At 41.1% G+C, this 67665-nt stretch overlaps 3 protein-coding genes and 1 long non-coding RNA gene across 4 annotated transcripts in view; 2 read left to right on the top strand and 2 right to left on the bottom strand.

Moving 5' to 3' along the window:
- Positions 1 to 8975: 8975 nt before the first annotated feature.
- On the top strand, positions 8976 to 17143 carry LOC148911739 (alpha-1,6-mannosyl-glycoprotein 4-beta-N-acetylglucosaminyltransferase-like). Its single transcript, XM_089029089.1, has 5 exons — positions 8976 to 9076; positions 14571 to 14612; positions 14839 to 14880; positions 15185 to 15226; positions 15293 to 17143. Exons 1-5 carry the CDS (start codon positions 8977 to 8979, stop codon positions 16456 to 16458), a joined length of 1392 nt encoding a protein of 463 aa, XP_088885215.1. The 5' UTR covers position 8976; the 3' UTR covers positions 16459 to 17143.
- A 4429-nt stretch (positions 17144 to 21572) lies between these two features.
- On the bottom strand, positions 21573 to 44026 carry LOC116287372 (uncharacterized). The gene is made up of 16 exons (XM_089028740.1): positions 43594 to 44026; positions 43134 to 43446; positions 41301 to 41535; positions 39199 to 39463; positions 37723 to 37901; positions 36733 to 36801; positions 35936 to 36277; positions 35390 to 35656; positions 32654 to 33070; positions 31950 to 32159; positions 29671 to 30087; positions 27857 to 28276; positions 27267 to 27608; positions 25503 to 25844; positions 24807 to 25223; positions 21573 to 24336 (listed from the first exon to the last, which is right to left on the bottom strand). The coding sequence occupies exons 1-16, from the start codon at positions 43787 to 43789 to the stop codon at positions 24067 to 24069; spliced, it is 4701 nt and encodes a 1566-aa protein (XP_088884866.1). The 5' UTR covers positions 43790 to 44026; the 3' UTR covers positions 21573 to 24066.
- Positions 44027 to 61799: 17773 nt separating this feature from the next.
- LOC116291538 (uncharacterized) overlaps positions 61800 to 67665 on the top strand; it is a 5959-nt gene continuing 93 nt past the window's right edge. Inside the window, exons 1-4 of the long non-coding RNA XR_016119593.1 lie at positions 61800 to 61900; positions 63556 to 63758; positions 65251 to 65515; positions 66818 to 67665. The exon at positions 66818 to 67665 is cut by the window's right edge and continues 93 nt beyond it. This is a non-coding gene — a long non-coding RNA (uncharacterized LOC116291538). The remainder of the gene's footprint in view (positions 61901 to 63555; positions 63759 to 65250; positions 65516 to 66817) is intronic.
- Positions 65227 to 67023, bottom strand: LOC116291537 (uncharacterized). Its single transcript, XM_031698720.2, has 2 exons — positions 66793 to 67023; positions 65227 to 65487 (listed from the first exon to the last, which is right to left on the bottom strand). The coding sequence occupies exons 1-2, from the start codon at positions 67021 to 67023 to the stop codon at positions 65332 to 65334; spliced, it is 387 nt and encodes a 128-aa protein (XP_031554580.1). The 3' UTR covers positions 65227 to 65331.

Here is a 67665-nt window from a genome sequence, read left to right as displayed (position 1 = left end):
CTTATAAGGGATACTTAATAAAGTCCTTAATGCTTTCTTTTGCCCAACCGGCCATCGTCAACAAGGCACCAAACCTTTCCGCGCGCTTCAGACCGCACATTTCATCGTACAATTCCTGCACGCGCTCCCGCAGCCGATCGATCTCTTCCCTTTGCATTTCTATGGTGTCTCTTTTATCTTTTGCGTCGGCGACAATTCTTCTTACTGCGTCCACTGGGTCCATCGTATATATAATGGATCCGAACCATATTCCCTGTAATGCTCTGATCGTAGGACCCACCGGCTGCGGCAAAACGCAGTTCGTCGTGGAGCAGCTATTAGGACCCTTTAGATACCGTTTCGACTACATAGTGCTATTATGCCCCACCTACGTGAATAACCGTACCTGGGAAGGCATAGGAGTGAAAGATGACGACTTCTTTGTGGACATACTGGATCCTAACGAGTTATCCAGCCATTTGAAGTTCTGGCATAAGCAATTCCCCAAGGACACGCAGACTTTACTCATATTGGATGACATCGCCTGCGGGGACGACGTAAAAAAGCGCACTTCCGAATTAGTGAAGCTCGCCTTTAGCGGCAGACATGACAATATCAGCGTTTGGTTGCTCTCGCAGCAGCTTACCAGCGTCTCTAAACCCTTTAGGGAAAACATAGGCTCCCTGGTCGTCTTCTACACTCCGAGCCGTAGTGATCTGGAAACCATCTTAAGCGACTACGGCGGTGAGATAAGCAAGGAACAGTTACACGAATACATGCGGCATTTAAAGACGCACCAACATTCCAAGATGATCTTCTCTTTGAGGTTTCCCTACACGGTTGGAATCTATGATTCCTAATGTATATGGATATTGAGCAGTTGATAGATGAAGTCCCCACACAGTTAGACGAAAGTAACCTTAAGGAACAACTTAACATCCTTGTGTCATCTGGGAAGTGCAAAGAAATGATAGGCAAGGAACTTACCCATGAGCAAGTTAATAAGTTGTCAGAAGAGGAAGTCAAAAAGTTCCATAAGAGATACGAGGCTGCCCTTGCAAGTAAGACCACGGACGCCGTAGCAGACTCCGCTATCCGACTTGCCACCAAGCTTCTCGGACTTGCACTGCCCATAGACGACGTGGAGCAACTGCGGAAGGACATAAGCGAGGACTATGTTATCGCCCAAGAACTTAAGATAACCTGCGGCTGGTTGTCCTTGAAGTGCGGTAAGTTAATGGCAGTCGCCTCTGTGGCTTTGCACGTAGCTCAGCACGTCGACTTGAAGGAGGTACTAGGTTCCTTCGGAACATCTTGGAAGGACTTCAAGAATGACAGAGAAGTCGAAAAGGTCTTCCAGGCAGCACTTACTGAGGTACCTGATCAAGTCGCCTCAAGTACTTAGTCAAGTCATTGTCAAGTACTTACTTAAGTCGTTGTCAAGTACTTAGTCAAGTCGTTGTCAAGTCGTCATCAAGTACTTACTTAAGTCATTCTCAAGTACTTAGTCAAGTCGTCCTTAAGTCATTGTCAAGTCGTCATCAAGTTACTTGTCAAGTCCTTCAAGTCCTTAGATATAAGATGAGTGGCACCGAAGAACAACCACCCGTAGAAGATACCAAGATTACCAAGGCTAAATCTCCAGGCAGAGTTGCCGCGGGAAAGAAGCTCGCAGAGATGAATAAAAAGAACAAAGCCAAAAAGGAAGAAAAGGTAGAAGAAGAGGAATCCTTTTGGAATCCCGGCTACGTCATTGGCGCGATAGGAATTGCTATAGCAGCAGGCAGCCTCTACTTACAATGGCGGGCTACGAAGCCAAAGGTAAAGTGGGAGGCCCCAACATATCGCGCACCCGTGGAGGTTAGAAAAAGTAAGATCCCTGAAATGGAATAACCTTCTCGCTTTGTAATATAATGTCGACCGCGTTGTTGAAAACTGTTGAAGAAGCAGCTATTATTACTTCCATCGTTGCGGGTATTGGTTGGGTAGGCAAGAAAGTGCTAAAAGAAGACTTTACTGAAGACCCAAGCAAGAGCTTCGCTAATTTTGCTAAAATGACCGCTGCCGTAGGCGGGGCTATCATGGTAAAGGATTACCTACGGAAGGAAAAGTACCTCCCTACGGTGTAATATATAATGGCTAGCGTGGTCGCAGGTGGAGTTATTGCAGCTTTAGCATTCACTGGAGCTAATTATGGTGGTCAGTATTTGGATAGATTAGTTAGAGGCGACAAAAGCGGAGATTTGGCCGCTGAGAGGAAGAGACACGATTTGGCGCTGGAGAAATATCAAAGGGACGTGGCAGCTTGGAATGAAAAAAGACAAGCTTACAGGGATTGGTTGGACAAGAACTACCAAGATAAAATGCAGGCGGATAAGAACTTTGAAAATACAGACTACGCCTTTAAGCTTTATGCGCAAGCACACCCCGCGGCATTAACGGGGTTAAGAAAGCCTCAGTTTAGGGATTACTACCAACCGTCTAAAAAACAAAAAGACAATGAGTTGGTCTTTGTAGGAATCGCAGGGCTGGCGGGAGGCGTGGCCTTGGCGTATCTAATATAATGATCGTCTTTTTGGAAAGCGACAAGAATAACTTTACCACTTATCTGAATCCTCCCATCCGCGCGGAAAGGGTCCGGTTGGTTAGTTGCTCTTTGTACAATTCTTGGTATAATTTGATTGGCGGCTTTGTCGTCGTGACTTCCCAAAAGCCAAAGTTACCAGATTCCCATTACACCCCCATAACACTGGCTAAGGAGCTAGCAAAGCATGGATATACTCTTACAACAGGATTACCCCATGAAATGAAATTCAAGAAAAATAGTGGAAGCGCTAATTTAAAGGGCAGTCCATTGGTAGAACTCCTGGGCCTTACTAGTACCACGATCAATGGTCAACTTGACGTAAAATGGAAAGTCGCATCCTCTTACGAAGTCTATTGCGACTTGGTCCATAGTTACAACAATGGAGAAAAGTCTTCTCTTATGTCCAAGTTTCTGCCCAAAGGTAATCCATTTGACCTGGTAGAATACACTCCCATTTCTTTAAGCTATGATTTGTCTAATTTGGTAGAAAGCATAAACATCACCATTAAAGTGGACGGAAAGACGGTGGATTTTAACGGGCGAAAGATTAATCTTGTTTTGGAATTCATATAATGGGCCGCCTGGAGGATAAACTAAAGAGGATTTACTATGGGCCTGAAGGCTATTGGAAAGGAGCGTCGGCTATTAAGAAACTCGCGACCGCGGCCAGGGTATCAGATGAAACGGCTAAGAACTGGCTAAGAAAACAAACCCTCTGGCAGGTCTATCTTCCCGTGCCTAAGTACATTCCCAGGCCCAGCTTTACCGTAAATACCCCCAACGAGGTTCATCAGGCGGATTTGCTTTTCTTACCGCACGACAAGATAAGAAAAAAGACCTATAGGTACGCTTTGACCGTAGTTGATATCGCAAGCAGATACAAAGACGCCGAACCCATAACCAGCAAGGATTCTGGGGAAGTCGCAGAAGCCCTAGGTAGGATTTATAAGCGCGTCTTGAAATGGCCTAAGCTGCTGCAAGTGGATGCGGGGACAGAGTTCATGGGCGTGGTTACTAAGACCCTGAAAGACCACAGCATTAAGATTAGGAGAGCCGAAGCAGAGTACCACAGGGGTCAGAGCATTGTCGAAAGATTCAATAAGACCTTGGCCGAGCGTCTCTTTGGGTACCAGTATTGGAAAGAGCTGGAAGATCCCTCCAAACGCAACAGGGAATGGACTCAGCGGCTCCCCCAGGTCATCGCGGCTTTGAACAACGAGGCGGCCAGGGCTACGGGAATAAAACCCAAGGATGCCATAAAAAAGAAACACGTGGAACACAAGTCCTACGTCAGAAGTTCAAGGGCGGTCGGACTGAAGGAAAAAAAGCTACCCCGCAACATAGTGGTCAGATACCTCTATCAGCCGGGGGAACTCGAAGGTGGCAGTAAGAGAGCCACGGATCCTAACTGGTCTTTGGAAACGTATGAGATTTCGAAGTCCGTCACCAAGGAAGGGCAGCCTGTGTTGTATTACCTAAATGGCCCAAGTCGTGGATTTGTCATGGAAGAGCTGCTCATAGTTCCTAAAGACTCAGAGTAGCGCAGCTCCACGCGCCCGATTACACTCTAGGCATGTCAGTCTTACATTGCCTCTGCAATGCCCGCGTTTATTATTTATACGATCCACGGAGAACTGCTGATCGTCATTCGGATCGAAGCTCCATAGTAGAGGTATGTTACATTTGGCACACCTTGCCCCTTTCTTATAGACGTCGTCTACGCATAGGTCGAACGTCATATTTTTTTCTTCGTCGTGCCGCTTGTAGCGAAGGAGTTTCTTAGCAATGTTCTCCTTAGCTACGTCTTCTGGCGTTTTATCGTAACGCAGTTGCGGACCCCAGGCTCTTTTTAACTGTTTGGCATACTCCACACGGCTTACGGCGGTGTAGATAAGGTTGCTCCAACACAGCCGCTGGTCTATGATCCATAAGGTTTCTTTTATGGTAAGCCCTTGCGCGCTGTGGACTGTCATGCAATAACCCAAGCGCCAGTCTGGATGGGAGGTAATTCTTTCCACCTTTTCTATGGGTACCCAGGCTTTATCATGCGTTACTGCGTTCTGCAGTTGAACATTCGTGCCTGGTACCCAGACATCTTTTCTTTGCATGCGGGTGTCGTGGGGTTTATAGCAAACGGGCACCAAATGACTAGGGAAGCGCTCTCGGTGTATATTTAACAAATCCTTTTGTATGCGAGACTGTGCTGCGCGTTTGCTGCTCAGCACCAGATCCTTTGGATGCCATGCGTAAAGGAAGTCCTCGTAGGACTTCGCTCGTACACGTTTGCGCAGTGTTTTGCATTGGTCGGCGTCACTGAGGCCCCTTAATTCCGCTTTCAGATTTCTTACTTGATCCTTACTGCGGTAGTCGGTGTTAATTTCCTCCGCATGGTCTACCATTTCTTTTAGCCATTCGTGGGGCATCTCTCCGGCTATAGGAGAAGGCTGGCAGGGATCTCCGGCAAATATTACTTGACATTTCCCGCGGAGGAATTCTACGAATTCTTTGAGGATTTCTAAAGGAACGGTGCAAATCTCATCCCAAAGTATTACCGGAGGTATGTCATGGATGGCTTCCGGCACCCACTTTTGGCCATTCCAGCGAAAGAAGCTGTGGTACGTTTGTGCGTCGTGGCCCTGACTGCAGAGTTCCCTTTCCAAACGGTGCGTTGGCGTTAGCACTTTTAAGGCCGGAAAGAGTTCCAAGACGCGCGTAGTCTTACCACTGCCTCCCGTACCGTACAGATAGGAAAAGCGTTGGTAAGAAATGGGGTCCTTTACGGTTGGCATGGGCCTCATTGTGGGCATTACGACGCCCCAAGTATTTTCTCCGTGATATTCCACGCGTGCTCTCCATGCTTTTATCTCCTCATCTTTAACGCGCCATTGACCACTTTCCGCCAACTCATCTTCGGTGTAGAATTCCTTCATCTTTTCTAACACTTCGGGCTTTACGTACAAGGAATCCGTGGCTACGCGCGGGATGTCCTCTTTATCAAACCGCAGGAGCATCGCGAGAAGGTTAATGTGCGCATAGGCTAACATGCTGGCACGCAGGTGGTAATACTGCGGTCGATGGTCCTGGTAGTAACACAGCGCATTCCATTTGTGTAGTTTATCATCTACAAGGTAATCCCATTTCTCCACGGATACCATCGTTCCTTCATCATGTGCACGCTTGATGAGGAAGCTTAGCTCACCTTCGTCCGTTATCAGGCGCCGCTGCATGTGTTTTTCGCCCTCCTTAGCGCCCTGCGTGAATTTACCTATGACCACACGCGCCGTGGGGTTATGCTCCGGTAACCATTGCGTGAAGGCGCTGTGACAAAGTATGGCTTCATGCGCTGTGTATTTTAAAAGTTTACGCTCTTCAAAGAACTTCAATAAGGGTATGGGTATCCATTCTTTCTCCTGCAGGTGCTTCCCGTACCACGCATAGATTATTGGATGTAAGCCCTTTGCTAACTTCCATGAGGTTAATCTTACAAACCCCGTAGCTTGAGCGTCATAGCTGCCGTCTAAGGACACACGAAAGAACTGTGAGTCTGGATGTCCGTAGCGGTCATAATACTCCTTACAATCCCCCAATCCTTTAAAACTTGCATGGTAACAGTGTTTCATGTCTAAGGAGACGTATTCGTTTTCGTCATACTCCATGTTCCACAGACCTCCATGACCGTGTTCTACGCAGGCTTTGGCTATGTCGGCGAATTCCTTAGGCGTGGACTTCCATCCGTTCCTCTTCTTTGCGGCTAAGAAGTCCAAACTACGAGAGCTAAGGACCTCGTCTGAGAAGTCTTCCCCTAAGGTTTCACAGGCACTTTGAATGCGTTGGTGTTCAATTTCGGGGCGGTAAAGAGTACCATCCTGCGTCATAAACTGACTTCCCTCCGCGTCCATCAACCAAACGGAGTTTTCATGAACTAATTCTGTCAATGGTGAAGATTTATAGACCTTAGTTTCCTTCTTTTTGGGGAACCTAAGTTCTCGCCAAGCGTGTCCATTGTGTTGGTAAATGATTATGGGGGCACCTCTACCTCCGTATTTGTGCGTACCTGGGTAAATGAACCCGTCAGTGATATCTTTTACGCGTATGCGGCGTTCTAAGGCAGTCTCTAACTTCTTGATGTTGTCTATGGTGGCTCCGGCCTTATGTGTGTCTTTTTCCCATTTCCTGATGGCTTCTCTTCTCTTTAAAGTTAACTTACCACCGCGGGTGGAGTCCTCAAAGAACTCTCTTACTAACTTCGCAACACAGTTACCTGGATGTCGCATTGGTTTGAGCTTCTTAACGTCGGGCTTCTTAATCTCGTAAGCACCGTAAATGACCACAGTAACTGGATAAGCGACCTCGTAAAACATCATGTCAATGCCTACCAATGCTCCCGGGCGCGTATTTTCACTTAAGACAAACAGGTCCTTCTTACCAGACGCCCGTATCGGATTGCGCCCCTTTTCTATCATCCACTCACCGTCTAAATACTTTATAAATGTTAACTCCAAACGGTATTCACCTTCGGGCATTAAGTTAATTATTCTTTCTGCTCTTTCTTCTGTCATCGTCTCATCTGTATCTCCCTCCATAAATGTTGTGAAGGCAAAGTCGGCGTCCAGGCGATCCAACACCTGAGTTCTTAGCTTGCGCACAGTTTTGTTACGAATGCTTTTGATGGCGTCCATCTATATCTAAGGAATATCTTAACCTCCGTTTGCGGTACCCAACAGAGCAGCAGTAAGGGACTTTTCGCGCTGCCACCCGATCGCGCAAGACCCCCCGTAGGGCCTCGTCACTGCTCCAAAAACCCCACCCCCCCCTGGTGTTTTTCAATTTGTGATTTTTGGCAATGCCGGCGCTTCGCGAGTCCCCCTTACTGCTGCTCGGAAAGATCAAATGTCATGCGAAGATTAAAAAATGCAGGTCTGAAAAAATTTTAGTAAAGCGTCTATTTCGTAGGATATCTATACATGGCCGCGCGGATATACGGATTTCATCTTCGAGTGCTGAGGTGATCAGTGTGACTAGTGACTGCTTTTCAAAGTAAAACATTTAACCCGTGAAACAAAAAATGATATCATTTCACGTGTTGAGGCACCTCCCTCTGGGTTCATTGATAAATAAATTCAATCATCAATAGATTATAATGCTTTACATTAGCTTAACATTAACATTCCAATTTTGCTATTTCATTTATCCTTTTTACTCTATATTAACATCTATTCAGTATATATTTTTTCGTTTCTAATAATTAATCAAAAGAACTATATATAGATGTTTTGCACTATCACGTGCACACGCCAATAATACAGCTTAGGCTTCCTGTGGTTAGATGGCAGAACAATAAAATCCCTTTGCTCTCGGGAATTGAATTCTTTCTACTGTAAAACGATATTATTCCTACCATCTAACATGGCTGCTGACACTTGGTGGTGCAAAGCCTCTATTGTATTTTATCTATTTGTATTCATATGACAATTGTGTTGTATTTGTAAATATTTTACCATTCAACTTGCCTGGATTAGTCTAATATCACTAACATATTGGAAGTATAAACACTATAACAAGAGAAAATGAACTAAGAGAAGGAAGGAATCCCCTGGCCGCATCATGAGCACTCTTTAATGATATTTTTAGAATCATTCTCTACTTTCACATCCCCATAATGCCTTGCGTCTTGGGGGTAACCAATCAAAAAACTGTCCCAAATTGAAAGGTTTCTTAATTGAATTTATACTATACCTGCTTTCATCTGTACAATACTGATAACCAGTTTATTCCAAGTTATTTTTGAGTGTACAGATCATCAAGAGTTTTGGTCTTACAGAAAATGTATTGAATTTACCTTAAACGTCTTCAAGCTTCTATCCTTTTCTGTTTTTTACTTCTTCATTTTATCTTTGGATACCAAACGAGGTATTGTCAACATTGTCTGATCAGCCTTCAGCAAAATAAGTGGGTTTTTACCCTCTAGTTACCCCCCAAAGACGCAAAGGATTATGGGGATGTGAAAGTGGAGAATTAATGCTATTTTAAGATACAATCATTTAATAGTTTGTTTTTCTGCACGCTGCAAGTTTGTTTTTCAAGCTCCCATACATTCCGAGCTTGGGCTACCTGTGGTCAGTCGTAAGGAAAAACTACTTCCGGGTCACAAATGACTCCGATTAAATTCAATTATCCTCTTTTAACACTTAATCTTTATCCACACTCCCCCAAGATTCATTAGCCGTTAAAACCCAACTTTGCGTTTTTGTCTGCCTTTTCAGTGGACAACCCTGTTTTGTCTATCTTTAGACTGCCTCATTTTCATTGTTGCTCTCCGGCTGTCCGCATTCTCGTGGTCACAAACCATTGCATTCACAATATCCACTATTCATCAGTATACGCTGACTTTAAGGTTTTCACTAAAAGAAATGCGTAGATCAAAGAAGACTTTGGCTAAATTCTTGCTATTCGGCATCGTCTTTATATTACTTGCAAACGTACTACTGGTTGGTTGGATTAAGACTTCAGGTAAGGATAGAAAAAAAAGCTAAAGTGAATGAATCTATTCTTTTCCGCCTGATCGAGCTGCAGAGTTAAAGACAGTGAAAGATGATTCCTATTTAAGAGCGACTGTCCAGAAATATCGAGCACGGGGCGGCCACAGTCAAAAAAAAAAAGTCCTTCATTTTTGGTCTGTAGACACTATTAGATGAGTTTATGAACGTACTGGGGTCGGTTTTTCGATCTACGTAAAAAATCCGGATTTTTTTGAAAAAAACGATTTCACCCCGTGTCGGTCTAAAAATTGCTAAAGAAACGGATGCGAATTACGCTTTCAAAAACATTCTCGCTCCAAGTGAAAACCTAAGTTACAATCAAATTTGCAACTGAATTCAAGAAAAGGGGTGTTGAACAATTGTTCCAGGTGATTTTAGACGTTTTAAACTAAACTTTAGATAGAAAAAATTGCATTCTTCCAGCACAGTTATTCACAGTCTCGATTTTACCTCACATTTATAAAAGCGATTTTTCGCATGTGGCCATTCTCCAATTTTTACAAAACTCAAGCTGTACAATGTTCAAATGATAGAATAACACGAACTACAAAAATTAGTTTGGGTTTTTCAACAGGCCTTATGAAAACTTTATGCGAATTTGGAAAAATTTGCCATGTAAATATGCAAATTAGCAGTTTGTTTACATCTCTACACCACAGATCACGGCCGCGAAAAAAGTCATCTAAAATAGTTTTAACAGCTTATTAATCCACACATTAGCCTATCTAAGGACTATCTAAGCATGATTGGCCTTTGTTATTATTTTAAACGATTATTTGTTAAGCCTACACTTCCGATGTTGAAGACACTCAGCTTGCTTGCCTCGGTGGCATTCCATCGGTGCGTAGTAAACTTAGTAATCATAAATGACTGTTAACATGCTCTATAAACGTTACTATTCCTCACTAGTGGTATCCAGCTTATCACATAGTATTTTCACATACTGAGTATGCTTGAAAGCTTTCATTACTTTGTAAATAAGCAGGGATCAAACCTGTCAAAGCGGATTATGTGAGCTGATGGCGTGACAAACAACAGTTTGCGCGGAGCCGGACGTGAAGTCGTTTTGTAAAGTACGTTTTTTATTGCCCGAACATCTTGTGATTTGGCATAAACTAAAGAGAATCACTCGTTATCAAGACTCTCTATGAGCTTTCAATGATATTGTTCTTTACGACAAAAAGACCCCGATTTGAATAAGGCTACGTTCATATTGTATGGCAGAAGGGGCGGGGGCAAATGACAAAACAATTCTTAAGACCACCCAAAAGTCCCCCAAAAAATAATATACCCCCCCTGGCAAACTCTTGTAGCTTCTTCTAAAAATTTTGCATCCCCCCCATTTCTCTGAAAAAAGGTTTTCAACCCACCCACACCCCCACCCCCTTTTATTGGTAAAACTTTTTCCGATCCCCCTAAATTTCATCTGCCCCCCCCCCCCCCCCCCCCCCTCACCACCACTCTCTGCCATACATTATGAACGCATCCTAATGTCTCATGGAATTCAGACATCAAAGAACTAGTTTATATAATAAGTTCATATAATAGAATCATCGAACCACATCCCACATCGATTTGCAATCAAGTAGCTTGCGTCCCTCGTGTTTTTCGACTTAACAAAGTCAATTCTTCCATTCGTAAGATAACTTCACTCTCTTCGTTGGCCTCCCCAAGACTATTTTTATATGTGCAAGGGACTGGTCATAAAGTATGGGGGGGGGGGGGGGGGGTTGGGGGGCAAAATCAGGGGATGGGACACATAATTTTGAACTCCTTAAAAGGGGTGGGCTGTTGATAAAATTTGACAACTAAAATGGGTGGGCCTGCAATTTTGCTTCTAAACTGGTTTTGGGTCATCAGGATTTTCAGCATCATTTTATGTGGGCCACGATAAAAAACACTGATTCTATTCTGATTTTGCCCACCCCCACCCCCCCTATATTTTATAACCAGTCCCTAATCAATGATGTAGTAGCGTCAAGCTTGCACAATTTCACGACTGAGCACTGCGCAAGTAGTCATGGCGTCGTATAGACCGTATATATTAGTCAATTTAATGCTAACAATCCACCAACCTTCCTGAACCAACAGTAAGAACAACACCAGTCTCTTTTAACACAGTTTTCGATCCACTTTTGCTCAAACCCCACTCTGCTTTTGGATTCCTTTTGACATCGGCTTTGTGCTGAGAAAGAGTTACGGGTACAGAACATTTCGCTGATGTCCGTTTCCAGCTGACGCCCAAACGCACGGTGATTCCGACAGATTGTAGGGCTGTCTATGTTTCTAGAGGGCTCAAAAATACATACTCTTGCGAGAATTAATTCGACCTCGGTTTCAACTTCAACTATACTAAAACATCGTTTGTCCTCGGCGATATCCCGTTTACATCTTGTCAAAGGAACGTTAGTGACAGATCTACTTCTTTCTTTTGGGTCAAACCCACAATGACCGCAAATGATAGCTTGAAAAGAACATGATTCACGAGCCTCCATAACTGATGCTCACCATAATTAACAAATTTCTATACTGACTATAAACACTTTGTTAAATGCTGCTTTTATTTTTGTCTACCTGGTAATGTACAACAAATTTTTGGAATTTGATTGAAACTATCAAATTCCTGGACATTTCGGCCACACACACGTCATGTTCAGATCACAGTTCTATCAAATCGCACTATCGACATAAAATGTTATATACATACTTTAAAATGTATTTTCTTTTTTCTCATAGTCTTATATCAGATTTACGCTTCCACGAAACCAGGCGAGTCTATCATACATTCGATCTATTGTACAGCCATGAAGCTAGTGGGGTAGGGGAAGGGGAATTGTATATCAGGCTACAACTGCACTCATTATACATGTAACCAATTTTAAACATGACTTCGATCAAGCAAGAAAACATATGACAACTAAAAAAACAAATCTTGATAATGAGTGATTCTCTTTAGTTTATGCCAAATCACAAGATGTTCAGGCAATAAAAAACGTACTGTACCAAACGACGTCACGTCCGGCTCCGCGCAAACTGTCGTTTGTCACGCCATCAGCTCACATAATCCGCTTTGACAGGTTTGATCCCTGCTTATTTACAAAGTAATGCAAACTTTCAAGCATACTCAGTATGTGAAAATACTATGTGATAAGCTGGATACCACTAGTGAGGAATAGTAACGTTTATAGAGCATGTTAACAGTCATTTATGATTACTAAGTTTACTACGCACCGATGGAATGCCACCGAGGCAAGCAAGCTGAGTGTCTTCAACATCGGAAGTGTAGGCTTAACTTCAACAAATAATCGTTTAAAATGATAACGAAGGCCAATCATGCTTATAGTCCTTAGATAGGCTAATGTGTGGATTAATAAGCTGTTAAAACTATTTTAGATGACTTTTTTCGCGGCCGTGATCTGTGGTGTAGAGATGTAAACAAACTGCTAATTTGCATATTTACATGGCAAATTTTTCCAAATTCGCATAAAGTTTTCATAAGGCCTGTTGAAAAACCCAAACTAATTTTTGTAGTTCGTGTTATTCTATCATTTGAACATTGTACAGCTTGAGTTTTGTAAAAATTGGAGAATGGCCACATGCGAAAAATCGCTTTTATAAATGTGAGGTAAAATCGAGACTGTGAATAACTGTGCTGGAAGAATGCAATTTTTTCTATCTAAAGTTTAGTTTAAAACGTCTAAAATCACCTGGAACAATTGTTCAACACCCCTTTTCTTGAATTCAGTTGCAAATTTGATTGTAACTTGGGTTTTCACTTGGAGCGAGAATGTTTTTGAAAGCGTAATTCGCATCCGTTTCTTGAGCAATTTTTAGACCGACACGGGGTGAAATCGTTTTTTTCAAAAAAATCCGGATTTTTTACGTAGATCGAAAAACCGACCCCAGTACGTTCATAAACTCATCTAATAGTGTCTACAGACCAAAAATGAAGGACTTTTATTTTTTTGATTGTGGCCACAAATTTTCGATTTTGCTCGATATTTCTGGACAGTCGCTCTTAACCGCTAAAACAGCGAAATTAATCGTTCATTCTACACAGACTTTATCTACAATCTTGCCAAGTACTAGACAGACTAAAAACGAGCCCAAAGTAGTAAAAAATATACATATTTTTTACCTAGATTGAATATTAGAACGACATTTACAAATGTCAATATTTATAGTTGGTTCTGAAAACATAGTCCACTGCATCCTAATATACTGCCCAATAGTAGAATACCATAATATAAAACTGAAAGTCAATTGCGAAAAATTAAAGATACAGCCCGGCACATTTCGTGTTTTTGCGACAGGCCCATCGAGTGCATAAATACGCGGGAATATTTATCGGTTTTGATCAACGGAACCCAAGAAGCAAGACTTCTGGAGCCGGTTAGGTTGATCGTTGAAACATAACACGCGCTGTAAATATGAGTTGGAGTGTTATATAGTTATGAGTGAATATATATTGATGTTTTTATATACGGTTTTACTTACTACGGTAATCAAACTACCGCACGTACAAACTCGTGGATAATTCTGAATCCTAAGTTCTTGCACCCTTGAAAAATTGGGTTTCCTCTGGTCCTCATACTTCCTGGTTACATGAGCCTTGCATTATGCGTATCAAATTACTACATTTCGACCTTCTAGCAAGTGTCTCCTCTAACATTTTCATATGATGCAATATATTCAATCAAAAACTATTTACTTACACTGTGAAATAAGCGGATATTCTACAAAAATTCTTTTAGAAATGCTATTCAACTTGTCTTCATTCAAGTGTGTATGATAAGAACGTGTTTTTTTCTTGTTCCATGATTTTCCCTAAGTAAATCGGAAGAATTCCGTAAAATTAAAGAATTATTTTTACTGTGTTCATTCTCATTGAAGAAATTTAAACATAGCTTTTAATGCTTCTTATGTTCATTTATAGTATTCTTCTCTAGTTTAGGATCCTTTTTTTTAATTTGATTTGATTTGATGCAGCATGAATCGATCTTTTTCTTGATTCTTTTGATAAGCCGAAGAAAGCTATGTGCGAGTGTGAGCATGCTCAGTGCTAGCCTGTCCTGGTGCTAGATATCCTCCCACATCGATAAATGGAATTATTGGATACGAAGTTCTTACGTGTTGGTATTAAGTCCAAAAATAACTTTCCCTTAACATTCGTAAGGTGTTGATGTAAGCCGAAGATTGATACAAAAGGTTTACCGGAGGGCGAGTGCAAGCGTGCGCCATTTTGAAAGGTAGCCGTGCCTTTGCATCGAAACGAGACCTTTTTTAAAACCTTGGACAATTATTCACATGCCTCTATCATTGCAAGCTCGCCGTTCATCTGGCTTCGATACAAAGGCACGACTACCTTCAAAGATGGCGTAGGGAACTGTGAAAGAATCCATTCGTTTCTACGAGAAGAGTCTTTTATGCCCACCTTATAAAATCTCATATTTTGACTATTTTAGGGTTTTGTGAAAGTGTCACGACAGAAGCTGCTAAAAAGTCAGGTACGTGATTTATAAATATTTCATAATATCAAAAATGGTAATTATATACAAGAAGAGAAGAGAAAATGGAGTGGAGTGGAGTGGAGCGCAGCGCAGTGGAGATCAGTGTGCAGCGCAGTGGGGGTCAGTGTGAGTGCAGTGGCGTGCAGTGCAGTGCAGCAGAGTCGAGTGGAGTCCAAAATGCGCTATCTAAATATCTCATATTTTGACTCAAAAATTATTTCAGGGTTTGGTGAAAGTGTGACGACAAAAGCTGTCAAAACGTCAGGTACGTGATTTATAAATATTTTAAAATATCTAAAATGGTAATTATATACAAGAAGAGAAGAGAAGAATGGAGTGGAGTGGAGTGGAGTAGAGTGGAGTGGAGTGGAGTGGAGTGGAGTGGAGTGGAGTGGAGTGGAGTGGAGTGGAGTGGAGTGGAGTGTGCAGTGTGCAGTGTGCAGTGTGCAGTGTGCAGTGTGCAGTGTGCAGTGTGCAGTGTGCAGTGTGAAGTGCAGTGCAGTAGAGTCGAGTGGAATCCAAAATGCGTTGTCTTAATATCTCGTACTTTGACTCAAAAATTATTCCAGGTTTTGGTGAAAGTAACATAACAAAAGCTGCTAAAACCCGAGGTAAGTTAAAATAGTAAATAAGGTTAAAGTCAAAAACAGTTACAGTTCTTTCAATTCATCTTTCAGCTTTCCTTGTGATCGGTGTTCCGACAGTTAGGCGACCAAAAGCGGCCAGCTACCTCAGCCAAACGTTAAAAGAGTTAGTGGAAGGATTGGAAGAACATGAGAAAAGCGAAGTCCTTATCTTAGTCTTCATAACAGACTTCAATACAACTGTTATCCAAAGCATACGGAAAGAAATATCCGATTCATTTGCGAAGGAAATGAATTCTGGACTACTACGGGTGGTCACGGCGCCTCGGTCGTTTTACCCAAGCCTCGAGAACCTTCCGCGACTGTGGGGAGACTCGCCTGAGAGAGTAAAATGGCGATCCAAGCAGTGCTTAGATTACGCATTCCTATTTGAATATTCCAAAGATTTGGGTGAATACTATCTTCAGATCGAAGACGATATCTCAACAAGTAAAGGATACCTCAAGACAATTAAGAATTTCATAACAACCAATGAGAAGAGAGCGTGGTCAGTATTAGAGTTTGGTGCGCGAGGATTCATTGGTATAATGTATCGAACCACTGATATTGGTCGATTGTCAATGTTTGTCAAATCTTTCTTCTGGGTACTACCTATTGATATATTGAATCGACAATTCAACGATTTCCATCTGCATGGGAATCCTGCTTGGGCGAGGTGTCGTCCCCCAATCTTTCGTCATGTGGGCACATTTTCATCTCTCGTTGGCCAAGTGCGCCCGCTTGAAGACATTAAAACTACCTATCGGATATACAAAGACAGTCACAATCCTCATGCTGAAGTCAATACATCAATAATAAGCTATAACAGACACAATATCACATCTGCGTATGACACTACTTTCCATGGGATGTTCTGGGGTAAAAATATCAAGATAGGAGACTACATTTTAGTGCGTTTTTATACTCCAGCACGTGTTTCTAGGCTGATTGTCGAATCTGGTGGAGTTAGCGCACCTGAGGATTACTTTGGAGGAGCTAAGTTATCTTACAGCAACAGCGATGGTAGGGGACAGTGTGGTCTCTTTACCCTGTGGCAGGAATACAAAGATACTGGGCAATTAAAGGCACAGAGCAACAGTGCTAAAGGAATTCTTTGTCAATGTTTGAAAATTGAAATCACTGAAGTACGGAAAGATCAAATAGGTAGAACGAGATGGCTTGCTATACGAGAAATAGCTGTATGGACTACATCTAGCTAGGTATATACTTCAAGATATATATGGAAAGATCAAATAGGTAGGACGAGATGGCTTGCTATACGAGAAATAGCTGTATGGACTACATCTAGCTAGGTATATGCTTAAAGATATATACGGAAAGATCGAATAGGTAGGAAGAGATGGCTTGCTATACATCCAGCTATTTTTCGTATAGCAAGCCATCTCGCTAGGCATTAACTTAGAAACCGATAGATTATAACACTTCGCATCAGCTTTACATTAACATTAACATTTCATTTTTTCATTTCATTTCATTTCATTTACGCTTTTTACTCTACATCTTCCCAAGATATTATCGGCATATTCAGTTTACGTTTTCATCTATGCAGTATAGACGCTAGAGAAAAACGTTTGCGCATGCGTGCATTTAAGCACGTTTTCTAAGAATTTTGCAATCTCGTACCCAGAGCCATCATAGCCATCATTTCTTACTGCGCATGCTCGACGAAATAATTGGGCTCTGGAAAACTCCAATATTTCCTGTGCTGTGATTGGTTCTCGAGAACAAAGAAAGATACCGGAAGTTAAAATTTCAGTACTAGGGAAAATAAACAAGATGGCGTCTCGAATTAAGTACACCAAAAAAGCCTGTAGGGTATGGCTGCCTGTTTGTAGCAATATTTAATCCTCTTGATGTGCCTTTGATTTAAACTTTATAACTGTGAATTTGAACATTATTTTCTGTGAATTTAAACTTGTTGATTTGAATCCAAACCGATTTTATTTGTGAATTTAAACTTTTGGATTTGAATTTAAACTTTTGGATTTGAATTTAAACTTTTGGATTTGAATTTAAACTTTTGGATTTGAATTTAAACTTTTGTATATTTAATCTTACTGGGGCGAGCTGCTCGGCCAGAGCACTGCCTCGTTGTCAAGTAGAGTTCCCGCCATCTTGGATTTTTATACCACGTTCATTTCGTATTGCTTTGCTTTCATAATACGGCTGCTTTTCATGATTAAAAAGGAGGAGGATGAAGTAAAGAAGAAAGTTTCCAAACTACTGAACGAAGCTTCAGTCCTACTTTCAAATAACTCTGAAACGTCCACGCAACGTACCGACCCATCTACTCCTAGACCCACTTCGTCAACAATTCAAGAAACTTTGAGACGAGCTAGTAGCATGCTTCGTGAAAGTTCTTCTTCTGGTTTGTGCAGGAGATTAAATCGTCCAGAAAGATTGCGAGCAGCCTCTGGAAGCAACTATGATCGTACTAAGCAAGCTAGAGAAAAGCCTAAGAAAGAGAAAAAGGCGCTAGAGTTCGCTTTGTTACGATGTTTTGATGATGAAGATGACGAGTCTCAACATTTGAAATGGGACTCCATTATAGCTTCGGGTATGTTGATGCTGGTGGAGGATGATGATGAAAGAGAAATTAGAAGAAAGATCGCGGAGTCTTTAAAAGAAAAATATCCTCTACTTTGGGAAAATAATTTCGATTTTGTAAATTTTGTAAATAATTTCGATTTTGTAAATTTTTTATATTCATAAATTCCTTTTCAATGTCAGAATAAACTTGCTCCAACTCTCTCCATCTCTCCATCTCTCCAAATCTTCAAAATCTATATGCGACACATGACGTATTTCATGCAGAAATTCCACTGCCTTTCCGACTAATTCCACATGAGCCAACAAGTCACTCAGAAAAGAATCATTTTTACTTCCACTTTGATTGATCAATGCCTCAGATCGGTCTAATATAGACCTCAAAAAGTGCTCAACATCATGAGCCATAATGAACGTGGTATAAAAATCCAAGATGGCGGGAACTCTACTTGACAACGAGGCAGTGCTCTGGCCGAGCAGCTCGCCCCAGTAAGATTAAATATACAAAAGTTTAAATTCAAATCCAAAAGTTTAAATTCAAATCCAAAAGTTTAAATTCAAATCCAAAAGTTTAAATTCAAATCCAAAAGTTTAAATTCACAAATAAAATCGGTTTGGATTCAAATCAACAAGTTTAAATTCACAGAAAATAATGTTCAAATTCACAGTTATAAAGTTTAAATCAAAGGCACATCAAGAGGATTAAATATTGCTACAAACAGGCAGCCATAGTAGGGCCGGATTTTTCAAAGGTCTGCCGGTTTTGTAATGGAAATTGTATTGATGTCCATCCAATAGATATTTTCGGAGTTAATTTAACTGAAAACCATCTTCAAAACCTAATTTTCCAAGCGCAAATTCGCATGCTCGTTGAACATCGTCCGCCATTTTGAATTTACCTAGTCTGTCATAAAGCGCATGTGCAAGAAACCCAGAATCTGGGTCTTCCGGTTTGGAGTTTTCCAGAGCCCAATTATTTCGTCGAGCATGCGCAGTAAGAAATAAGGGCTCTGGGTACGAGATTGAGAATTTTGAAGAGTTTGAATGAGAAAATAAATGTTTGTTTTCTTCAAGTATACAAAAAAGTTCAAGAGTATACTTTTGTCAGACCAAGATACTGTATTAACAAACACAATATGAAAGAATTAGCCCTAAGTTTCAAGCATGGACACTAAGTTTTGGCATCTTGTGAAGTCCAATTTACAAACAGTCATGTTTGAAAGTCAAATTTACATATGTTTTGACTAATTTGCATAAGGATTAAAAGCATGCGCAGACGTTTTTCACTCGTGTCTGCAGTATATATATATTTTTGTTTCTAATAATTAATCAAAAGAGTTATATTGTATTTTTGTTATATTTGTATTTATATGACAGTTATGTTGCATGTATTTGTAAATATTTTACCATTCAAATTGCCTGGATTAGTCTCACTATTTGCAGGTTAATGTTGGTAACACGTGTAAACATAAAACAATTTGTAGCAAAATTTACACTTGAACTTTATCGCGTATTTACTTAGATTGCTTACCATAAATCCATGAAAAAGTTAACTAGCAAAATTGTACAAATTAGTGAATAGTTTTGTAGGCTGTCTACGGTCTTGGACTTCTAAGGTAAAAGCACTATATAGAATACTCCAGTTTCGAGTTCTCTTTGCTCAGCCTTAGACCCTGGCTAAACGAGGAAACATGTATTGCGGGCAGGTTTCCTCACTGTTTCCCAGTTTAGCCACATGCGAAACATTGCTGATTGTGAAACAAATTTCGCTTCCAAGACGCAAAAAATGTTTTTGCTTTTTGCTATGTGTTGGTTCTTTCTTTGTTGCTCTTCCTTACTAATCATACTACATGGTAGCATTTTGTTGTATATATATTGTATCTCATGTGCCGAAATTCTTACAAAAATCTATGGAGGCGTTCCCGAGGAATATGAATTAACTAAAATCTTATAGATGCGGAGAATGTTGTTATGGAAATGCTCTACATTTGCCGAACTGTAGTTTCAAATAGATATAAGCAAATGCCTCGAAACTCAACACCATAAAAAAGAACATATTTAAAATTTCTCATGGGAAATTCCAGGACGAAATATTGAACAGATCTTGTTTTAGAGCTCTCTCGGAAATGAATTTTAAAAATCAACAACCAACTTTGGGGCTTCATAATTCTAAAACGATATAACTAGCTAAAAACTAGTGTGAGCTGCGTCGGTGTTTCTAATGAAACAGTAATGATAAAAAGGTAAATTATACACCGTGAAAAGATGAAAAAACTTACTGACGTTTCGGACGCTGGTCCTTCGTCGGAGTAAAAGAGAAAGAAGTGATAGAAAGGAGCGTATATATGATAGAATAAGACAAAAGAAACCAATGAGAGCAAGGTAGGCAAGGAAACAAAAACAAACAATCAAAAGACAAAAGAAAAGGTTAGTTGAAAATAAAGCGTTCATTAATCCCGTTGGGACTAAGCGTGCCCAATAGGTGAATAAGCCGCATTTCTTTGGTCTTGCGACAATCATTGTTGCCGTTAAGCAAAGAAAGACCGAAAACAATGAAGTCAGAAAGAGAATGGTTAGCTAGATTAAAATGGCGAGAAACTGGTTTGGTGGGATCGTTATTGCGAATATCATAAAGATGATTGCAAATGCGATCACCAAGACGGCGGCCAGTCTCGCCCACATACAAAAGATTACAGCGGGTACATTTAATACAATGTACAACATTAGAAGTGGTACAAACAAAATGGTCAGTGATTTTAACAGTTGATTTAGGACCGACAACAGAAATGTGAGAGGCTATGTGAGGACAAGTATAACAACGTTTACGAGAACAGCGAAAAGTACCAGGTTCTTTGTTAGAGGGAAGAACTCCCTTGACCAAGAAAGAACGGAGATTACGATCACGTTTATCACGTTCCTATAAACGTGATCGTAATCTCCGTTCTTTCTTGGTCAAGGGAGTTCTTCCCTCTAACAAAGAACCTGGTACTTTTCGCTGTTCTCGTAAACGTTGTTATACTTGTCCTCACATAGCCTCTCACATTTCTGTTGTCGGTCCTAAATCAACTGTTAAAATCACTGACCATTTTGTTTGTACCACTTCTAATGTTGTACATTGTATTAAATGTACCCGCTGTAATCTTTTGTATGTGGGCGAGACTGGCCGCCGTCTTGGTGATCGCATTTGCAATCATCTTTATGATATTCGCAATAACGATCCCACCAAACCAGTTTCTCGCCATTTTAATCTAGCTAACCATTCTCTTTCTGACTTCATTGTTTTCGGTCTTTCTTTGCTTAACGGCAACAATGATTGTCGCAAGACCAAAGAAATGCGGCTTATTCACCTATTGGGCACGCTTAGTCCCAACGGGATTAATGAACGCTTTATTTTCAACTAACCTTTTCTTTTGTCTTTTGATTGTTTGTTTTTGTTTCCTTGCCTACCTTGCTCTCATTGGTTTCTTTTGTCTTATTCTATCATATATACGCTCCTTTCTATCACTTCTTTCTCTTTTACTCCGACGAAGGGCCAGCGTCCGAAACGTCAGTAAGTTTTTTCATCTTTTCACGGTGTATAATTCTAAAACGGCTGGATATGATTCCTTGAAACTCACTCATCAGCAAGGGCATGACTCAAAATACAACATCCTTAAGTTTGGACAAAATCCATGGGGGATTTTTTGAGACCGACCCGAAAAACTGTTTTTCGGGAATTCCCCATAACTTTTGCATAATAAGGACGATCGACATGCCACACCCAATATTTTAAACTTCAATCAATTGACCAATTTATATTTAACAATCAAATGGCTACAAAGAGAAGAAGTCTGTTTTAGCGCGCTTTGAATGCTATTGGTCGGAGCTTTCCGTTACTAATTTTAGCCACCTTAATCAACTCGTATTGTTCCATAGTACGTACATTCCTTACTATACAATAGACCTTAATAAAAGAAAAGTACACATTTGTACACAATCGAGGCTAGGACTGAGCAAAGGCGAACTCGAAATGGGAGTATTGAATTATTATCATTCTCGCATTCCCACTCATACGATAACCATTCTTATGGGAGGCCATTTCGATATCACGGCATGTCGTACCGTGTACGTGCTGTAAGTCAGTACCATATGTTGTCGACTCATACGATAACCATTATGGGAAGCCATTTCAATGTTACGGCATGTCGTACCAGGTACGTGCTGTAAGTCAGTTCCATATGTTGTCCACTCATACGATAACCATTATGGGAAGTCATTTCAATGTTACGTCATGTTGTACCGTGTACGTGCTGTAGGTCAGTACCATACGTTTCCCACTCATACGATAACCATTCTTATGGGAAGCCATTTCGATGTCACGGCATGTCGTACCGTGTAGGTACTGTAAGTCAGTAGTGTATGTTTCCCACTCATACGATAACCATTCTTATGGGAAGCCATTTCAATGTTACGTCATGTCGTACCGAGTACGTGCTGTAAGTAAGTACCGTGTTTCCCACTCATACTATAAACATTCTTATGGGAAGCCATTTCAATGTTACGTCATGTCGTACCGCGTACGTGCTGTAAGTCAGTACCGTGTTTCCCACTCATACGATAACCATTCTTATGGGAAGCCATTTCAATGTTACGGCATGTCTTACCATAAACATTCTAAATAGAATAAAATTCAAACTAAAGCTTTTTTTAAATGTTGAAAATGCGCTTAAAATTTTATTTGACCTCCGAGTAACAGCATTCGACCATACAGATTACGTGACCAAAATAACGCATTCACTGTGTTGCAAAAACAAAACTTGAAACTTATAATTTTACCATCATTTGAAGAGAAGTAGTGCCCTGAACACCTCTCTTTTTGCCGGCGACCATCGACCAAGCTCTCTCCACCACGCAATAAGAGAACTACCTTTCTTTGACGACTTAAATTTCGAGTACGAAAATGTCGGAACTTTTGGTTTTTGTTGTGAAATACCTTCTTGGTCGCTGTCTGTTATATTTCTTATTTTCGTTGCAGATGAATATCGATATTTTTCCTTAGCTTTTTCTCCAGGCATTGCTAGCTCAACTTTTGATTCCATAGTTCCTTCTGGTTCTTCCTCAACATTTGTCTGTTCAAGTCGTTGTCCTTTTTCAAACGTTTTATAATCTTCTTTCTTTAACGTAGAATTTATCAATGGTTTTTTCTCCTCAGATGAATGAAGAAAAGGCATGATTTCCACTTATATTTCGACAAAAACTGATACTTTAGCTTCACGAACTCATACTGAATCGAACTAAAAATCTGCATCTACACGCTTGAATTTGACACTTTTAAGAGTGTGTAGCAATATTGGATTAATGGTTTACCAACGATAGACGACATTTATCAAGTAGTAATCTGTTTCCAAACAAACGTGACACGTCATATCTCCGACTCTAAGGTCTCTTCATATGCAAACTACCACAATCCTTTTCAAAATGCATTTTCATATAAAATAGTTAGACTTTTCATATAAAAAAGTTAGAACTCCTTTGAGAATGTTATAAATCGCCATCATGCTTGAAGCCTATATACAGTCAATGTCATTAACGTTGTCCACCAAAGAAAGACATTTAGACCTCTAGACCTCTAGACATTTAGACATTTAGCCATTTTAGACATTTAGCCATTTAGACATTTAGACATTTAGAAATATCAAGTGTTTACTCGAAGGTTCTGGCATAAAACAAACGCTGAAATACCATTCTCCATCTTAAATCCTCACTAAATGGTCAGGGCATTCTGGATTTTCGATTCACGAGTTGAATTTTACATTTAAAGTTCAGGTTGACGCACACAAGGCAAAGAATACATAATGAAACACGTGATGTATCTTTTAGTCTAAATGTGTAAATGTGTCATGTCTTTTTTCGGTGGACAACGTTAATGACATTGACTGTATAATATATTGGTATTCATTTTCTGTGCAAATGTATTTGGTTTTGAACGCAGCATAGCCTGCGTCACATCCGGAATTTTCTTCGTAAATACGAAGAAAATTCCGGATGTGACGCAGGCTAAACGCAGCATTGCGTTTGACAAATTCTACAAAGTTGTTGAGCGCAACAGCTTGGGCTCAGTTCTAGACTGCGTAGCGGCGCACTGGGGAGGGGAACTAGGTAGAACTCGTTACGCAGCCTAGCGCAGTCCAGGTTACATACAATGCGAGTAGCCAGTGAACTTATAAAGAATCGCAAGAGAACCTTGCTTGGTCTATCTCTATCATCGTTCTTGTTCATCTTCAGTTCTGTCTTTCTTGAGCAAAGGTATCTTTAGCATGATGGGCCTTGAGGACACCTACTGCTTCTTCAACCTTGGCTTGCAGGGCTTCATGAGACTCTAACATGTGCAAGAGCTCATTGTTGTCAATCTCTAGCAACATGCCAGTGATTTTACCAGCCAGGTCTGGGTGGGTGTTTTGGATCAGGGGGAACAGACGTTCACCTAACATCTGTTTCTGTTCTTGGGGAGTTGCTTGTGCCAGGACACTTGGGAGAAGAGGCTCTTGGCCCTACACAATAACACAGGAATATTAGTAATGATAAAATAATAAATCGATTAATAATTAAACCAATAAACAAATGAGAGTCAAAGATTTTATCAGGTGATAAAAAAAAATAGTATTGCTGAGTCTCAATCAGCTGATAAAAGTCTTTGAATCTTATTATCTGCTCCAACTGGTGGTTAAAGACTGACCACCATGTGCTGTCAACCAAACCGGATTCAGCTGATGAACATTCCGCATGAGAAGGTAATGACGTCAATTGAAACCCAGCAATAGATCTTGTTCCTTGTGGTGCAATGCTTTCCCATTTCAGACTACACGTCATTCTCTGGAGTATCATTATTTTTTTGTTTAACGGTTGTACATGAGAAGATACATGAATATGGATACCACTCAAACAAAGTATCTTATTCTCAAGAGAAGGACTCATGATCTTCGAGTTAGGACTATTGTTATGCAATATTCAGTGTACATACCAGAACTTGAATGCTCTGCTGTGCATCTGCAGAAGGCTGGTTGCGCAGAGTCTGAGAAAACTTGTAGCTAGGTCTGACTTGGCATGATCCATCTGGTACTCTCTGAGGCTGCTGGGACATTTGCACATTTGGCATGCGTTGTCCACCCCCCTGCATGCCTTGAAGGACATCTGTATCTTTAGCATGATGTGCCTTGAGGACACCTACTGCTTCTTCAACCTTGGCTTGCAGGGCTTCATGAGATTCTAACATGTGCAAGAGCTCAGTGTTGTCAATCTCTAGCAACATGCCAGTGATTTCACCAGCCAGGTCTGGGTGGGTGTTTTGGATCAGGGGGAACAGACGTTCACCTAACATCTGTTTCTGTTCTTGGGGAGTTGCTTGTGCCAGGACACTTGGGAGAAGAGGCTCTTGGCCCTACACAATAACACAGGGATATTACTAATAATTAATAAATCAATCAATTAAAAAAATAATAAATTGATAGATAAATAAATAAACAAACTAGACAAAGATTTTATCAGGTGATTAAAATAACCTATTGACCCCAGTTAATGGACATTCTTGATGTCAAGTGTAACCCAGCAAGTGTAACAGAATCTTATTCTCAAGAGAAGGACACATGATCTTCTAATGGAAAAAATATTACATCGAGACGAATTACATCTATTGCTATGCAATATTCAGTGTACATACTGAAACTTGAAGGCCTTGCTGTGCATGTGCAGAAGGTTGGTTGCACACAGTCTGAGAGAACTTATAGCTAGGTCTGACTTGACTTTGTCCACCTGGTACTCTCTGGGGCGGCTGGGACATCTGCACATTGGGCATGCGTTGTCCGCCACCCTGCATGCCTTGAGGGACACCTGACTGTGGACCCACTCCCCTTGGTACAACTTGACGCACACCACGAGCTCTGGGTACCTGCCCTGCACTGGGCATGTTTGGTACACCAGGTCGCATCTGTTGTTGTGGTTGTTGCATGTTCCAGCGAGGGCGGACTTGTGGCATCTGTGGTCCAAAGAATGGACCCTGACCCTTTAAAGTAAAATAATTGTTTATTTCTACGCACATTGCATTATAATATTATTGCTCTGATGACTTAATAATAAAATAAATTACTACAATTATTAGTCTTGAAGTGTGACCCTCAAATTTTGATGTGTCCTTCACCAAATAGTATTTCAATGACTGTCATTCAAAGAACCAAAATAAAAAAACAATATTTTTAGGGAGATTCTAGACTGAATAAATAGATTTTAATCCTCTAATCCTCTAAAATCTTTAATTCAGTTCAACATTTCCCTCAAAATTTCCTCATGCATATGCTGCATTTTTTTCAACCTTTTTGAATTATAAAGTGACCTAAAATCTTTTTAAAGTTGGTCATGGGTAAACCTTAAAAGTATGAATTCTCTGAAAAATATTTTTGCAATACTTTTTTATGTAGTGTTTAATAAATGAGCAGGAGTGTTTTATCGGGTAAAACATGAGGTGTAGCCGAGTGGTTTTAGACCCGTTAAAACACGATCTGCGAGTTTATTAAACATCTTCGAAAACTCATGATGTATGTTCTCATATTGTACAGAATTCTTTACGAAATGAACCAAGTTTGATAGAGAAAATCCAAGTTAAAGTTTATGCAAATGAAGACGAATCTATATCAGATATAAAACTTCCTTCATGGTCATGATTTCTATTGTCTTTCCTTCATGAATTATTAATGAGTTTTCTAACACCACTTTAATCTACTATTAGTGTTCTCAAAACAAGCAGCCAATTTATGGTATTTTTGCCAACATTAGCTTTTATATTACTATACATTTGCTTTAATTCAGCATTCTCCAAGCTATATCCTCCCATCAACAATGTGAAAAACCCTCGAAACACAGGAGAAAAACTAACAAGCAACTAATGAACCGCCACCTGGCTAGCTCAGTTGGTAAGAGTGTCGGTCTGTTGTGCGGAAGGGCGTTGTTTAAGCCTCGGTCAGACCAACACTCAGGGTCTTAAAATAACTGAGGAGAAGGTGCTGCCTTTGTAATTACATCTGCAAATGGTTAGACCTTCATGTGGCTTGGATGATCATATTAATGGCGATCCCGTTCCTAATTAACTAGAGACATTAACAGAGGACCACAAGTTTATCAGTTGAATTACTGTCAAGTGTTATCCTCTATAAACAAAGTTAATTTATTTATTTATGAACCTACCTACTAGACAAAACAAACACTATTGGATTATTACAGTAACAGCTCCAATCCACTGAAACACTATTATCACCTAAATGTCATTCCCTTGAGTATTATTTCTTTGTTTCTCAGTACTAACCCTTTCTTTCAAAGGAATGACATGTGGTCTGAAACAGGGGAACAGAAAGAACTTTTTACAGCTAGTGAGTCAGGTTTATGGAATCAAATAATTTGGTCTTGTAATAAATGCAATATTCAGTGTACATACCAGAACTTGAATGCCTTGCTGTGCATGTGCAGAAGGTTGGTTGCGCACAGTCTGAGAGAACTTATAGCTAGGTCTGACTTGACTTTGTCCACCTGGTACTCTCTGGGGCTGCTGGGACATCTGCACATTGGGCATGCGTTGTCCGCCACCTTGCATGCCTTGAGGGACACCTGACTGTGGACCCACTCCCCTTGGTACAACTTGACGCACACCACGAGCTCTGGGTACCTGCCCTGCACTGGGCATGTTTGGTACACCAGGTCGCATCTGTTGTTGAGGTTGTTGCATGTTCCAGCGTGGGCGGACTTGTGGCATCTGTGGTCCAAAGAATGGACTCTGACCCTTTAAAGTAAAATATATATTTATTTCTAAGCACATTTCCATACTGGGAAACATGGGAACTTTAAACCCCCCTTGGTAAGGCCTTGTCATTTCTGTGTTTAACTATTGTGCATGAGAAGACTAAACAAATATGGATAAAATTCAAACAAAGAATCTATTCTCAAGAGAAGGACACGTGATCTTCCAATGGGAAAATACTACACTGAGAAGAATTAGGTCTATTGCTATGCAATATTCAGTGTACATACCAGAACTGGGATGCCCTGCTGTGCATCTTCAGAAGGCTGGTTGCACACAGTTTGAGAAAACTTATAGCAAGGTCTGACTTGGCTTGGTCTGCCTTTGTCTACTCTCTGAGGCTGCTGGGACATCTGCACATTTGGCATGTGTTGTCCACCCCCTTGCATACCTTGAAGGACATCTGTATCTTTAGCATGATGGGCCTTGAGGACACCTACTGCTTCTTCAACCTTGGCTTGCAGGGCTTCATGAGACTCTAACATGTGTAAGAGCTCAGTGTTGTCGATCTCTAGCAACATGCCAGTGATTTTACCAGCCAGGTCTGGGTGGGTGTTTTGGATCAGGGGGAACAGACGTTCACCTAACATCTGTTTCTGTTCTTGGGGAGTTGCTTGTGCCAGAACACTTGGGAGAAGAGGCTGTTCGCCCTACACAATAACACAGAAATATTAGTAATAATAAAATAATAAATTGATTAATAATTAAACCAATAAACAAATGAGAGTCAAAATAATAGAATAAAATAAATAAAGTCCTTTTTTTTACGAGGGTAGCACTTAATAGCCAGTGTCTAACAAACCTGTGGCCCTCATTCCATGATCGAATTGGAATTTAGGAGTTGATTTTTGGGGAGGGAGGAAAACCGGAAAACCTGGAAAACCCTCGAAGCACAGGAGAGAACCAACAAACAACTCTACTCACATACTACACAGGAAAGAACCAACAAACAACTCTACTCATATACTACACAGGAGAGAACCAACAAACAACTCTACTCACATACTACACTGGAGAGAATCAACAAACAACTCTACTCACATACTACACAGGAGAGAACCAACAAACAACTCTACTCATATACTACACAGCAGAGAACCAACAAGCAACTCTACTCACATACTACACAGGAGAGAACCAACAAGCAACTCTACTCACATACTACACAGGAGAGAACCAACAAACAACCCTACTCACATACTACACAGGAGAGAACCAACAAACAACTCTACTCACATACGACACAGGAGAGAACCAACAAACAACTCTACTTACATACGACACAGGAGAGAACTAACAAACAACTCTACTCACATACTACACAGGAGAGAACCAACAAACAACTCTACTCACATACTACACAGGAGAGAACCAACAAACAACTCTACTCACATACTACACAGGAGAGAACCAACAAACAACTCTACTCACATACTACACAGGAGAGAACCAACAAACAACTCTACTCACATACCACACCGGAGAGAACCAACAAACAACTCTACTCACAAACGACACAGGAGAGAACCAACAAACAACTCTACTCATATACTACACAGGAGAGAACCAACAAACAACTCTATTCATATACAACACTGAGCCCGGCGGGACTCGAACTCAGGTCGCATTGGTGAGAGGCGAGTGCTCACATCGCTACGCCACCCGTGCTTCCCAAAAAGAAAGATTTTATCAGGTGAAGAAAAAAACCCAGAAATTGCTGAGTTTCAATCAGCTGATAAAAGTCTTTGAATCTTATTATCTGCTCCAACTGGTGGTTAAAGACTGATCACCATGTGCTGTCAACCAAACTGGATTCAGCTGATGACATCAAGTGAAACCCAGCAATAGATCTTGTTCCTTGTGGTGCAATGCTTTTCCATTTCACACCACATGTCATTCTCTTTAGTATCATTTTTTGTTGAACAGTTGTACTTGAGAAGACACATGAATATGGGTACAACTCAAACAAAGTATCTTATTCTCAAGAGAAGGACCCATGATCTTCGAGTTACGACTATTGCTATGCAATATTAAGTGTACATACTGGAACTTGGATGCCTTGCTGTGCATTTGCTGAAGGCTGGTTGTGCACAGCCTGAGAGAACTTGTAGCTAGGTCTGACTTGGCTTGGTCCGCCTGATACTCTCCGAGGCTGCTGGGACATTTGCTTATCTGGCATGCATTGTCCACCCCCTTGCATGCCTTGAAGGACATCTGTATCTTTAGCATGATGTGCCTTGAGGACACCTACTATTTCTTCAACCTTGGCTTGCAGGGCTTCATGAGACTCTAACATGTGTAAGAGCTCAGTGTTGTCAATCTCTAGCAACATGCCAGTGATTTCACCAGCCAGGTCTGGGTGGGTGTTTTGGATCAGGGGGAACAGACGTTCACCTAACATCTGTTTCTGTTCTAGGGGAGTTGCTTCTGCCAGGACACTTGGGAGAAGAGGCTCTTGGCCCTACACAATAACACAGGAATATTAGTAATGATAAAATAATAAATTGATTAATAATTAAACCAATAAACAAATGAGAGTCAAAATAATAGAATAAAATAAATAAAGTCCTTTTTTTACGAGGGTAGCACTTAATAGCCAGTGGCTAACAAACCTGTGGCCCTTATTCCGTGATCGAATTGGAATTTAGGAGTTGATTTTTGGGGAGGGAGGAAAACCGGAAAACCTGGAAAACCCTCGAAGCACAGGAGAGAACCAACAAACAACTCTACTCATATACTACACAGGAGAGAACCAACAAACAACTCTACTCATATACTACACAGGAGAGAACCAACAAACAACTCTACTCACATACTACACCGGAGAGAACCAACAAACAACTCTACTCATATACTACACAGGAGAGAACCAACAAACAACTCTACTCACATACTACACAGGAGAGAACCAACAAACAACTCTACTCATATACTACACAGGAGAGAACCAACAAACAACTCTACTCACATACTACACCAGAGAGAACCAACAAACAACTCTACTCATATACTACACAGGGGAGAACCAACAAACAACTCTACTCACATACTTCACAGGAGAGAACCAACAAACAACTCTACTCACATACTACACAGGAGAGAACCAACAAACAACTCTACTCACATACTACACCGGAGAGAACCAACAAACAACTCTACTCATATACTACACAGGAGAGAACCAACAAACAACTTTACTCACATACTACACAGGAGAGAACCAACAAACAACTCTACTCATATACTACACAGGAGAGAACCAACAAACAACTCTACTCACATACTACACCGGAGAGAACCAACAAACAACTTTACTCATATACTACACAGGAGAGAACCAACAAACAACTCTACTCACATACTACACAGGAGAGAACCAACAAGCAACTCTACTCACATACTACACAGGAGAGAACCAACAAACAACTCTACTCACACACTACACAGGAGAGAACCAACAAACAACTCTACTCACATACTACACAGGAGAGAACCAACAAACAACTCTACTCACATACTACACAGGAGAGAACCAACAAACAACTCTACTCACATACTACACAGGAGAAAACCAACAAACAACTCTACTTACATACTACACAGGAGAGAACCAACAAACAACTCTACTCACATACTACACAGGAGAGAACCAACAAACAACTCTACTCACATACTACACAGGAGAGAACCAACAAACAACTCTACTCATATACTACACAGGAGAGAACCAACAAACAACTCTACTCACATACTACACAGGAGAGAACCAACAAACAACTCTACTCATATACTACACAGGAGAGAACCAACAAACAACTCTATTCATATACGACACTGAGCCCGGCTGGACTTGAACTCAGGTCGCATTGGTGAGAGGAGAGCGCTCACATCGCTACGCCACCCGTGTTTCCCCAAAAAGAAAGATTTTATTAGGTGAAGAAAAAAACCCAGAAATTGCTGAGTTTCAATCAGCTGATAAAAGTCTTTGAATCTTATTATCTGCTCCAACTGGTGGTTAAACACTGACCACCATGTGCTGTCAACCAAACCGGATTCAGCTGATGAACATTCCGCATGGGACAGGAAATGACCTCGTGTAACCCAGCAATAGACCTTGTGGTGCTGCTTTCCCATTTCAGACCATATAATTCCCTTGAGTATCATTTTTTGTTGAACGGTTGCACATGAGAAGAAGACACATGAATATGGATACAATTCAAACAAAGAATCTATTCTCAAGAGAAGGGCATGTGATCTTCCAACGGTAAAATATTATGCTGAGATGAATTAGGTCTATTGCTGAGCAATCTTCAGTGTACATACCGGAACTTGAATGCCCTGCTGTGCATCTGCAGAAGGCTCATTGTGCACAGTCTGAGAGAACTTGTAGCTAGGTCTGACTTGGCTCAATCCTCCTGGTACTCTTTGAGGCTGGTGGGACATCTGCTCATTGAGCATGCGTTGTCCTAACACCTGTTTCTGTTCTTGGGGAGTTGCTTGTGCCAGGACACTTGGGAGAAGAGGCTCTTGGCCCTACACAATAACACAGGAATATTAGTAATAATAAAATAATAAATTGATTAATAAATAAACCAATAAACAAATGAAAGTCAAAGATTTTATCAGGTGATAAAAAAATAGTATTGCTGAGTTTCAATCAGCTGATAAAAGTCTTTGAATCTTATTATCTGTTCCAAATGCTGTTCAAACACTGACCACCATGTGCTGTCAACCAGACTGGATTCAGCTGATGAACATTCCGCATGGGACAGGAAATGACCTTGTGTAACCCAGCAATAGACCTTGTTCCTTGTGGTGCAATGCTTTCCAATTTCAGACCACATGTCATTCTCTTTAGTATCATTATTTTTTTGTTTAACGGTTGTATATGAGAAGATACATGAATATTTATATACAACTCAAACAAAGAATCTTATTCTCAAGAGAAGGACACGTGATCTTCCAATGGGAAAATATTACACTGAGACGAATTACGTCTATTGCTATGCAATATTCAGTGTACATACCAGAGCTTGGATGCCTTGCTGTGCATCTGCAGAAGGCTGGCTGCGTACAGCCTGAGAGAACTTGTAGCTAGGTCTGACTTGGCATGATCCATCTGGTACTCTCTGAGGCTGCTGGGACATTTGCACATTTGGCATGCGTTGTCCACCCCCCTGCATGCCTTGAAGGACATCTGTATCTTTAGCATGATGTGCCTTGAGGGTATCTACTGCTTCTTCAACCTTGGCTTGCAGCACTTCATGAGACTCTAACATGTGCAAGAGCCCAGTGTTGTCAATCTTTAGCAACATGCCAGTGATTTTACCAGCCAGGTCTGGGTGGGTGTTTTGGATCAGGGGGAACAGACGTTCACCTAACATCTGTTTCTGTTCTTGGGGAGTTGCTTGTGCCAGGACACTTGGGAGAAGAGGCTGTTGGCCCTACGCAATAACACAGGAATATTAGTAGTAATAATTGATAAATAAATTGATTAAAAATACCAATAAATAAATAAACAAACAAACAAATAAACAAACAAATAAGTAAAAAATGAATAAATAAGCAAACAAATAAATAAATAAATGTTGTATTTTTTTTTCCATTTCAGACCTGGTGTCAAACCCTAGACTACCATGTCTTTGTTTAACAGTTGCACTTGAGAAGACACATGAATATGGATACAATTCAAACAAAGAATCTTATTCTCAAGAGAAGGACACGTGATCTTCCAATGGGAAAATATCACACTGAGATGAATTACATCTATTGCTATGCAATATTCAGTGTACATACCGTAACTTGAATGCCCTGCTGTGCATCTGCAGAAGGCTGGAAGCACACAGTCTGAGAGAACTTATAGCTAGGTCTGAGTTGGCTTGATCCGCCTGGTACTCTCTGAGGCTGCTGGGACATCTGCACTGTCACTGGGCATGCGTTGTGATAAATCCTCTTCACTAACTCTTACTTCCATGCTTTTAATTTAGAAATGTTAAAGAAAGTAACATTTGATGGCCATTAATTTGTTTTCTACATTTCTCTGATTTTTTTGACTTTTTTTCGAAACATTTCTTTGATCACTATTCCTTTTTACAGTTCCATTCAGTGACCACAAATAATAGTTCCTAGCCGAGGCTGGAGTTTCTGTGCATGATAAACTGTAGTTTTGCTATGTGCAGTACTCTGTAGCGCTCCTTTTCCCCTCGATGAATACTATATTTCTTCAGCGTTTAGCAAAGAAACGAATTTGGTGACCCCCATTTTTTATTTCATTTTTTGAACAAGAATATGTTGGGGTATGTCCATGCCAAGTTGAAAAAAATTCTGATTGCGACTTAATTTCTCTGCATCCTTAGAAGTCGTCGATAGAATTCTTTCTGGTTAACAAACATGGTTGTCAGTGTTTCAGACCAGTACCATTTGAAGTAAAACAAAAATGAGAGTCAAAGATTTTATAAGTTGATAGAAATCGCTGAAAACCATACCCTGTTTGGCGGCACGTACCTGTATAGCAAATATAGGGGAGTACCCCCCCAGGCAATAGAGCTAAATCATTGTAGTGCAAAGTTTTCACACCACATGTCATTCCCTAGAGTATCATTTTTTGTTGAACAGTTGAGAAGACTGAATGAGTATAGATACGATTCGAACAATAATCTTATTTTGAAATGGCATTATTTGATTATTAAGTATCGATTATAAAGTCTTTAAACCCTAACCCTAATCTCTACCCAAACTCAATAAAAACCCAACCTTAAACTTTATTACGGAATAGTGCCATTTCACGTAGTCTTATATCAAGAAGTAAAGTATTTTCAAGTCAGGTCTTCAAAGAGGAAAACCGTTATACCGAGACGAATTACGTCTATTTCTATGCAATATTCAGTGTACATACCGGAACTATGCTTTTAAAGCTGTTGGAAGTGGCATTTCTCTTTTGTAGTTGTTGAACATTTTGAGAGAATAGTGAGAAATAAACCGAAATTCTTACTAAAGAATAAAATTGACCCTTTGCATGCCATGTTAAATCACACAGGAAGACCGAAATAAAAATTGAAATTTGTAAAATCACAGGTAGCCCAAGCTTGGTTTCTGTGGTGTCATGTTATAAGGAAATGTATGGGGATTCTTCAAAAAAATTCAATAAAATCATTGAAACGTGAAATGAAGCCTCGAAATTTTACCTGATCACTGAGAAATAACACTTCTTTTACTCTGTGTGGTTATATTTTGAATTGTCCTATTTCACTATGACGTCACTGCTTGTTTATGTGGGGGATAGAATCGCCAAATCCATTAGAAAATTCAACGAAATTTGATCCTAACGAAACAGTTTAATCTAAAATGGCCTGGTTTTCAGATATAATATGTAATATTATGTACTAATATATTCTGAGGGTTCATGCAAATTCCATCGTTTCCTATTGTTTAATTAGCACTATTTTGTACTATTTAGTAATTAGTGTTTCACAGATTAATTCTTTGCACTCTATTGCATCGTTTTCAAAGCACTTGATTTATACTAAAATGAAGTGCTTGGCCGGGTATTCTGAAGTTGCTCCATGCAGTCTAGCCCAGTTTAGGTCTCGTGCAATGCGGTAGAGTGATCTTATATAGAATCACAAGAGGTCCCAGTTTTAAAGAGAACTTTATTTGAACTTGAACAAATTGTCACATCCGGTAAAAGTAAATACTAACATAATAAGTCACATCCATGTCCCACTTGTTTGGTCTATCTCTATCATCGTTCTTGTTCATCTTCAGTTCTGTCCTTCTTGAGCCAAGGTATCTTTAGCATGATGTGCCTTGAGGACACCTACTGCTTCTTCAACCTTGGCTTGCAGGGCTTCATGAGATTCTAACATGTGCAAGAGCTCAGTGTTGTCAATCTCTAGCAACATGCCAGTGATCTTACCAGCCAGGTCTGGGTGGGTGTTTTGGATCAGGGGGAACAGACGTTCACCTAACATCTGTTTCTGTTCTTGGGGAGTTGCTTGTGCCAGGACACTTGGGAGAAGAGGCTCTTGGCCCTACACAATAACACAGGGATATTACTAATAATTAATAAATCAATCAATTAAAAAAATAATAAATTGATAGATAAATAAATAAACAAACTAGACAAAGATTTTATCAGGTGATTAAAAAAACCTATTGACCCCAGTTAATGGACATTCTTGATGTCAAGTGTAACCCAGCAAGTGTAACAGAATCTTATTCTCAAGAGAAGGACACATGATCTTCCAATGGAAAAAATATTACATCGAGACGAATTACATCTATTGCTATGCAATATTCAGTGTACATACTGAAACTTGAAGGCCTTGCTGTGCATCTGCAGAAGGTTGGTTGCGCACAGTCTGAGAGAACTTATAGCTAGGTCTGACTTGACTTTGTCCACCTGGTACTCTCTGGGGCTGCTGGGACATCTGCACATTGGGCATGCGTTGTCCGCCACCTTGCATGCCTTGAGGGACACCTGACTGTGGACCCGCTCCCCTTGGTACAACTTGACGCACACCACGAGCTCTGGGTACCTGCCCTGCACTGGGCATGTTTGGTACACCAGGTCGCATCTGTTGTTGTGGTTGTTGCATGTTCCAGCGAGGGCGGACTTGTGGCATCTGTGGTCCAAAGAAAGGACCCTGACCCTTTAAAGTAAAATAATTGTTTATTTCTAAGTACATTGTATCATAATATTATTGCTCTTATGGCTTAATATTAAAATAAATTACTACGATCATTCTTGAAGTGCGACCCTCAAAGTTTGATGCTTTGTTTGCCAATGAGCGAAACTCAGACATTCCAACAGCTTGTTGTTGAACTAGTTTTTCAGCTGCCGCCAGTCAACAACATAAAAAGGTATCCAATGAATTCAAAAAAATTCCAGCTTGCAGCTTGTAACTACTGAGTTCCTTGAATATCGAAAACTGCAGTAAGCCCTGCAAGCATTGCACTTCAACAACAATGGTAATAAGACTAAAGTACTAGATATATTGACCTATAAGTCTCTCTTCAACTAGGTAGATGTTCTAGAGGTATAAATTAGCTTTAAAAACCCTATAAATTGTACTGTAGTTTTAACACCAGTACTAGCCCAACATACCGGTTGCATTTGAGGCATGTAAAAGCCTCCAGCTTGAGGGAACACCTGTCCAACTTGTTGTCCGGCAGCCTAGAATAAGATTGAAAAATAATAAACATTGTAACTCTTAAACTCCATGATAATATACTGAACATATAAGAACATCATTATGTACTATACACCAGTATAATATATATTAATTAATATTAATATATTATGTACTATACACCAGTAAATAATATAATGAATATATATGAACATTATTATGTACTATAAGCCAGTATTATATATATTAATTAATTAATATTAATATATTACGTACTATACACCAGTAAATAATATACTGAACATATATGAACATTATTATGTACTATAAGCCAGTATTATATATATATATAAATTAATTAATATTAATATATTATGTACTATACACCAGTAAATAATATAATGAATATATATGAACATTATTAAGTACTATAAGCCAGTATTATATATATTAATTAATTAATATTAATATATTATGTACTATACGCCAGTAAATAATATAAGGAATATATATGAACATTATTATGTACTATAAGCCAGTCAAATCAGTGGTCATGGTGTTGGTCTTGCAATCTGGTGATGCCGGGTTCGAGCCCTGCTGTGGCCACTAGCTGAGACTGTATTTGTCCTGATTTCTGATTAGTTCAGATTCAGTTTCTAGACCATGCTTGTAAATAGCCAACTGGTTTGCCTCCTTGCCAGTTGGGATTCTTGTTTCTTTGATCATTTCATTTTCAGTTTATTAATTGTAGGAGGGCCATAATGGAAACTACTGGGTTACCAGTAATGTATGTCACCCTCGTTAAATAAAGTCAATTTATTTTTATCTATTTCTATAGGGCAATACATTGCCGCCAATCAGAGAATATGAAGGTACCTTTATATTTTCTGATTGGTGGCAATGTATTGCCCAATTTTTCTGTTACAACTGTTGAATAAAATAATTTTTTTCAAAATAAAACATACCTGGTGCATTCTCAACCCAGAGATGCGCTGCATGTGCTGAGCAGCCAGCTGTGCTTTGCGCTCCTCTTTACGTTGTGCCAGAGCAACATACAAGGGCTTGGAAATGAGGATCCGTCCATTCATTTCTGTCACTGCCTTTGTTGCCTCCTCGGGTGATGAAAAGCACACAAAACCAAAACCTGAAAAACACAAGATGGAATTTTAAGAGGCGGTTATTGAAGCATAGCATCTCCTGTCTCTTGCAACTGGGCTATTTAAGATGACAAATAGGAAAGCTAAAAATATAGACCTTAGGCAATAATGACCATCTTAGATAAGGACTTAAAACCATAGGCCCTGTCTCCCAACCCTTCCTTTAACCTATAAATGGGGGACATAAAAGAACCTCTTGAATTATTTGTGTAAGTGTAGGGGATTGTATCCTGATCAACAGATTATTCCAATTTGGAGGTACAATAATAATATACTAACAATTCATTCAATATCAAAAGCTGCACGGCTGTTAATAGCACCTTAATATGCAGCCCCTAAAGTCCTGAAAATGCACTGAAATGTACTTACTACATGAGAACTCCCCATTATTATTGTTGAATAATATGCTCACTTACTTGAAGAATTATTTTATCACACAAAGAAAGACAAATTTACATTTAATGTCCTCAGTTTCAAGGTAATAAGGCAAATATCTATGGAGTTACGAGGAACGTAGATGTGCACGCAAAAATTTATTTTCTCATGCCAAGCCTTCTAATAAATGCATTACCTTTTCAAGCATTTGTGCTAGAGCACTGAAATATTGTCGAACTACTTATTATTTATGATATGTCTAATGTTGGCTATAATGAATCCAGAAATGTATCTCTTCTATGGTGTATTACATAGGGTCGATGGAACAGTAAAAATACACAGGTGATTATTGAAAATTGCGCAGGCTGATTGGTCAAGAAACTTACACTATCACACGATAAACACCTCCAGTGATAATCCAAAATGGCAGCCAGCCGCTTCGTTGCTGTTACCGGAAAAAATGTCTTTTATCTTCTTTTTTTTGAAAGATCACCTGTGTATTTATACTAAAACAATTGTCCCTATTTCACTATGACGTCACTGCTTGTTTATGTGGGGGTTAGAATTGCCAAATCCAATAGAAAATTCAACAAAATTTGCTCCTAGTGAAACAGTTTAATCTAAAATGGCCTGGTTTTCAGATATAATATGTGTTAATATGTACTAAAAAATATTCTAGTGTTTGCTGACTATTCTACTTCTCTTCGTGGATTGATGCGGGTTTTAGAACAATTTTCGGTGAATTTGCGTTGATTTGACCCCCTCCGACGACCATGATCCTTTGCATTTAAACAATAGATTGTTTTGATGTGACGTCATAGTGAAATAGGGCAATTATTCGCTGAAGGCGAATTGAATATCAGGGAATATTTACAGAGATGAAATAGTGTCCAAGAAATTTCTTAATACCTTTTGAGTTTCCTTTTTCATCTCTCATGACCTTGGCACTAGAGATTGTGCCATAAGCAGCAAACTCCTCTCTGAGCTGCACATCATCTATCGGGTCATCAAGATTTTTGATGTAGAGATTGACACCCTGGAAACGGCTCATACGCTCTTGTCTTTTCTTCTCAAATTCAGCTTTCACTTCAGCTGCTCTTTCAGCCTTCTTTTTGGCACGACCAGCATACAACCTGCGCCCATTTATGTCTACATTGTTGAGGAGTTCCACAGCCTGTAAGAATGCAATGCAAAGGGTTATGCAATTAGAAACGTGAAGCAATAATAGTACAAGCAATGAAACAGAAGAATCTCAAAGGAAGCCAGACTGACGGTATATAAGAAGAGCACCTTTCAGTCTACACCATCACCTGATGAAGACTAGCAGGAACAATTAGCTTTGACAAGTTTTTTTCGTAGTAGCAGTCGAAACGTTGTGGTCCAACTAACTGCCATGATCGTAAGACAATTGAATAAGTATAATCTTTGATTTATATGCACAATAAATAATTTTCATTTTATAGAATCTCAAGTTGTTGGAAGATGCTACCAAGCTGCAAATACTGTAAAATAGTCAATTTTAGCCTCTAGTGTGTAATGCAAATATTCATCCAGTTAGGAGCCTGCCTCTTGTGTTACATGTCCATGACATTGTTGACACATAAAAGATTGAGTGGTAAAGAAAAAAATAAAAATAGGGTCCGTTGAAGATATTAATTCAGCAGTGAACGAGCCTAATACAGCAAGACAAAGGTCCTACATTAAACACTGACGATTCGAAATCCAAGATTCGAAAATATAAAGATGGTTAAAAATTTGGCCATGGCTGAAGTATGACGATAAAAAAATGTTTTGCACAGAGTGTATAAAGAATGTAAAGATAAACTCGTTTACTACTGGTTGTGAAACGTTTAAGACATCGTCGATGGTACGCCACAAGGCTACAACTGACCATCAAAGTAAGATGTTGTGTTTTGTACAAATAATGATTATATTATTTTTTATTATAAAAATAAAAGACACGTAATTCAATTATATGATTATTTTAGATGAGAATACTGTGGGCCAGCGTAGCACTTATGAAATACATGAAGATATAAAAATATAGATAAGTTATAGTGCTTGGGAACGAGGTTATTCTGGGCAAAAGCCCTTGGAATTAAATTCGGAAAAATTAATTTCCAACCTCGCTGGGAATCGAGCCCACAACCTTCAGAATTGTACTACCGATGCTCTACCAGCTGAGCTAGTGGTCAGACTGAGAGCAGGTCGGGGTGAAATAGCGAGGTCGGAAATTAATTTTTCCGAATTTAATTCCAAGGGCTTTCGCCCGGAACAACCTCGTTCCCAAGCACTATAACTTATCTATATTTCTATATCTTCATGATTATTTCAGAAATGGGGAGTCATAATCATTTAAGTGCTATATGGTGCTTTAAATTTTTATATAATTCTGGCCCATGATAAATTGGCCATGGCCCATTGCACTCAGCAATGGCTCATGATTAATTAAAATTTGGGGCCATAGTCACATTCATAAAATTTTAAACCTGATCACTGGACGTCACAGCAACCATGTAGGGGTACCAAAACGATACATTTTGTATCTTCGGGGAATTGAACAAATTGAATTTATTTTTATACAAAAATTGTGCAGAAAGTTTCTATACACCTAAAATGGCACACGGCTGTGAGTGATAGATGAAAACAAGGCATCCAGGGCCAAATGCAAAGAAATAATATGGTGTCAATGCAAAGTATACACTTGTTTTGTCTTTCTTTTCTTCTTACATTTAGGATAGAGAAAATTTTACAGCATCAGTTTATAAGAAAATACTGTAAATTTGGCCCTGATTGCCTCTTTTTCAACCCGCCGTGCGGCATTTTGGATCTAGGTGTATTGCTTGGTATGGTCGCCTTGTTACGTGAGTGAAAACGCTCTATTACCCCTAAATGCAAAACTCTTTTTGTCCAGTTACAAGCACATCAAAAACCTCTTTGAAATGAGTAAAAACCCAAGGCTTATGACCAGGAATTAATGGTGCATGCACTAAAAACAAAGCCATACTTACTTTCTCAGCTTCTTCAGGAGTTTCAAAACTGATAAATCCAAAGCCCTTAGGTTTTCCTATATCATCAGTCATAAGCTTCAAACTTATGATCGTGCCGGCATCAGCACACATATCCTTCAGTCTCTCTTCAGTCAGTTCTTCACCAAAGTTCTTCAGGTAAACATTGGTGAATTTTTTGGGCTGGTTACCAATTTTTTCAGCACGTTCTTTCTTTGACATCCAACGTCCTACGAATCTGAGAAAAAAACATTCATACGGTATCGTTAGGCAAGACAAAACAAAACAAAATCGGAAATTTATGGTTTATTGAGACTTGCGCAGCATTTTTACTTCCGTTTGAGCATACCCCCAAGGTTTACATATATGTATGTTAGAAGAGATAACTAGCTAAAAACTAGAGTGAGCTGCGTCGGTGTTTCTAATGAAACAGTAATGATAAAAAGGTAAATTATACACTGTGAAAAGATGAAAAAACGTTTTCGGACGCTAGTCCTTTGTCAGAGTAAAAGAGAAAGAGGTGGTAGAAAGAGTCATATATGTATGTTAGTTTTGTGTTATGCTGTATGTGTAGTATAACTAAATGTAATGGTTTACAAGTATATAAATCATGCGACGTGTTGGATATATAGTGATTAGGTCTAGGATAACATGGTTGGTGTAGGGTGGTTTGGGTAGTTTAAAGTAAGATGGGTGTTCTAGTGTAGCATCGGTGTTGTATGGTAGCAGAATTGATCTAGGGTAGCATAAGTGGTCTTTATATTAAGGTCTCATACTTTCGCAAGGGGCCCACATTTAAGTCTCTTCAAAGTTAGCACACAAGTTAAGTTCATTTGATGGTCTTTTTCACACATGAAGATTTTTCTCTGGTTTTCTTCCCTCCATATAAAACACACGAGTTGAGTGCACAGAATATTCAAATGTTCCATGGGTTATCTAGTGTAGCATGGATGTTGTATGACCAAGAGTCAATCACAGTTAATGAATAGGAAATCTTCAAGGAATTCAAAATCTAGTTCCAGAATACACTGATTCTGCAATGATTCATGTCCCCCCTAGATACTGTCACTACGTCGGACAAGCGAATATGTGTTTTTGATATACAGCATGGAACAGACACTAATTGTGGGAAATCGTAAATATCTGTATTTTAAAGGAAAATTAAGAATACAATTGATTAAATACCGAAAACTCTCATCAATTCAAGTTCGTTGGTCGGACATTTTGTATTCTGTTGGGAAAACTACTCATCATTTTGGCGGGCAAAAAAACTGTCCTTTTTTAATGAGGGTAGCACTTAATAGCCAGTAGCTAACAAACCTGTGGCCCTCATTCTGTGATCGAATTGGAATTTAGGAGTGGATTTTTGCGGAGGGAGGAAAACTGGAGAACACGGAAAACCCTCGAAGGAAAGGAGAAAACCAACAAACGACTCTACTCATATACAACACCGGACCCGGGTGAACTTGAACTCAGATCACATTGATGAGAGGCGAGCGCTCACTCCGCTACGCCACCCGTGGGCACTCAAGCATAGCCAGGATTGGTCTATTGCTTGGTAAGGTGGTCTTCCTATTCCAGATAGTGGAGATCCTCTTGTTTGAACAGAATACAAGAGGAAATGAAAAGTAAAATGAACAAAAGAGAGATTAAACAGTAAAATTCCCCTTAAATGTTGGCATACAACTTATTTCTATCAATCTCAAAGATGGTTGTTCATTTGTTCGTTAAAGGCAAACGTTTTCAACCCAACTCTTTTGAGAACGCAGCTAAGCATTCCAAAGCAATAACAAGACTTGTATTAATTGTTTAGTGTTACTTAGAGAGTATACTCACACTTTCTTATCGTTCAACAATTTTCCATCCACCTTAAGTATAGCCTTGTCTGCATCCTCTCCCTTCTCAAAATGAACAAAGCCATAGCCTTTGGGGTTCCCAAGATCATCGACTGCAATCTTACAGGAAAGAATGTTTCCAAAGGCACTAAAGGTATCGTAAAGGGACTTGTTGTCAATACTCTTGTCTAAGTTCTTGATAAAAATATTGCCAACGCCTGACTTTCTAAGGGAAGGATCTCGCTGCTGCCACATGATACGACATGGTCTTCCCTTGATTGGATCGAAGTTCATCGTATCTAGAGCTCTCTCCGCTATAAAAACACACCAACTACGACTATTAATATATAAATAAAGGATATCATGGGTAAAAGTAGGTATTAAAGGAATATTTAGCTTCGTATTTGAGACAGAAACTCGATTTTTTACTACGCCATTGAATGTTGAGAAGAACGACTTACCGTTGGCTGGTTGTTGGAAGTTTACGTACGCATAGCCCAAAGATCTTCTCGTTACTAGATCACGACAAACACGGATAGATAGAACAGGACCAGAAGTGCTGAACTTCTCGTAAAGCATAGCTTCAGTAACATCAGGAGCTAAATCTCCAACGTATAGAGACGCCATTGGGTAGTTAGGACCGGCCGAGGGATTCATCTTGACTCGTCTTGAATATTCTTCGTTTTCGTGAGGAAAAAGCTCTCTTTTTTTTGGTCTTGGACAATTCCAAAGACTGTTTTAAACCTTTTGTGATTTTTTTGGTAGTTTTTGTGGTGTTTTTTAGATTTTTTTTGGCGGTTTTAGCCTGATAAATTCAGCTAAAATCCGCTTTGAAATTCTCTTGAGTTGAAGCTCAAACGACGTGAACACACGAGTGGGAGGAAGAACCTACCGAGCATGCTCTATAAATACTACCGCAGCGCAACACGCCGTGGACTCAGCAAATTCCTCGCACCTGATTGGTTAATCTGTACCACTTGGTGACTTCCGGTATTACGTCATGCGGGAGTGAGGGTTCACACACGTGTAGCTACCCAAGAGGGGGATCTTAGAGGGAAGACTCTTTCACTTCCTCGTAGAAATTATTGGGAAATTATTTTACTTATTTTATATAGTTTATGAACTGAAGATTCCTGGTAGGTATCATTAAGTTTATTTTAATGTCAAAAAAGAGGTTTAGAAGAGTCATTCATTTACAGAAACGAATAGCATTTTCTCTATCGTGAAATTAGGTAAAATGAAACTAAGAACGAAATTGTGAAAAAAAATATAAAAAAATTTCTCTGTATATAATGAATACAAAACGCAAATAGAACAATTCGTAAATTAAAATAAATGTTGATCGCGATGTTATTCTTTGCATGTTATTTTTGACATTTTAAAATATTGAGGATGCAAGTTTTCGCTCTCTTAGCTGTGAAAAGTAGTTAGCTTTAAGATATGTTGACGACAACATCGTTAGAGCTAACCAGTCGTGTTTATATTCAGTTATTTTCTGGTGCTTAAAAACACTTCACAATTATTCACGTTAACAGCGGCAACCGTTTTGTTGAGACCTGCCATAATTAGGTCTGTTACTGGGAGGGGTTTGGGCGAAACCATTTCAAGTTCCCCTAAGTAAGTAAGTAATTTATTTACACGTTGACACACAGGAGCTTACAATAAAGTCTCAAGCCGTCATTTTTTAAATAATATATTTTTTCTTTATTTTCGATCATTATATATCCCTAGCACTAATTTATCTATTCCTTAGCGAAATCGCAAGAACTTTTTGTTCAATTCTTTTATATTTTTTATCTGTTCTCTTTAAAAACCCCAGTGCGCCTTATTTTAACTGTTTAAAATCAAATCTATTTGTATATTTATTAATTTATATGTAGCCCTATAGCTTAAAATACCCCTACATTTCGAGAACTATTAAACATTACAATCTTGCGGGTGCCGACGCTTTTTGACCTGCTAACAGCTCCAAGGTATTTTTTGAAAATAATTTTGAAGATCAGCCTTTGCGTAAGTTTAATCAGTTATTTTTCAGTAACTTATGAATCCAACTAGCTTCATTAGTAGTATAGGGAATGGGGGTTCCAGCGCAATCTCAACACGGGCAAGATCCGTGTCAAAAATCCACCTACGGAAACAACCCACTCCAAGTGTGGTTGGGGGCAACAGCGCAAATATGTTAGTCTATATATGGAGTGCGAAGAATGTAAGAGAACTTTTAAGAAAGAAGCGGATTTGAAAAAGCATTTGAAAATGAAGACGAAGTGTATGAGCAGTTATGATTGTGGATGTGGTAAGAAGTTTGAGACTAAGGTTAAATTGTTTTGGCATTGTCAGGACTGTGAGTACGACTACGACGACTTAAAAAGTGCTTGGTATTAGGTATAAAATATTTCCTATTATATAGATGGAATCCCAAAGCAACTTCAGCACGGTGTCAATACCCGGTAACGGTGAGATTGACGTTAGACAGTTTTGGCGTCAGTCAGAAAGGAAGGTTAAAAGGACTCTCCGAAAAGGTATAGAAGAATTAGGAGCCCTGAAAGCGAGCATAATGGTAGAAGTAAGTTTGTCAAAAGACGAGGTAATGACGACAGCAATGTTGCGATCAAAGTCGTTAGTGATATTAGAATCCACGAATCTGGATAGGTCACTCAGTGAAGCCTTAGAAGCAATAATGGAGTCGCTGTCTAACTACACGAAAGAAGGATCGGGTTGGACAGTAGAGGAGGTTGAAGGAATAGAGATAAGTATAGCCAGGTACGTACCCATACGAGGGGGGAGTTACGTACCGCTACCAACGTGGGTAGAAAGGAAGAAGGCTATTGTAAACGTGAAGAATGAAGACAATCGATGCTTTATGTGGGCAATCAGGTCTGCACTGTATCCAGCAGAGAAGGATCCCTGTAGGACAAGTAAGTATCCCACAGATGATTTAGAGTGGGATGGTGTGGAATTTCCCATGCAGTTGATAGACATCCCCATATTTGAGGAAATAAACGATCTAGCAATTAACGTTTACGGAGTCAGAGAGCAGACGATAGTACCGTTAGTTCTGTCAAAAAGTAAAGGAGAGCGCGTACATTTATTCTACCACGGCGGACACTACTCATGGGTTAAACACATTAGCAGACTATTCTACAGACATACTAAGCACAAAGGTAAAAAGTACTTCTGTGACTGCTGCTTGCTGTCATTTACATCCTTAAATACCCTAAAGAAACACGATGAGATCTGCCGCGGAGTCGAAGAAGTGGCGCAACGGATCCAGATGCCCACCAACAAAGAGCTTTCATACGCAGACCATCAAAAGCAGATGCAAGTGCCTTACGTGATATATGCAGACTTCGAAGCGTTGATAACTAAGGAAGAGCAGAAACGTGGCGCCACGAATAAGGTAGGATTACACGAGATCTGCTCCTTTGGTTACATAGTAGTCAGATCAGACGGTAAAGCAAACCCTCCTGTGATTTACCGAGGTAAGAACGCAGCTAATGAGTTTCTAGAAGCATTGCGAGAAGAGGAGGGAGAGATTAGAGAACAATTAAGATGTCCAAAGAAGATGGAATTTACCAAAGAGAACCAGGAGGCTTTTAACAAGGCAAAAAAATGCCACATTTGCCAACATACGCTTCTCCAGTTTGGAAGACGAGCCAAGAAAGCGTGGGATGAAGATGGAAAGTATCTAGGAGAAGCTCATTTTAAATGCGGGAAGTATGCTAAGAAGGGTGAGAAGCCGGGAAAGCCCTCCACGCATTGCATTCACTGCCACAAAGCATTTGTTGAGGATTTCTATGTGGATAAGGTTAGAGATCACTGCCACATCACGGGTAAATACAGAGGTGCGGCTCATTGGAAATGTAATATAAACTTCAAAGTAGATCCAGAAATGGAAATACCCGTGTTCTTTCACAACCTCCGCGGTTACGACTCCCATTTGCTACTACAAGGAACAGACGGCTCCGACGTCAAATGCATACCCAACAACAAAGAGCGCTACATGTCCGTAACTGTGGGTAAGCTAAAGTTCTTAGATTCGCAGCAGTTTATGGCGGACTCCTTAGCAAACCTCGTAAAGTATAACACCAACTTTCCCATTTCCAGTCAATACGGCGCGGAAAGGAAAGGAGTCTACCCATACGAATACATGGACTCCTGGGATCGATTCAAAGAACCCCTACCACCCAAAGATCGCTTCTACAGCACCCTAAACGAGTCTGGTATAAAGGATGAGGAGTACCAGCATGCGTTAGACGTGTGGGAAAAGTACTCCTGTGAGAACATGGGTGACTACCACGACATCTACCTAAGGTCTGACGTAGTGCTGCTCGCAGATGTTTTCCAAAGCTTCAGAAAGATGGCTATGGAATATTACGGATTGGATCCCGCTAATTTCTACACGGCTCCTGGGCTCAGCTGGAGTGCTTTGTTAAAGAAGACAAATGCGCAGTTGGATCTCCTAACGGAGTACGACATGTATCGGTTTATGGAAGACGGTATTCGTGGCGGCGTATGCGGACCCAGCCGACGTTACGCCCGCGCAAACAACCCCTTAGTAGAGCACGACCCAGAGAAACCAACCACATACATTTACTACCTGGATGCGAATAACCTTTATGGTTGGGCAATGTCACAGTACCTACCTGTGAGAGACTTCGAATGGGATCCAGTGAAGCCGATAGACTTCTACATGCAGGTAGGAAAGGAGGAAGACAAGGGTTACGTCTTAGAAGTGGATCTGGAGTACCCAGAGCGCCTGCACGACGAACACAATGAGTTCCCCTTAGCACCAGAAGCGATAGAGATACCATTTAAGCAGCTAAGTCCGCTGCAAAAGCAAATGTGCCCTGGTTACAAACCGTACAGGAAACTAACTATGAACCTGATGGATAAGAAGAAGTATGTGGTACATTACCGCAACCTGCAGTTCTACGTGCGACACGGAATGCGCGTAGAGAAGATCCACAGAGTCCTAAAATTCACGCAGGAACCCTGGATGCGCCCCTACATTGACTTTAACACGCAAAAGCGTACCGCAGCGAAAAATGACTTCGAGAAAAACCTCTTCAAACTGATGAACAACAGCGTGTTCGGAAAGACAATGGAGAACATCCGCAAGCGCGTAAGCGTAAAAATAGTCAGCACCAAAGAGGAAGCAGAAGCATACGTGTCACAGCCAGGCTTCGTTAGATACGTAGAAATGCTGAACTTCTACGTGATTCACATGAAAAGGGCAAACCTCTTACTAAACAAGCCCGTTTACACAGGCTTTACGGTGCTGGATCTATCGAAGCTGCTTATGTACGAGTTCTACTACGATAAGCTTAAGCCAAAGTACGGAGACCGCTGTCGCCTCCTGTACACAGACACCGACTCCCTAATTCTAGAAGTGCAAACGGAAGACGTTTACAAAGACTGCCTCCCCGACATAGACGAGTACGACACCAGCGGTTACCCGAAGGAGCACTTCCTTTACTCTGCGAAGAATAAGAAGGTAATTGGGAAGATGAAAGACGAAATGTTAGGAAAACCCATAGTAGAGTACGTGGGTCTGAAACCAAAGATGTACAGCGTGCTAAAGTTAGACGGCGTAGAAAAGAAAGCTAAAGGCGTAAAAAAGTATGTGGTTAAGAAGGACATTACGCACGAGTCCTACCTCAACGTATTACGAACACGCAAGGAACAGCGGCATAAGATGAACAGCCTGCGCAGCTATGGTCATCAGATACATAACGTCACGCAGGAGAAGGTGTCACTGTCTGCATTTGACGGTAAGCGATGGATGTGTGATGACGGAGTGCATACGATAGCATTCGGACATCACACGATAAGCAGTTCTTCTTTGACGAACCCACGCGTGGGACCATCATGAAGATAATACAAGATGGGCTGACCCTTCTTAGCTATCGCACTTCGGATCTGGTAAGTTTCCAAAGACCAATTAGGATCCGTAGCTCTTTTGGATCCTCCTTCTAATTCACCCGGCTCATAGAGATATCGAACCGTGACATTACCTAATTTCTTTTCATGGGGGAAGACCGCCCTCGAACTTCTGATGAAGGACTTGTGTTCCACGTGTTTCTTTTTTATGGCATCCCTGGGTTTCATTCCCGTAGCCCTGGCCGCCTCGTTGTTCGAAGCTGCGACGACCTGGGGGAGCCTCTGAGTCCATTCCCTATTGCGTTTGGAGGGATCTTCCAGCTCTTTCCAATACTGGTATCCAAAGAGACGCTCGGCCAGGGTCTTATTGAATCTTTCGACAATGCTTTGACCCCTGTGGTACTCAGCTTCGGCTCTCCTAATCTTAGTGTCGTGGTCTTTCAGGGTCTTAGTAACCACGCCCATGAACTCTGTCCCCGCATCCACTTGCAGCAGCTTAGGCCATTTCAAGACGCGCTTATAAATCCTACCTAGGGCTTCTGCGACTTCCCCAGAATCCTTGCTGGTTATGGGTTCGGCGTCCTTATATCTGCTTGCGATATCAACTACGGTCAAAGCGTATCTATAGGTCTTCTTTCTCACCTTGTCGTGCGGTAAGAAAAGCAAATCCGCCTGATGAACTTCATTAGGGGTATTTACGGTGAAGCTGGGCCTGGGAATGTACTTGGGCACGGGAAGATAAACCTGCCAGAGGGTTTGTTTTCTTAGCCAGTTCTTAGCCGTTTCTTCTGATACCTTGGCCGCGGTCGCGAGTTTCTTGATAGCTGACGCCCCTTTCCAATAACCTTCGGGCCCATAGTAAATCCTTTTAAGTTTGTCCTCTACGCGGCCCATTATATGAATTCCAAAACAAGATTGATCTTGCGTCCGTTAAAATCCACCGTCTTTCCGTCCACTTTAATGGTGATGTTTATGCTTTCTACCAAATTAGACAAATCATAGCTTAAAGAAATGGGAGTGTATTCTACCAGGTCAAATGGATTACCCTTAGGTAGGAATTTGGACATAAGAGAAGACTTTTCTCCATTGTTGTAACTATGAACCAAGTCGCAATAGACTTCGTAAGAGGATGCGACTTTCCATTTCACGTCAAGTTGACCATTGATCGTGGTACTAGTAAGACCTAGGAGTTCTACCAATGAACTGTCCTTTAAATTAGCGCTCCCACTATTTTTCTTGAATTTCATTTCATGGGGTAATCCTGTGGTAAGAGTATATCCATGCTTTGCTAGCTCCTTAGCCAGTGTTATGGGGGTGTAATGGGAATCTGGTATTTTTGGTTTGGTGCCGGAAGTTCCGATGACAAAGCCATTAATTAAATTATACCAAGAATTGTACAAAGAGCAACTAACCAACCTAACCCTTTCCGCGCGGATGGGAGGATTCAGATAAGTGGTAAAGTCATTCTTGTCGCTTTCCAAAAAGACGATCATTATATTAGATACGCCAAGGCCACGCCTCCTGCCAGCCCTGCGACTCCTACGAAGACCAACTCACTATTTTTTCGTTTCTTAGAAGGCTGGTAGTAATTCTTAAAGTCAGGCTTCTTTAACGCCACTGTGGGATGCGCTTGCGCATAAAGTTTAAAGGCGTAGTCTGTATTTTCGAAGTTCTTATCCGCCTGCATCTTGTCTTGGTAGTTCTTGTCCAACCAATCCCGGTAGGCTTGTCTCTTCTTATTCCAAGCCTCCACGTCCCTTTGATATTGCTCCAGCGCTAAGTCGTGTCTTTTCCTTTCGGCGTTAGATTCTGCGTTTCTATCACCGCTAACTAATTTATCCAGATATCTACCACCATAATTAGCTCCAGTGAATGCTAAAGCTGCAATGACTCCACCTGCGACTAAGCTAACCATTATACATTAGGTAGGTACTTTTCCTTTCGTAGGTAATCCTTTAGCATGATAGCCCCGCCTACGGCAGCGGTCATCTTAGCAAAGTTAGCGAAGCTCTTGCTTGGGTCTTCAGTAAAGTCTTCTTTGAGCACTTTCTTACCTACCCAACCAATACCCGCAACAATAGAAGTAATGATAGCTGCTTCTTCAACAGTTTTCAACAACGCGGTCGACATTATATTACAAAGCGAGAAGGTTATTACTCCATTTCAGGGATCTTACTTTTTCTAACCTCCACAGGTGCGTGATATGTTGCGGCCTCCCACTTTACTTCTGGCTTCGTAGCCCGCCATTGTAAGTAGAGGCTACCTGCTGCTATAGCGACTCCTAACGCGCCGATGACGTACCCAGGATTAATAAAGGATTCCTCTTCTTTTTCCTCCACCTTTTCCTCCTTTTTTGCCTTGTTCTTTTTATTCATCTCCGCGAGCTTCTTTCCGGCAGCGACTCTGCCTGGAGATTTAGCCTTGGTAATCTTGGTATCTTCTACGGGTGGTTGTTCTTCGGTGTCACTCATCTTATATTAAGGGACTTGAAGGACTTGAGAATGACTTAAGGACGACTTGACTAAGTACTTGAGGTGACTTGACAACGACTTGACTAAGTACTTGAGAATGACTTAAGGACGACTTGACTAAGTACTTGAGGTGACTTGACAACGACTTGACTAAGTACTTGAGAATGACTTAAGGACGACTTGACTAAGTACTTGAGGTGACTTGACAACGACTTGACTAGGTACTTGAGGCGACTTGATCAGGTACCTCAGTAAGTGCTGCCTGGAAGACCTTTTCAACGTCTCTGTTCTTCTTGAAGTCCTTCCAAGATGTTCCGAAGGAACCTAGTACCTCCTTCAAGTCGACGTGCTGAGCTACGTGAAGTGCCGCAGAGGCGACTGCCATTAACTTACCGCACTTCAAAGACAACCAGCCGCAGGTTATCTTAAGTTCTTGGGATATGACATAGTCATCTCTTATGTCCTTCCGCAGTTGCTCCACGTCGTCTATAGGCAGTGCAAGTCCAAGCAATTTAGTTGCAAGTCGGATAGCGGAGTCTGCGACGGCGTCTGTGGTCTTACTTGCAAGGGCAGCCTCGTACCTTTTATGGAACTTCTTAACCTCCTCTTCTGACAGCTTATTAACCTGCTCATGGGTAAGTTCCTTACCTATCATTTCTTTACACTTCCCAGAAGACACAAGAATGTTAAGTTGTTCCTTGAGGTTACTTTCATCTAACTGTGTGGGGACTTCATCTATGAGCTGCTCAATGTCCATATATGTTAACGTCATACGGAAACCTCAAAGAGAAGATCATTTTGGAATGTTGGTGCGTTATTAAATGCCGCATGTATTCGTGCAGCTGTTCCTTGCTTATCTCACCGCCGTAGTCGCTTAAAATGGTTTCCAGGTCAGACTTGCTCGGAGTATAAAATACGACCAGGGAGCCTATGTTTTCCCTAAAGGGCTTAGAGACGCTGGTAAGCTGCTGGGAAAGCAACCAAACGCTAATGTTGTCATGTCTACCGCTAAAGGCGAGCTTCACTAATTCGGAGGTGCGCCTTTTTACGTCGTCCCCACAGGCAATGTCATCCAGTATGAGCAAGGTTTGCGTATCTTTAGGGAATTGCTTGTGCCAGAACTTCAAATGGCTGGATAACTCGTTAGGATCTAAGATATCTACGAAGAAGTCGTCATCTTTCACTCCTATGCCCGTCCAGGTGCGGTTATTCACGTAGGTGGGGCATAATAGCACGATGTAGTCGAAGCGGTATCTAAAGGGTCCTAATAGCTGCTCCACGATGAACTGGGTCTTTCCGCAGCCGGTGGGTCCTACTATCAGAGCGTTACAAGGCATGTGATCTGGGTTCATATATAGATGGAACCAGTGGAAGCAGTAAGAAGGATTACCGCCGACGCAAAGGATAAAAGAGACACCATAGAAATGCAAAGGGAAGAGATAGACCGGTTAAAAGAGCGCGTACAGGAATTGTACGATGAAATGTGTGGTCTGAAGCGTGCAGAACGGTTTGGCGCGCTTTTGACAATGGCGGGCTGGGCTAAGGAGTCCATTAAGGACTTCATTCGATATCCCCCATAGATATATGGACTGCATTACGTGCGAACTACCTGCTGACTGCATCATCGTTACCCCTCCGACGCCTCGTAAGAAACACAGCTGCTGTCACTGTAATAAGGTATTCTCTGAAGAAGACTTCGTTGGACATTGGTGTCCCGCGGATACTAAAGCACAAAGGACTTTAGACGACGTTCGAGAAGAGTAAGAGGTCGCAAAGAAGATCTTACTAAGCCCCAGCAAGAGGAATTAGCATAGGTCTTTCTTTTTTATTGTTATTTTGTTAAATGCTGCAAAGAGGTCTCAAGTAAGGGTCTATTTTTTATTGTTATTTTGTTAAATCATCACGATCGAAGAATGGTTAACATGATTATCTTTTTGCTGGTTTCAACAATGAGAAAGAATGATACCTCATCTTTTAATGGGGGCTTAACAAAATAACAATAAAAAATAGACCCTTACTTGAGACCTCTTTGCAGCATTTAACAAAATAACAATAAAAAATAGACCCTTACTTGAGACCTCTTTGCAGCATTTAACAATTTAACAATAAAAAATAAGACCTATATAATGAAGTGCATGCAATGTGATAGAGCTTTTAGTAGCAAGCAGCGACTGCAATACCATCTTTCCAAGAAAGTCTGTCAGAAGACAATCAGCACTGTTTGCGGTGACTGCGGTAAGGAACTGTCCACTGTACAGGCCCTACGATATCACCGCGAGAACAGAGTCTGCCTTAAAGGCCATTGCCACCGATGCGATGAACCCCCCTTTGAAGAGAACTGGCATAAATACCGCTGCCGGCGTTACCACCTCGAAGAAGTTGTCTGTGAAACCCACGGCGATTTAGCAGGGCGATGTTGCCCCCTTGAAACCAGCCGGGCGCTCACGCGACGTAAGAAGGAAATAGACCAAGATTTCGTATGCTTTGACGACTACGAAGGAGTAAAATGGGAGAACCGAGAACATTGGGACGGCATCTGCGATAAATGTGGTTGTCAACGCAGCGGTCAGCATATTTGGTGTTGCCTGTATGACGGTCCCAAGCCTTTAGACCATTACCTGGCGATACGAAAGGCTTGGAAAAATGAGGAAGATATATGATTTCTCAAATCGCAGCATTCATAGGGGGAGCCTTGATTACCGTATCCGCTTACCAGATAACAGAAAAAATGAGGTCCGCCGTAGCAGACCAATACTTAACCGCCCACGAGGATGACTTCTAATCACACAGAGGATTAGCTTCCGGGTGACGTTCGACGTCAAACTTCCATCGGCCGTTAACCTTACCATAGCTACGTATGTGAGTGTACTCTTCGCCTTGCAGTACGTACCTTACACAGTCAGGCGCCCAAAGACTGTACTCTTGGCTGCCGTCTAAGAGGACCAACCTTAAACGGTTAATGTCCTCGAAGACGACGTAATTTTTTATTTCGTATGAAATGCCATGTAGCAAGTCGCGCCAGTGAGTTTGTTCAAGAATCATTATATCTATGAAATATCTTTTGGTGCGTTCGTAAGTTCTCATGCGATTTGAAAGCCTTAACACACCAAGGACAAGGTATGCGAATGCCGTCGACGTAACGGTCGATTTCCCTGCAGATCAGATCGTAATCGTTGCTTACCATCGTTAAGTATCCATTCATTTCATATTGCGCCAATACCGCTTTTTGTTTGTCGGACAATACGCCGTTACCCTTTGGCGTCTTCAGTTCCAGACAGAACCCATTGTATTTCTTATGGGAGTTAAGGATTAGGATGTCGGGTTGACCTGCCTGGTAGCCCTTTTGCCAGCACTTTATCCTTTTACTGCTGGTATCTTGCAATTCCCCGAGTCCAGGCGCTAATATCAGCGTAGGGTAAAACCTGCGTATCTTATCGATGACCTTCTTATGTAAGTCGAACTCATCCTCGATTTTGATGATCAACTTATTTGGACTATCCAACGAGTATTTCCCCTTTTTCCTTAATGTAGGTAGAACGTCTTCAAAGACCCAATCTTGGAACGACTCTGCCGTTGGCAGTTTGGAGCTGAATATCAATTGATACAAACCAGCCTCCGTCACATACAGGGATTGCGGGTGTAAACCAGAAGGGAGGCGATTCACCTCCAACTCGTTAAGTCTCTTCTTATGCTTGTCCCGCACGTGGACTTTAATAGCATCTTTGGTGTCTGCATAACCTAATGCCTTTGCTACCTCCTTTGCTTTAAAGTACAGCTCATCGCCTTGCACTATGCATTGCAGTTTAGTTTCATTGTTTTCGAATACGCGGAGCATATTATACGTAAGGGATATTTTTTATCCTTTCGCGAGCCTAGTAGGCAACGCTCTTTAGCTGATTCATTTCTACGCTCAGTTGCGCGTCAGACACGACGAAGATATATGCGTTGATCTTAGTAGTGTCGCTGGCATGTTTGGTGCGCTTGATCTCCAACGTAATGCCGTCCTGGGTATTTACCAGCCGCAATCCCTGTCCATGTAGGTCTTCGTCGTTCGTCGTGCGCATGTCGATCCACAGCGCGTACTTATCCTTAAAGAATTCCTTTGGGTCAATTTGGTCGCCAAACTTACGCGCGACTTCCCGGTACATATCCGTGGGCTTTATCCCTTGTGAGTAAACCTTATTAGGTACTCCGTTAATGCTAACGCCTACGTTAGTGATGTTAGGATTAAAGAATGCCTCAGAGTCACGCAATCCTGCCGTGTATGTCTTTGCGAACAGCAACATTATCCCTGTAAGGCTGCGTCTGGGTAGGTTAATGCTTTGGTTGATGACCTCTTCGACGTTGTTCGTGAAGCTAAAGGTCTTGTACATCACGACGTGATCGTAAAGGAAAGCCTTCCCGGCGCTATATTCCATGCCAGCGCTACGTGCTAAGTCTTCGCTGTATACCGTTTCATACTGCAGCTCTAAGTTAGTAACGGAGTATGGGTGGACGGCTGAGGAACTTACGTCCTTTCCCTGTAGGATGTTTGTAGTGTCTGCTAGGGTCACTTCGAACTGCAGCTCGCTTAGCTGCCTTGGGTAGTATGCACCGTGGTTCGTGATAACTTCGAAATCTAATGGAACGACATACTTAGTACCATAAGCCGTCTTTATTTCGTCTTCTCCTGAGGCGCTGTCGGTTGCGCTTCTTACTTTGCGTATGGCATCGCTTGCGATTCCCTGCTCTATCCTTTGCGCGCGGTCGAATGCAGTCAACCATAAGTCTTTGTACGTGGTATACAAATCGTATCTGTTTAAGTCCAAGAGGGATTCCCCGGCGAACTTTACGCGTATTTTGGAAACGAGGTTTCTACCCACGTTATTGACGACGTAACGCGCGTCTGCGGTATCTGGCTGTATTGCTAGGTTAAACCTTAGCGCCAGGGTACCAGGAACCAACACTAGGTTATCCGTTAGGCGGGGCACGCCTACGTACAGGGTTTCTCCAGGCTTTGCGCTAGAAGGTGTGAATGTAACCCGGTGAAAGGTGCGTTCTGCTTTCAGTCCGCCAACCTGCTTAGGTAATACGTTGGGGTTTAACTTTGAGCTTATCATATATAATGGAAGTAGAAGGAACAGACTTCGACCCCACCACTGAAGAAGGTCAAGTAGATATTAACGACGACGAATACGACGCATGGACTAAAGGCGCGGAAACCGACCCCCTGATATACGACGCAGCCTTAAGAGACACGTTTGGTAGTAGATGGAGGAGGGTCAAGGCCACATTAAATCGTATGTTCACACGAAAAAATCCATACAAAACCGTTCCAGAATTTTTGCAAATGGATTACGTAGTAGGCCCAGGCGGCGACATTCCTGAAGCCCCCGGCGCTGCATGGCTTAGCAGGGTTCAGGAGCAAATGGACGAATCCATGGAAGAAACCCCGGACGACTTTGATAGGATCAAGGAAGAATTCCCAAACTGGGATCCAAACAAAGTCCAAGTAATGTTTGACGCGGATAACGAATGGGGCAGGGAAGTCATAGTAGCAAGGTTAAATAGGTCTAATGCTCATCCATACGTCATCAGGGACATAAATGGTAAATACTACGCAGATAAAAATATTCCTTCAACCCTTAGAAAGGCATTAGGAGAGCCCAACTTACCCGAAAGAATGAGAGAAAATAGTGAGAATATTAATGAAGCCGTCGAAAGAGTTAAGACCACAATGCAGCGGCAACAAAAAGGCATCGAAGCGATAAGGGAAGTAGAAGAGCTAAAGCAAGCGATGGAGGAAAGGGAAGCAGATTACATGCGACAAAACCGACTACTCCTTGATGCTCAAAAAAGAAAACTTGACGATAAGAACCAAAGAATAATAGAAATGAGAGAACGAACAGACAATGCCCTACGCGAAAGAGACCAAACCCGACGCGCCTTCGAACTTGCCCTGCAAGACCTAGACATAAGCAAGGAAGAAGCTAAGAACTTACGAACTACCATAGCTGGTTCTTTGGCGGAGCGGCGGCAGTTGGTTACCGAAATTAACACTAAGGAAGAACAAATCCGACAAAGAGATCAGGCCATCGAAGACCTGGAGGGGCAAATAGAGCGGCAGCAAGAAGTAATCGAGGACCAAACTCGTACCGAGGAAGAAAGGGAAGCAGCTCAAAAGGAAGTAGAAACCCTTCAGGAAAGAGTCGCGGAATTACAGGCGCAAAAGGACAACCTGGAAAGGGAGTTGGGCCTTACCACCAAGGAAAAGGTAAAAAGAGCCCTTTTGAAGTATGGCGTTCCACTGGCATTTGCAGTCGCTATTTCGAGTGTAGTAGGAGTTATCCTTAGCGCGCTTAAGGCTACAGGCGCGGGCGTAAAGAAATTAGGCAATGGACTAACGGACTTGGGAAAAAAGATGGCAGCCGGTCTTCCTGGGCTGCTGGGTTCAGTTGTTTCCTTGGCGCTGAAGGCCGGCGGAGAACTGTTGAAGTTCGTGGGTAACAACATTTGGATCTTGGTTGTAGCTATTGGGGTGGTCCTCCTGAAGAAGATGAAGGCTTGATCTTATCCTTCTCATCGGGCGGTGCCCTGCTTTGAGGATAATGAAAGACAGTATTAGCACCACCCTGGTAATTTGGGGCCAACGGCAACACACTCATGGTAGAAATGGGCTTATGACTCCAGGCTGCATTAGCAGGCCTGCGACCTATGCGATTTATCCCAAACTTGCCGTCATCAGAAGTGACTTGCAACTTAGCATATTTACAATTGGCTAGCATATGAAAAGTTACTGGCGTTAGGTCTTCAGTGGACCTAGTGTAGGGCTCCATCGAAAAATGGGTAACTTTCCTGGTGTTCGTTGAAGTTCGATAAGGAAGCAGGGGCTTATTATTCTCATCGATAAGCCTAAACCCCACATTCGCATGCGTATTTGCATTAATGCTAATAGTGCAAATGACCAATGCAGTGCCCCCAACCTCAACCCACAGTCCAACGTCATGCCAGGCGCCGTTGTCATATCCCTCTTCATCTAAGCGGTGGGTATAACGCGTTTCCCTCGCGTATGGGTTCATATATTACAGGGAACAAGTTCCCTTCTAGAGGCTCATTACCGTCAAAGTGCTGATGGTCATGTGGTTATAGACAGTATTCCTTTGATTTTCTATGCTATTTATGCAAACACTCCCGGTGTCATCTACTCTTATCTGCAGCTTTACCTTCCCGTGGCAATCAGCAACCATGTGGAAAGTCCAAACGGAAAGATTCTCAGAGCTATTCGTTGGCGGCTCTACTGAGAAATGCGTAGGCTCCCTGTTGTTTGTCTTCGCGCGCATGGGCTGTAATACTCCATTGTCGTCACAGAAACGAAATCCTACATTCGCACTGCTAACGGCCCCCAAAGAAATGCTGCATAATATCAATTTCTTTCCTGAGTAATTCAAATTCACGGACATGCCCGTGACATCAACCCAAGATGCCTGGGTGTATTTTTTCTCGCCTGTGTAAGTCGTATAAACGCAATCTACTCCAGTTACGTAGGGGTTGTTCATCGCCATATATAATAGCTCAGACCAATGCTTGCAGCTGCTAGACCGGCTTTTAATAAGTTATGGTCATATTCCTCAGGTATCGCAGGCAGGACCTTCTTCGATGGTTTCTTAACTACGGGTAGCTTCGTTTCGTGTGACTTTTTTGACTTCTCTACGAAGTGAGGAATGTTCCTAAGAGTGTCAGAGTTCACGTCATTCGCCCCAAACTTCATATCCTTAGTAGCTCGCTGCAGTTTGTTGTTGTATCCTACTACAGAACCAGTATTTATAGATAAATTACTAGGCATTAACCAACAACCCGGGGCTACTGCATAGTCCAACCTCGCCTTAGAATTTTGTATGGCTAGTTGGTAACGCTGTACGCCCTTGCTAATGTCACCCTCCAAGATTGAACTTTCGAATAAGATCAAGGCTTCGGCTCGCGTCTCTTCTGCGGCGCCTGTATTTCCGATTATGCTGGATCGGGTGTTTACCTGAGCTCCAAGGATAGAATACACGTAAGCTTCTATGCTGCGGTTTAAACGGGCAAGGCCGGCTTTGGTTAGTCCTTTACCTTCTGGGGGTATGAAATTAAGATATTGCTTCGTTTGCTCGTCGTTGGTAATTTTGATAATCAGTGGATTGGCCCCTGCATACTTGCCGCCCTCGTCTTTGAACAAAGGTCCGTCTCTGGCTTCCTTAGTGGTCTTAGCGTTTGGTTCAAAGAAGGTGCTACTGTCGTGAGTTTCTTTGTGATACCCAGTGTTCCATCGTAGATTCAACGCATGAACTTCTTTATCGCTTAGCTCGTGTCCACCAATCCCCCAATAAGCCCAAATATGTCCCAAACCATTGTTAGCACCGGCAGTACATCTAAAATCCTTCCCTACAACACCGAACTCCTTACAAAGTCGGTCGTAAGCAGGAACGTTGTATTTATTATCTCTTGGATAAAACGTGGCATCTCCCGGCAGCGCAATAACACCCATTTCATGCAGTATTCTTCTAACCGTGAAGTGAAAATGAAACATAAATATTGAATTCTTCATCAAGCTTGCGCTTACACCACAGCCGCTAGTGGCACACCAAACTGCAAAGTTTAGTTGCTGCGGCCAATAACGCATGTTAGGACCACTTAACCATTCATGAGATTCCTTAGCGGTGGTATGAATAATGGGTACGTCTTTGAAGATATCCCGCACCTTTAACGGAAAGGAATGCTTGTTAGAAATCCGCATGTTCAGCGTTAGGTCCAAGCTTGGGCGTTTATCAAATGAAACTGCGGGTATCGGATAAGTACTGGTACCCAGCAATAATTCCTTTGACCAACCTTGCACGGGTTTAGGCTTATGCGGTAAGATCTTAGGATGCTTCAGCTGAGAGTCTATCTGATCGACCAGCGTAGGTTTCAAATCCTCGTTGCTGTACATCCTGGAGCCGTTGAAGTAAATCCCATCAGGTCTTCTTTCGAACTTACTGGGGTCTGCATGTGGAAACATCTTCCTAAATGCTCTCCAATTCCAGTAATCCCGGTTGTCGTGATGTGGCTGCTCCTCAATATCATTCCCAAAAGCGTCGTACATTAGTATATATAATGGATGTTATACCATCAGCACCTAAGTTGTACCCAGATGTTCCCTATACTACACCTAACGAACTAAACGCCGAAAACTTTCGTCTGAATAAAGCAAATCTAATCCTGGCTTACTTGGAAGGGCAGACAAAACACTATGAAAAAGTTAGAAAAAAGTACGTCAGAGCCCGGAGTACGCTACATAAGATTTCGATAACTTCAGGGTCCATATCTGTTGTGTTAACGGGCTCCGGCGTTGCTACTTCGCTTACTGGACCGGGAATAATCGTTGGAGTTCCTTTGGCCGGCGTTGGGGCAGCCTGTGGTATTATTTCAGCTGTTGCTACGGGCATTATGAAACAGTTGTCAAGCAAAATATCAAAACACGACACGACAATAGCTCTGTCAAGGGCTAAAGTAAATACGATCACTGACCTTGTCTCAAAGGCTTTGCGTGACAGAAAGATAGACGACGTAGAATTCTCGCTTATCTTAGCCGAAGAGGAAAAGTATGAGAAATTAAAGTCGGACATAAGGAATAAAAAAACAGTCGTAAAAGATCTTTCCGAGGAATCTCGCAAAAAGATCTACCAGGAGGCAAAAGAAGAGCTTCAAAGAAAGCTTGCTCAGTAAACATCTGCTTCGAAAAGAGCGTGACGGGATTCTATTTACATATCGAACGTCAGTCTAGAAATTATGCAGATTAAATATAGTATTTTTCACATACATAAGCGTCCAGATGTGTCTGGCGTTCGCTCGTGATCGTGGGACTTTGGAGCTGGGGAGGCCTAAAGTCCCGAGTTCGAGCCTCGCTGTAGACGCATTTGGACCGGTTGCTGTGAGTGGAAAAAAAAAGCCTCCCCACACTCACAGCAACCGTGGGGGGAGGGGTGGAAAGTGCGATTCAACCCCGCGATGGGGGGTTTCGCGAGGAAAAGTTGGAAAAGTCAGGGGGTGTCTCGGGACGCTGTCCGGAGTTCACCCTCTGGTGGGTCGTAAGAAAGATATATGTGTATGTACTAGAGGGCCTCTGGCGCGGGATGAAATAAGCCCCGTAAGCCCAAAATGCAAAAAACCCCACTGGGGATAGCTTGGTGTTCTGCGCGATGCATTCCCCAGTGGGGTTTCTGGCAAAATAAACGCCAGTTTTGCATTTTTACTTTCTCGGAATCCATCCTAACAGGGGGTGGTTGGGGTCTATTTTGTAAAATATTTCGTAAATTACGTCAGGATAATAAGGAATATCCTTATCAAGCCGACAAAACATCCACTCGGCTTTTGTCATATCAGAAACCTCGGGAATAGACTTACCGGTAATTTCAGACAAAAGGTAGGGAATAGCTTTGTAATATTTCCCTAGCTTTAATTTTTTCAGCGTTTTCCGTAGACTTTGCGGGGTTGGCTCTTCTAAGTGGTCTATGATTTTCTTCTTTACTTCGTTGTCTAAATATACCGGCCGATAACCTTGGATATGACTCATCCAGTCCCTAAAGTATTTTATTCTCTTGTATGGGGTCTTCTTACGACCTCCATTGGCGTAATATTGCTCTTTGGTAGCATTTGGTACGGCATTACGAATATTCTTACCACACTCGTAACACTGTGCTGACGTGTCGTCTTCTATTTGCATTTTCTTACCACAACAAATATACTTATTTGGTGGTGGGGTAACAAACTTGGGTTTCAAGCACTTTACACAGAAATCATAAACAAACTCTTTACAATCTTCGCACTCCATATATAGACTAACATATTTGCGCTGTTGCCCCCAACCACACTTGGAGTGGGGATTGTCCGTAGGTGGATTTTTGACACGGGTCTTGCCCGTGTTGAGATTGCGCTGGAACCCCCATTCCCTATACTACTTTCATTAGAGCCTAAAACAGTAACCGTGTTGAAAATGAGATCGATCTCGAACACCGTATAATGTCTATTATTATGTAGGGGGAGAACGATGATGGTACATTTTTACAACAAAACTGACTTAAGTCTTTATCAATTATTGTTTAGCTTGTTGACCCGACCACTCAACAAGTCAATTGATCGATCAACAGGTCAACCCGCCTATCGATAACAATCAAAAGTGGCTTCGTTTCTTCTCTGTCTTTCCGCTTTCTTTCCTTCATTTCTTCGTTTCTTTAATTTCCTTCTCCTCTATATTACTGCCTTTCCTTTAAACTACTGATAGTACCCTAAAACAACCTCAGCAAAAAACGGAGCGTGATAGTTTTGAGATAGTCGTTCTCCTGATTCGGTCTTGGTCTAAAACCCGGTAACGGGGATGCAGGGCGGGGGATTTAGCGAAGGAAATCTGGGATCAATGAGAAAAGGACCTCTTGCATGGTCTATGTGGAAACCTTGGAGGCCCAAAACCAGATATTTTTTAGCAGGAACTTTAGTTTATAATTGATGTATCTGGTCATTCGAAGTGTTGGACACTTGCGAATATATTTTTTCTCACTTAGAAATTTCTTTACAAAAATGATATATCCCCGGTCTCCTTATTTCAATAGTTTATTGCTTTTTTCGGATGACATGACGTCCTTACTCTATATCCTCTGAATGTAGATAACTCTGGTAATCGATGTTACATGTGAATTGTCTGCTACAGTAATTCAGTTTATAAATCTTTTATTCCCATGCCATTCTAATGACGATGCATCGTATTTCAAGATGAACGGGGGGGGGGGGGGGGGGGGGGAATTTGGGGGATGCAAAATTTTTATACGAAGCTACGAGAGATTGCCCGGGGGGATACGGTTATTTTTCGGGGGACTTCAAGGGGGGTCTTAAGAAATTTTTTGTCATTTAAAGATTTCACCTTCTAGACCACCCTTCCATCCCTCCCCTTGAAAGTACGGTATGTGTGTGTGGGGGGGGGGGGGGGGGGGGGGGGGGGGGGGGGGAAGGGGTGTAAACTACTTTGGAGGTTTCGATTGACCTATTTCTTGCATTAAAACCGTTTAACCTCTTAATCACTTTCAGGCAGCGACCCCCTCTTAGCTGCACATCATCTATCGGGTCATCAAGATTTTTGATGTAGAGATTGACTTCCTGGAAACGGCTCATACGCTCATGTCTCTTCTTCTCAAATTCAGCTTTCACTTCTGCTGCTCTTTCAGCCTTCGTTTTGGCACGACCAGCATACAACCTGTATGCTGTACCACGAGATAGCTAGCGCTCAAAAGGTGAATTGGACCGCAATAGTCCTGGAGTGATCAATCACAGTGATTCGCAAATCGAATTCAATCGAACGCAATCACATGATTGGATTCGATTGCATTTGTTAATCGAACGAAATCGGATAAAAAATTGCGAATTCGACTGCATTCGATTTCAATCGAACGTAATCGAATGTTCGATTGCGTTGTGATTGTCTCGAATTTTTGTGTAATAATTCGATTTCTTTCGATTGCCGAAAACAATCGAATCCAATCATTCCGTTTTATCAATGCATTTCATTTTTTGCTTCATTGCAATTGCTTTTGTAGCTTTCTACTTGAACTAGAACTGTCTTATTTTTTTTTCAAAGTAAGCTTTTTAATATATCCAAAAGCCAACAAAGGCAACAAATATTTTGTCTCATGCAGCCCGGTTTTTTAATCTAGCTACTTCTGCTTTCGATATTCTGTGAACTCAGACATTTCCACAGCTTCTTGTGAAATTGGTTTTCACTGCGGAGAGCCAATAATATAAAAGGTACCGACTGATTATTTTTGATTGACGGCAGCAAAAAACGACATTTCAGTGTGTAATTACTGTGTTCACAGAATATTGGAAACATCAGTAAGACAGTTTGTAAATCAGTGCAAAATTACTTGTTCTGGACTCCTGTGGTGAGAGATTATATAATAGGCTCTGATTGGCTGCTATTACATTCCATTCATACAAACATATTGATTGGTCAGTCAATGCTTAGAGCTCTGGTACAAGATCGCAGACCAATCAGAATGCATGTGAGAATGAATTAGAAAAAGGAATTATTCTAGAATAATCTCAAGTTAAGACCTGAACCAGAGTTACCAGTCAAGTCATGCTGCAACTAGACTTCAGTAAGGGCAAGCGTTTTGGGATTCCTGTGGACGTGCGTTGATTGGAGCTGAGTATAAGCACGCCAATCTCTTCACACGTCCACAGGAATCCCAAAACACTAGTCTTTACTAAGTCTGGAGGGAAAAGTGTGACCACTCGCTAGCAGTCTATGCTGCAATCAGACTTCTTGCTTGCAGAGTCTCCCTCATTGTCGATTCTTGGCAGAGAAACATTCTCCCAATAATTGTCCTATTTCACTATGACGTCACTGCTTGTTTGTGTGGGGGATAGAATCGCCAAATCCAATAGAAAATTCAACAAAATTTACTCCTCGCGAAACAGTTTAATTTAAAATAGCCTGGTTTACAAATAAAATATGTGTTAATATGTACTAAAAAATATTCTGAGCGTTTGCTGGCTATTCTACTTCTCTTCGTGGATTGATACGGGCTTTAGAACAATTTTCGGTGAATTTGCGTTGATTTGACCCCCTCTGACGACCATGATCCTTTGCGTTTAAACAATAGATTGTTTTGATGTGACGTCATAGTGAAATAGGGTAATTCTCTCTGCCATGATTTCCTAGGAGATTCTGCTAGCAAGGAACAACCAGACAACAAAATCTAAACAACAGTCTCTCTGTTAAAGCTTCCTTTCCAGATGACAAAAATTCCTGCCACTTCCTTCGAATACTCCTCATTGATAAGGCTGCCTGTGGTTGAATTTGTACTACGAACCATCATGTTTTTCTTGTTTCTGATTTTGTTTTCTAAGATTTTCTTCAAGTTCTTTCCAAGGGTCTTCTACCATTGAGTGTTTGTAATAAGCTTCAATAGCACGGCCTTGATCAGATGATCTCTTAAAGCTTTTGCTGCCATAGTAACCCTTTTGAATACAGTAAAGAAATGAAAAAGTAAGAGACTGGGGTAAAGTTTGAATTTCAAACTTTTTTTGTCATCTAAGAAAAGTCGTTACTACTCTTCCCAGTAGACTGAGGTAGTTGTGATTTTTTAATCACCTTTGTAGCGTCTGTTATGTTATTCACAAGTACATTTCAAATCGACCACGTGATGCCAATGTTGTACCACGAGGACAAGTTTTTTACACCACGTGATCAAAATTCAGTCAAGTTTTAATCACGTGGTGTAAAAAACTTGTCCTCGTGGTACAACATTGGCATCACGTGGTCGATTTGAAATGTACTTGCGAATAACAAAACAGACGCTACGAAGGTGATTAAAAATTCACAACTACCTCTGTCTACTGGGAAGAGTAGTATTTAGTAAGTTTTAAAAAAAAACTAGAATTGAAAGAATGCATTTCAACTATGGGTAATCGAGCCAATCAGAAACCTTGTTAGGTGTAAACAATAGTTATCGTCATTTTCTTGTAGGAATAAAGATATATCTTTGGTAGCTTTTGCTTTCTGCTGCTTTCTGATTGGTTCCATTGCCCAAGTTCGATTTTATTGTTTTCATTCTACAATTTAATTGGTTTTCGCTGTCACTTAAGTGCCCCCGGTGATAGTAGTTGCACTGTAATATATTCATTTTGAAATCCCATGTATTGATGGCTTGCAAGCATTTCCAAGAGAGTTAAAAGACAAAAGCATTGCGGCCATTGTGGTGCCGTTAACAATGGATGCTAATGAGAAATCATTCGTTAAATGGCACCAACATGGCCGCGTTGACGTAACGTGCAATCGAAGAATTAATACTAAATCTATAATTTAATTTGAATGTAAAATTTAGTCAAAAACTGTCTTTCATCTTTTTTTCCTTCATTTTTTTTTTTGTGATCTCATTAGTCAAATGCTATGTTTTCTGAAATTTCATTGGCTCTTCAAAACATTGCAATTCAAGACTCAAAATGGTGGGATTAATGATAAAATAGCATTACTGCGAGCCAATCAGATTGCAGAATTCACAAGTGATTTCAAAATGGATATAATTTATCGATTAATATTCCATTTTACAGTTCCATTCAGTGACCATGAATAATAGTTCCTAGCCGAGGCTGGAGTTACCGCGCATGATAAACTGTAGTTTTGCTATGCGCGGTAACTCCAGCCTCGGCTAGGAACTATTATTCATGGTCACTGAATGGAGCTGTAAAATGGTGTTAGCATCGATTCTTATGGAAAATCCATCAACGGTTTTGTCGACTAATTACTCCGGAAGTCTCTCTCACCTGTCCCCTGCCTCTATTCCCAAAGGACGGTCTATCGTGTCTATGAGGTGTTGGAAATCTTTCTCTTGGTCCAGACCTACCACGATGCCTGAAATACTCGTTCTCCTGATATCTTGGTCTGAAACCCGGTGATAACGACCTTGGAGGAGGATTTAGCGGAGGAAATCTAGGATCAAATGGAAAAGGACCTCTTGGTCTATGTGGAAACCTCGGAGGCCCAAAACCAGACATTTTTTTAGCAGGAATTTTACGTTTATAATCGTAACTGCGAATTTCATGTCCTTTCGTCCGCCATTTTGAAAATTGGTAACCTAGCCTTCAGAATGGACGAGGAATCATGGAGACTGGGATATGACCACAGGTAGCCCAAGCTAGGTTTGTGTGGTGTCATAGTATAAGAAAATGTATTGCGATGCTTAAAAACCTTAATGAAATCATCAAAATGTGAAATAAAGTAAAAAAAAACTTAGCTGACCTTCGAAAAGCAGTACCTCTTTCGCCCAGTTACTTAGATTTTGGATTAGGGAGAAAACCTTAAAAGGAGCAGTAATCCAAAATCTAAGTACACAGGGCGATAGAAGTACTACTCTGAAACCGTTATGTGTTTGAAATTTTGATTTTTGGAACGTGACGTCCGCCATCTTTCAGAAACAGGTGAAAACGAATGACATCAAGCGATGCTGGAGTCCCGTTCCTTTAATGATTTTACACAGCATAAAGAAAAATAAAAAGCTTTGGGGAGAATCTGAAAGAAGAAATAAATTCCCTTCGGAGCAGGTTACCAAGCATTAAAAAGGATCCCCGCCAAATATGCCTTGCTTTATGGGGTATCCGTTAAGTCCGATACATTTCCCTTTGTCCGGTGCATTCACG

This window comes from Actinia tenebrosa, unplaced genomic scaffold (genome assembly GCF_029948245.1).
Source record: "Actinia tenebrosa isolate PJP-AT-01 unplaced genomic scaffold, QUT_ActTen_1.0 PGA_scaffold13__45_contigs__length_12533684, whole genome shotgun sequence".
Taxonomy (NCBI): Eukaryota; Metazoa; Cnidaria; class Anthozoa; order Actiniaria; family Actiniidae; genus Actinia; species Actinia tenebrosa.
This window is presented reverse-complemented; position numbering and strand designations above follow the sequence as displayed.

Excerpts from the sequence above, each read along its gene's own strand:
- LOC148911739 (XM_089029089.1), top strand. The coding sequence starts at position 8,977 with ATGCGTAGATCAAAGAAGACTTTGGCTAAATTCTTGCTATTCGGCATC. Across the intron at positions 14,613-14,838 it reads AGAAGCTGCTAAAAAGTCAG|GGTTTGGTGAAAGTGTGACG; the intron begins GTACGTGATTTA and ends AAATTATTTCAG. Across the intron at positions 14,881-15,184 it reads AAAAGCTGTCAAAACGTCAG|GTTTTGGTGAAAGTAACATA; the intron begins GTACGTGATTTA and ends AAATTATTCCAG.
- LOC116287372 (XM_089028740.1), bottom strand. The coding sequence starts at position 43,789 with ATGAATCCCTCGGCCGGTCCTAACTACCCAATGGCGTCTCTATACGTT. Across the intron at positions 25,845-27,266 it reads AGCAAGGCATTCAAGTTCTG|GGTCAGGGTCCATTCTTTGG; the intron begins GTATGTACACTG and ends TTTACTTTAAAG. Across the intron at positions 25,224-25,502 it reads AGCAAGGCCTTCAAGTTTCA|GGCCAAGAGCCTCTTCTCCC; the intron begins GTATGTACACTG and ends GTTATTGTGTAG.
- LOC116291537 (XM_031698720.2), bottom strand. The coding sequence starts at position 67,023 with ATGTCTGGTTTTGGGCCTCCGAGGTTTCCACATAGACCAAGAGGTCCT. Across the intron at positions 65,488-66,792 it reads GGAATAGAGGCAGGGGACAG|GGTTACTATGGCAGCAAAAG; the intron begins GTGAGAGAGACT and ends TGTATTCAAAAG.